The following is a 68,449-nucleotide window of genomic DNA, read 5'->3' on the forward strand; positions in this document are numbered from 1 at the left end:
ACAATGTTACGCCTTTTCCAAAATATTGATGTTTAGTTTCATTGACTTCTCAAATAATTTTCCTTTTCCAAAACATTACTGTTATGTTAGGTTAGGTTTGGTTTGGTTAAGTTTGGTTTGGTTAGGTTAGGTTAGACAATTTCCAACAATGAAAATTAATTACTAAAATTTATTGAAGAATGTTATTGGTGAACATGAATATTATTTGCGGCAATATCAAGAAGTTTAATTAAAAAATCAATTGAAAAATAGGAATGAAAGGAAAATTCATGATTGGAAAACCGCCCAAATTGCGGTATTCGGTCTAATGGGATTCGGTCGAACAAGACATTCGATCCAATGGGATTCGACCCAATGGTAGACAATCTTGAAAAATGGGTACCTCTAATGACACAAAAACCATGGGTGGTATACAAAAAGTAACCACACCACTTATTGAAACCACAATCTCAAAATCCCAAGGACCCATTGAAAAAATGGGTACCTCTAAAGGCACGGGTGGAATACAAAAAGTAACCACTACAGTAAAAAAACTTTGGCCTGGTAAAAATCTTCACGAAAAAGTTATTGTCAGCAATTTAATAGCATCTGATGAAAGCTTACCAGAGGGCCAAAAAAAGGCCTTAAATACTCATTATTTCCCAAAAATTAAAATATTACCACAGGATACAGCTAACAAATACAACTCTTATGAAAAGGAAGGAAGTGGTGGAACTAAAGTGGTTTTACTAGGTGAAAATATTTCTAAGGAAACATTTGGAGTAGATCATTGTGATACCATAAAATCAGTGGAATCTGTTTGTGAAACTGATAGCAATAAAGAGTCTAGCATAGAAATGGTAATTAGAAATGATAACAAAAAACTGGATGAACTTTTCAAGTTTTTTGACTCAGATTCAAAATGTTCCATAAATAACCGTGGTGCTTATCGAACAAATTTTTGCAGTAAACTGGACAACAATGAATTAACAGAAATTCTTAAGTCTGCTCTTTGCGGACAATTAGATGGTAATGTTTACACAACTTCGTTCCCACTAAATGTTAACCCAAAAGGAGGGGACCTTTTTATCTTTAAAGTGGAAAAGGGCAAAGTAAACGAAGTTATACGATCAGACAGGATTATGTGGAGAAAATTCTCAAAATCAAAAAAAGTAACGAAGAGATAAACAGATGTTATTATTATCTGAGGCCTGGGAAAGGTTTAAAATACGATCGTAAGTTTTCCAAGACCACTTATGAGTTAATCAACTCTTCTATTAAAGAATTTGCGGCTATTGCGGTACATTATGGTGGAGATGAAAAATTAGTCCCACGCAAAAAGCACGGAGTAAAAGTCAGTAACAATATTACTGCGCCACAATCAACAACAAATGTTACTCATTTCCCAGAGAATGAAGTTTGTTCGCCGAAAATGCAAAGTGAAGTTCAAGAAATGAATGAAGATGTTTTGTCCATGATAAATAGCACTAGTTCTACAGGAAGAGCGCGTACAAGTGCTGTTTCTGCCAATTGTTTTGCCAATGTTATTGGCTTAGCTATGGGACCATTGAGGGACTTTATTAAAGAAGTTACATATTATGAAGGACAACTTATGATAATTTTTGGGTTTTAGGGTGCTCTTGATAAAGCCAAAACATTGCTTAGAACTACAAGTTCTTCTATTATAAATCAAATTGTCCTTAGTACAATGTGTGAGATGGAAGATTTCGTAATATCAGGTATTTCCATGAGAAACACAGAATTGAAAAGAAACCCTCAGTTCCCAGTGTTATTTATGCTCCATCGAGGCTGATCAACTATTTCTCGAAAATTTTGTTATACCTTTGTTGGGTCTAAAAAGCGTTTGGAAAAAATTTACAATAGTTCACTGTAGAAACGGCTTATCTGACTGCATGACGGCCATTTGCGAAGGTATAAAAATAGAACAGCGCAAGAATCAAGACTTTGAATCTTATGAATTGAACGCCAATTTTAAAAATGATTTGCAGAGTTTTGTAAAAACTCTTAGATTTGACGGTATTATCATGAGTTGCATAATTTTTCAAATAGATATAATGGTTACATTTAATAAAGGTTATGAGAAGTTGGAACAGGCCAAACAATCAATAAATCTTCCCCAGTATGATAGTTTTCCAAGTGAAAATATAGTGGACTTCGTTGTCTCTGGAAAATATCCTAAACTTTTCAAAGCTGTTAAAAACCTAAAAGAAAATACAACAGCTGACGATATGGCCTTGCTGTGCATTGAAAACAATACAGTTAGCTATGAAGGAGTTAGCAAATGCTATTTGGTACGTAATCCCATCGGTGATAAGGTGTACTTAGTGAACTTGGAACAAGATTATTGTACGTGCAATCACTCGCCAAGTGAGAGCAGCGGAACTCTTTCAAGATGAAAATAGGAAACGTTGCGAATTAATAGAGGAAAAAAATGTTCATTACAACCCGAACGAATTGATACGAAAAAGGAAACGGTCATAGAACAAAAAAACTTGAACATTTCTTGTAAAAAGAAAAAAACATGCATGCAGTCAACTCCAGTTAAAAAGTCTAATCTTGAAAATTTTACTTTTGAAGACTCTTTAACAGATTGCATTTTGAAGGATGCAGATTTAAAAGTTGACCTGGAAAGTAAAGATTATTACGAGATCACAACTAATGTTATCAAATCAAATTTAAAGGAGAATAGAAATAAGGACGAAAAAAATGTTTCCTTGTTTACTGTCATAATTTGACTATTGATTTGGAATTATTTGAATGTGAATCAATTTGCCAGGATAACTTCAAAAGCAATTATTTTTGGAAACTCTTTTACCTCAGAAATACATAGACGGTGGCTACTTAGCCAAATCAGTGTTTGTTTTACTGAGATTCATGGGCAGAGAAGATGACTATGTACTTGTAATATCTACTATTTATCAGTATATGTTTTTGCCAGAAATTCAAGAAGACGACAACCTCGTTTTTAATTTCCTTAAAAAACATAATGTACCTGGGTCTCGAAAAAGAGATATAGCAATTTTGTTGCCCCGATGCCCTGGACGCCACGACTGCTGGATGTTACGACTAATTAAGTGTGATTCTCTGGAAATATATGATTCTATACCCCTAACCGAAAATGATAAAGGCACTAAAAGTGAAACACTCGCTATGCACTTCAACAAAATGAGAGAAATAAGTAATGAACATTTTGGAAACGAGGCTTATAGAAAAGTAAAATACATTCATGAAATACTGCCCCTTCAGAATAACAGCTGGGATTGCGGTTTGTATGTACTAGCATATTTTTATTACATTTTGAAAAGGGAACCGCTAGAAAAATGGCGCAGTATAAAAAGTAACAAGGGCCGTAGTTGGATCTATCACATGGTTGAAAAATATAAGCAGCGCGCCCCAACTATACCAGAAGATCAAATATAAATTGAAAGGCTGATTTTTTTTAAATAATTACAAAAAGAGGGAAATGTAGCAATTGAAAATTATTCCTATGAATTGGAAAATTTACTCAAACTAGGAATATGAAAGTACAACGTGACCATCAAACAAGTGGTCTGGTGGAAGATTTTTATAAATACGCATGGCTGGATACTTTCAAACATTTTCAAAAGAAATTTAAAATTGGATTAAAATTTTATATTTTAAAGAACATAGGCCTGCATTGACGCAAATGGATTAACCAGAAATTGAACCTTGTGAAAAGGAAGAACCAATTAAACTAGGCGAAATCTAAAAGTGGCCTTACCCAGCCTAGCTCTCCTTTACAGTCTGGTGCTCTGGCGTTGGCTTAAAAGGCACTTGCAAATTCCTCTACCTCCAACCGCAAAATAATGGTTATGCTTATCCTTTGCCGAGTAATTTTGATAATTGGAAAGCGGAAAAGATCAAAACATCACAAAACACCACCCTTTTTTTACCCAGCCACATGAAACGCCCTTTACATGGTCTAAGTTTTTTCCATAATCGTTTTTGTTATTTTATTTTATTTTTTATCATAGTAACACTGTAATAACTTTAGGAAATCTTTACGGTGCAACTTCACTCTTTTCAACAGAAACCCGGTATCGTTTTCTGTTTCCACGATCATCCATGAAACCTCGTCCACCCGGACTCTGGTCTACTGGCACACTTTGGCTTTGAGAAAAGTGTCGATAAGTTTGCCAGTGTTTTCTCGATCATCTCATCTTGCGCTGATTACTCTATGAAGAACACCTACCATGGCATACGTCACTCGGAGAGGTAAAAACACATCAGCTAGTCAAAACTGAGTTTATGTATGTTTATAGGCATATTTATTGTAAGATTGATTTTTAATGCCATTGTCTCTTTATCTCTGGTGCAAGAAGATTGTTCCGCCTTACAATTGCAATTGAAATCTACTAATCTAGGCTTTAGACAAAGATCATTATAAGGCTATCACTAAAGTGTTTTTACCAATTGCTATCCAAAATGTGTCGACATTCGAAGCAGCCTTGTAACTTTGCAGCTTGTCTCTTGCAACTCCGCAAACCTCTTGAAAAACCAAGCCTTGGGACTCATTATTCAACTTATCTAAAAGCCAGTGATACGCAGGCATAACCATTGATATGATGGGATAATTTGCGGATGAAATTAGATTTGTGGTCACATAAAACTCCTAAAACGTTTAACAATGTTAACAACGTTTCAGAATTATAGTGAATTGAACCTTAAAAATAAAACGTAGGATAAGAAAAGAAATCAAGCAAAAAAAACGATGTCCATATCTCAAAAGTGAGAAGGCGCACGTTCTATATGTCAGTGCTTTCAAAACGGTAGTATATATGATTTAGAACTTGGCATTAGAGCTAGAAGTTTTTCGCGAGAACTAGTGGTTTTGTGCGGGTAATTGTTTTCGTCGGATATGAACACCTTTAGAACACTTAATAACCCTGTCAAGGTTTCCCATTCAGATTAAGTTATGGCAATTATCCGCTAATCTTTATCCGTCTGTGTCAAAGCATCTAACGACTTTAAATGACATTGGATATAATAAATGTTACACGGAGGCTGCTCCAAGATATGTCAATTTTTCCCCACCTGTTTCAAATATAATGCACGGAAAGCATAGCGTAAGTCAAATTGCAACGAGTTTTCACGCCCAGGGACCCTATTCTCTAAGGTCATTTTGGAGAAATTTCGGAGTCATTTCTCCGAATGAAAATAAAACATACTCTGTAAGTACCTCATTCTAATAATCATACGTTGATAACTAGTGTTCGTAAGGGGTAAAAATTTAATCGGGGTCGGGGGCAGGTTATCCCCGAAAAAAAAACAAGTCGGGGTAAGACATCGCATGCTGAAAAATTTTGGAAAAATTAAAAAAAATCGTTAAATTTCAGGGTGTTTGGAAAGAAACTTTATTAATATACAAATATTTGACGCAAAATTTTCGTATCGCACTTACCTAGTGACTCTTAGCTAGTAGGTAAGAAACTGTAAAAAAGCCTAATAAATTCCGACTTTCCGAGCTACGCAGCTACGATTACGATTCCCACGAAAGACCACTGCCATTACAAAAGACGGGGGAGGGCCGCCGATCCACGAGAGGGTGGATGGTGAACTTTGGAATTTTGGTGACTGTTTTTACTGTATTTTGTTTGTTGTTAGTTACCCCCTTGCCCTTTTTTTCATAAAGGAGAAGCGGAGCACTTATTTGAGACGAATGATATGATTTTTTTGGCGCAGGACAAAAAATAATTTGCAAAAAATAACCTAACCAAAATCTAACCCCGAAAAAAACCCCGACTACATTTTACATGTTAGGTACCGGGGTCGGGGGAAAAAGTCGGGGATCCCCGGTTTTCGGGGTCGGGGTCGGGGTCCCCGTACGAACACTAGTGATAACCTCTCCGAATCATTCGACGGCCGAATCGAGCATTCGGAGTTTTTACCGCCTCTCTTCCCTCCATCAATCTTAGATTCGCGGAACTTCCCCCAGAGTTTTATAGTTTTTTCCCATACCTCTTTCTTGGCACCTTGGCTGCGGTTCATATTTTTATTTAGTATCGCTCTTCAGTATTTTCAAACTCGTGCCTCATCACTTGCGATTTTAAGATGGTATTCGCATTGCGATTTACGAGTTCAAAGGGTTTTTCGAGACTTAAATCAAGCGTGGGAGATGGATTATCTCCGTTTAAGGCTAAGTTTTAGGTTAACGCGGGAAATAGTTCTGGAAAGATTTTGTTAAAATTCTGTTTGTATTTGTCCACTAGTCTGGCCAAAGTTCTATGGGTACGCCAATATACGCCATATAAGAGGGGCTATCGACTTTCAGGATGTTTCAGAAATTCTTTAGTGGCTATCTCCTAGACTATATTCCATATTACTTATAAGTTAAGCAGTCCTGAAATTACTAATGCTTCGGAGGACGAGGACGACGGAAATAGCGGCTCTGATCTTCAGTCTTTACCTCGGAAATAGTTAAACCATTTGCTTTGAAATTCAAAGAGTGTGGGAGTGCGCACCACTGCGATTATGGGTGACATATTTTAAGCTATACTGGTGCTGTGAGGAAATATATCGTGGTGTAGTGCAAATGGGAAAAAATGTGGTCGATGGACTAAGTCTAGCAAAGCACTGCAGCTAACTTGGAGCGTCATGTCCAGGTAATGTAATATCCATTAGTAATATTGTAACCCTCAATTGAAATTAACTAAATATGGAGATTCTCCCGAGGGCCATAAAAATGAATTAAAGACAACTTACAGTTTTGATTCCAAAACTTAGAAGAAGAATCTTCTAGAAACTTTATTCAAAAGGGATAAACCCGAACTTATCATTACAGTTCTTAGTAGAGTTAAACAAAACAAAGCGCTCTCCGCGAGGCGACTACGGAATGAATATATAAGTTGAAAAAATCACAGAAGTGTGGGAAGGGAGGAGGAGCGTGTAACATGGAGGCATATATACCCTGCCAGATCCAAAGAGTAGAAACTCCAAGGAATCTGGCAGCCATATTACAATATATTTTCAGATTTATCATTTCCTTTAAAATTTTGATTTATTCGAAAAGAAAACGCACCAAGGCATTTTGAGGAAAAAAGATGGCAGAACGGTCCGGCGAGCAGCTGATGGCTCCAGTCAAGAAAGTAATCAAGTTCAAGGCTGGATCGCCGAATCAATTGAACTACGAAAACGCACTGAGGACCATGGTGGCCAATGACAGTCTACCCTTTTCCACGGTGGACCTACCGGGATTTCAAGAGGTCGTCGCAAGAGGAGGACCTCATGTTACCGTGCCATCTTCGTCGTCGCTGTTACCCGGAGTCAAAAAACTGGTGAAAAACAAACAACCCAAAATTTCTGGTATTTCACATATTTTTGGTCATTCTAGTTTAATAAGGACGAAAAACAACTTGCAGACGTTCGTTGTGGCCAGATTGTCGAACTTATATGCAATTAATCATACTTGAAAATTCGCAGCACCACACCATTGCAATTGGATTTAAAAACGTGGACGAAATGCAGGCACTTTCGTCTGAAAGCAATTGGGCGAAGATTAAGAAGATCCTGGAAGAAAGTGGACTGAAAACGGTTGAAGTAAGTAGAATAAGATCACCACATTCACATGACAGAGCAGGCTAAAAGTCGTGATTGGGTTTCTCAAAGAGCGGGAAGAATTACAGCATCAAAGTAAAAATCAACAAGCAACACCAATGCTTTAAACCCTTCTGAATCTATACTAAAATCTATTTGCCACCCTGATGTTAGTTTTTGGTCAGCAGCCACCGAATGGGGAACTAAAAACGAAGAAAATTCTGTAAAACAATATGATTAGTTTATTATATATAAAATAAAGTTGCTATGGGTGGTTTGCATTTCCGTAAAATTAATCATAGATTTTGACGAAAAACTGGAAATATTCCCATAGAAATAACATGGGAAAAATTTGGAGTAACAGCCAAAGTTTTTCGACCATTTTTTAAAGACTTTTTGTTTGATAGGTCTGAAAACGGTTTTAAAGGAAAGGTTGAACATTAAAATGGTGTCTTTTGAATTTTCATTAAAATCAATTAAGTCTTAGTATGGTTTTTCATAGTTTTAATTACATGCTCTGATTTACGTGGTTTACCCTGAAACTATGGAACTTGCGACTTTTTAGCATGAGTTATGTAGTGTATGAAGCCACTCTTGGACTTTGGTCGTTTTACCGCGGATATAGTCAAATTCTTAGAAAAAATGGGTAGTTTAATGCACATTCTAACTCTTCCCTGTACAGATTAAAGCTAATTAAACTGGATAACAATAAAATAATATTAAACTTCATTACCTTTTAAAGATGATTAAACTAGATTATCATTTAAAATTAATTAAACTAGATTATCATTTAAAATTAATTAAACTAGATTCTAAAAGAAAGATAAATAAACTAGGTTACGACTTTAAGATGTTTAAACTAAATTAAGAATTTACGGTAATTAAACAAGATTACCAATTACGTACTTAAAATAATTTATCAATTAGAAGTAATTAAACTAGACTACCAATTGAAGGTTATTAAACTAGATTACCAATTAGAGGGAATTAATTTAGATCATAATTTAAAGGTAATTAATCTAGATTACCAATTAAGGGTAATTAATCTAGATTACCAATTAAGGGTAATTAATCTAGATTACCAGTTAAGGGTAATTAATCTAGATTACCAATTAAGGGTAATTAATCTAGATTACCAATTAAGGGTAATTAATCTAGAGTACCAATTAAGGGTAATTAATCTAGATTACCAATTAGGGGTAATTAATCTAGATTACCAATTAGGGGTAATTAATCTAGATTACCAATTAGGGGTAATTAATCTAGATTACCAATTAGGGGTAATTAATCTAGATTACCAATTAAAGGTAATTAAACTAGATTACCAATTAGGGGTAATTAATCTAGATTACCAATTAAAGGTAATTAAACTAGATTACTGACCACTGATAATTAAGCTAAATTACCGACGATGGGTAATTAAGCTAAATTACCGACAACTGGTAATTAAGCTAAATTACCGACGACCGGTAGAAAAATCGGATTACAGACGATTGGTTATTAAGCTATGTTAGCGACGACTGGTAATTAAGCTAGGTAAGCGACGACTGGTAGTTAAGGTAGCTTACCGACGACTGGTAATTAAGATAGATTACCGACGACTGGTAATTTAGCCGGATTACCGACAGCTGGTAATTTAGCCGGATTCTCGACGGCTGGTAATTAAGCTAGATTACCGACGACTGGTAATCAGGTAAGATTACCGACAGCCGTATTACCTACGACTGGTAACCCAAAGCCTGTGAAAGAATCAAATTCAACTGATCCTAATACAAAGTCTGTACAAGAAGAAATTCAAACATTTTCAAGCAAAGGTCTGTGAAAACATAAAGATCAAGTATATCCAAGTTAAATATTGTGAAAAAATGCGACTCAAATGCATCTAATCTAGTCAAAGACCTCAATCAAAGTTTAAAAACTAAGGATGTAGACAATGATTTTCCATCTGATGAACCTGAAAGTTATGGTAAACATTGAGATAAAACCAAACGGATTCTTAAGACATCAAAAGGAAGATCTTGTAGAACAAGAGGTGGCAAAAGTACTCCGAGTCTGATGTCAACTAGTTATCCAGCGTCATTTAGTAGGTCTGGACACAATGAAAGTGCGAAAAGGGGAAAAAGGGGGAGATATAGTCAAGTTTTACAACGATCATTATCAGCACTGCCCACACTTTCAAAACCTAGTTCTAGTTCCCACATTAATAAACCAGCTTTGAATATTACCTTTGAAAAAAACGTGACTGGCGCCAAAGATGAACCTGACAACGCAGAGAAATATGACTCGCAGGAAACTATGTGCGCTAAAGAAGTAGAAAATATTTCTAAAACAGAACCAAATCGCGAATCTGATAGTCATTTTCAGATACTGGTGAAAATCGTGAAATGATGCACGTAAAAGTGAAACTAGCTACGTGTATCTTTCCTGAAGTCGAAAAAGCTTTCACTTCGCAACACATTGGCCAAAGATATAACTGGATTCGCTTTATAAAGAAGTTCTATACTTATGTAGGAAATAAACTAGTCGATGGAAAGGTATCTAAGATAATTGTTCTAAAGTGCATTCATTGCAAAGAACTTAAACAAGGATGCAAACTGTTCAACTTTGAACGCCACATAATGGTAAGTTAAAGCCTCCTAAAAAGTAACAGTAAGGCTCACAATTTAATCTTTATGGTAGGGGTGTGCGAATAACACTTTTTGGGTATCGAACCGGTTATCGAATACTAAAAAATTTTCCTTATCAAATACCGAATCGAATAGTTTATTCCAAATCGAATACCGAATAGTTAGGCCTTGGTAAATATTTTACTAACCGATTAATCGTGAATAGTTAAGCCTAGTATTCGCGAATAGTTAACCCTAATACTCGCGAATACTAGGCTTATCTATTCCCGATTAATCGGGTGGTAACCCTTATATTCGCAAATAGTTAATACAAAGCAATGAGAAAAACATTTAGAAGCTCCTAAATTTCAAAATACCTCTCCTCATTGGTGGCCAAGTATTTTTTAAACTTTTCCTAGGCACTTGATGGTAGTTTTTGATGGAGGACAAATAAAATCGGGATGATATTTTTTTAAAATAAGGTGGGTCTCTCTAGTGCCAAGGACCTAAATTTATGGTAGTCGAACTTTAACCGAATAGTCAGTTCGGTATTCGATATTCGTTTCGAATAGTGAAAATGGGCTTATCGAATACCGAATCGAATAATTCGGTTCAGTATTTGATCGAATTATTCGATTGAAACGGTTAACCGCACACCTCTACTTTATGGTGACTCTTTGAAGACTCAACATGAAGCTCTGAAGTACGATAAGGAAAAACAAGCACCGACTCCGAAAATTGATACTTTTTTATCAACACAAAGAAAACGGAAAAGATAGACATACATAGCCCAAGACAAAAGATGTTCAAAACGTTTATGGTAGACAAGGCTGCGGTGGATGGCCTACCTCTTTCTTTCACGGATGGTACAGCTTTCCGGTGTTTCATGAATTACTTCCTCCCAGATGTAAATGTGCAGTCACGTTTCACAGTTGGTCGAGATATATCTAAATATTACACAGAAGCTATTGTCCCTCAACTAAACCAGAAACTGAAAAACCTACCAAGGAAAACAATTCATATTATGATGGATATCTGGACAAGTCGAACTGGGGATGGAATTCTGGGAATTCGGTGCCAGTATGTTTCTAATAAGTGGATAGTGCAATCTTTTACTCTAAAATTTGCCCATTTTCCTTCCCGACATACGGGGGAAGCGATAGCGAAAAAGGTTATTGAGGCTGTTAATGAAAGAAAATTGGAGAGTTACCAGGTAAAAAGCTGAAAAATATGTGCAGTATATGTGTGTTAAAACGATTTTATTCGTAGATTGGCATTATAATGGCCTCAAACATGACAAAAGCGTGCAATATGATAAACATTTTTGACGATCTGAAAGTGGCCGAGGTTCTTGAAGAGCAGGAAGATGCTGAAAAAATGGTTTCTGATGACGATGAACTCGACATTTCGAATGAAGGAGACGCTAGCGATTACTTGGATTACGAACTTTCAGGCAAGTTAACGAACTCAAATTAATAATAGTTGTGAATTTGTGATCAGTAAAAATATTAAAAAGTACTCTAAATTTTAGATTTTGAAGTCCAAGAAGCCACGGAACATTTCATGAGACATGTCGGAGCGTCAAAACTTGAGCGATTGGGTTGTTTAGCCCACTCTATCCAACTATGTGTAAATGCGGCTTTAAAAGCTGACGAAGGTTCAAAGAAAATTATAAAATATTGCAACACTATAGTAGTGTTTTTCCGGAAAAAAATACATTGGGGTCAGAAATTGAAAGAAAGCGCTAAAAAAACGCCATTTTACCAGCACCAACTCGATGGGATGGTCTTTGTTACGAACTAGAACGACTTCAGGATGTAAGTTACATCAGTGTCAAATTTTGTTAACTTATAGAATCATCATTATCTTTCCTTATTCGCAGAGCACATTCTTCTTTCATGTTCAGCAAATCCTCCTCGAGGCTTCATCTGTAGGTGAATCTATACAGCCACCAACATATTTCACCTTGACGAAAATCCGTGACTTATTGGCCATTCTCAAACCTATTCAACTTACAACTTCTATTTTGCAAGGAAATTATCCAACCTCCAATTTGGTTATTATGAGGATTATGCAAACTTTCGAAGCAGTGTATTTAGTACCCAGCACAACAAGCTTCCCAGATTTAAGAGACTTCTTACTTCATGAAATAGCAGAAAGGCTAAGCCCCATCATATCGAACAAAAACCTCCTGATGGCCTCTATTTTAGATCCAAATCAAAAACAGAATATTCAATGGTATGTTTATAAACGAACTTGATCGGGTGCAATTACATTGTCTATTTTGAATATGACAGATAAATTTACAAAACCGATGTGGAAAGATGAATACAACTTTAGAACAATAGACGAAAAATCGGCAATTGATATAATGGAAAAAGAGTACTTAACATTTAAGGAAGCAAATAATGAAAAGAGCTATAAAACTTTCATGAGCACTTCTTCGAGGGAAAAAAATGATTTCGAATACAGCTATGACTATGAGTATTTAGATGAAAAGCTTCCCTTAAAAAACCTTAACCTTACTTCGGAGGCAAACATACTTACTCTATATTAATACAATATTATGAAATAATTTTTATTAAACACATATTGCTGTAGGAAACTCAGTATGTTCACGGCGTAGATCTGCCAGTTAGAAAAGAATATGCGAAAAATGCTCTTCTTGAATATTGCTAAACAAATTAATCAAGATTTCCAATTTTTTTAAAAATGGCTCAAGTGTATCTTGGCATTCCAGCAACAATTGTGAGAGGATGTTTTCAAGTGCATCGGGAATTCAAAGATCAAAACGAGCATCATTATCACCGAGAAGATTGGAGGAACTACTTCTAATAAAAGAACATCGTCGACCCGAGTTGGAAAAAATGTTGACCAAATTCTAAATAAGTTCATTATGTATTTTTGAAATTTTTGAAAAATTAAAAACGTTGAACAAAGTTTATGTAAATTTTTTGGAGTAAAAGTTAAGAAATAAAAACTTAACATGGATATTTTAAAATGCCAACGCGCACTGTAACCTAAGCGACTTAGCTGAGTTAACAATGAATTTGAGCCAAGACCGATGTGAGCTCTAAGTTAAATATTGAGCTCGAACTCTTTAAAACGATGAGCCTGAGCTTAGCCCCATTTTTTAAATTATCAAATTTGAGCCCGAACTGAACTTGAAATATTTAAAGCGATGAGCCCAAGCTGAGCTTGAAATTTTTAAAGCGATGAGCCTGAGCCCGAGCTGGGCTCCATTATTTAAATTATCAAATTTAAGCCCGAGCTAAGACCGGCTCAATAAAAAGTAGTTCTCGCGAGCCCGAGCTGAGCTAGGGGACCCTCGATATAAAAAACGAGAGGTGAGCTGAGCCTTATCCTTGGCACTCAGCTATACTCCCCTCTCTTCTGAAACTACTCTATAAGATAGGCCCGAATGAGAGCCTATACTTTAGACAGACCATTCGGTTAACCTGTGAAATGACGAGGATTCCACTCTTAAGAAAGAGTCAAAATTACCCTTTCACACCAAACGGGACTATCACGCTGCAGTAATAAGCCTATTCTAATTGATAATTTTCTATGATGTATTACATTTATCCTGGTATTTTCATTTTCAAAGTTTATGGGATTTATGTCAGATAGTGGGCTAGTGGCCTTTTTGCGTAAAATAGTTTCGGGATACCGGCCAGACGTTCCCATCCTACAGGTATGGAGGGGTTTGTCTAGAACTTTGGTCGTCTTACGTTTCCAGGGATGGGCATATAGCTCAAAAGTTTGGTTCGAATACGATTCGTATGGAAAATCACTATTCGAAGCCTGATTCGATTAATTGATTAATCGATAAATCAAATATTTTTGAAATAATTGAAAAATACCTCGATTAATTGAAACGTTTTTTCACTCTGTCTTATGGAACTTATACGTAAAACTACCGAGATATAGTGGTCCATTAAAATCAATAAAGTCTAGGGGGAAATAATTAGGATTGCAGAGGGAGAATCGTTGTAATTGGGTGTTGGTTAATGAAATCGACATGTGTAGAACTGTTTAGAAGATATTTAATTACGTAACGTAAGGTTAGTAAAAACAAATGGCTATTCGTCATTTACATACGTAAACCTCATGGTGCACCTCATGGGACTATTTATTAACTATTAAAGTTAATTATAAATGGGGTTGCTGGTACCCTTGTTAACGAATCGTTCAAGCTCAAGTCGTATAGCGTCCATCTCGAGAACGGAAGAATTTCTCCTGACAGTGCGTTGTTAAAGTGGGAGTGTAGTGACCGTACTTAAAACTTTTTATAATTTCGCATCTCGCGAGCGTTTATGTAAGAGAGGGCCAGAAAGATCCTCTTCTCCCCGGTGCTACTATTCAGCTCCCGTTTCAACTCTCAACTGCTTTTCTTGAAATTTTGGTGTCTCGACCATACAGGGCGGAACACACACACTGGAGCAATTATATCCCAACACTTGTCAAAATGTTATTAAAGGAGACACTCTGACGTCCAGGTTTCCTGGCGCCCATTTATGGGTACCAGCATTTACATTTATAAGGAAGGTTCCTCTCTGTAGCGCCGCCTATGCGGTCCACGCAGAGAGAGAACGGACTATATAGTTGATGAGAGCCAAGATAAAATCAGTTCTAAGAACATGCATGAGAAAGTTTTAAAAAGTGGTTCATGACATGGGAACACAATTTAACGGCTTGAAAAGTATTTGCTATTCTGACAAGAGTTTCCCTTTATAATAAAAAATAGAGAGAATGGGTTATTCTCTAGAAGAGCCGGTAGAGTATTCTTATATAGTTTTTCTGAACCAACTTTCTTCGCGCTCGGTTTGGCTAGAGCTCAAATGTGCGTCGCGTCAACTAGTAGTATACAGGGTGTTTCTGATAAGTCTGCCATAAATCAAGGGGCGTGTTCTTTGGGTCAAACTGAGTGGAAAGTGTCAAAGAACATGGGGTGTACAAGAATTTGCAACGAAGATATGGCCCCCCAAACATTGGCCCCTAAAACAAGAAAATATTCGAATATGTAGACTAAAACAAATTCAGCCTTATCAACTTGTTTAGAAATAATGAGACAATTTCAATAGTTTCCCTCTAACATCGTTATTGAACTTTCACCTGGCAGAAGTGTATTAAATGAGTAGAAGTATGCCTACTCTAGTAAAGTAAATTCAAAGTATCATGGTACCTTTCGGTTGGTATTACTTTTATTCTTAACATGGACGTTACAGGTATTGTTCAAAATGTCCACCACCGGCGTTAAGACAAACATGAACCCGTCTTTCGAAAGATTCTTGGACATGTTGGAAGATTCCTGGCCGGTTCCTGATTGTTTGACAACCTTCAATAATTCGTCTTCGCAAGTCTTCCTCATCACGGACTTCATTCTTGTACACGATGTCTTTGAGATGACCCCAAAGATATAAATCACACGGATTTAAATCCGGAGATCTGGCTGGCCACGCAACTGGTCCTCCACGCCCAATCCACCTTAAATTAAACGTAGCATTAAGATGTTCTCTAACTGCACGGCTGAAATGTGGGGGTGCCCCGTCGTGCATAAACCACATGTCACGAAGTACTGCTAACGGTATGTCCTCGAGTAGTTCAGGTAAAGTGTCTCTTAAGAACGTGAGATATGCTTCACCATTTAGTCTGGGTGGAAGAAAATGCGGACCTAGTAAATGATTACCGACAATGCCGCACCATACGTTTAAAGAAAATTGCTGTTGGTGACTTCTAACACTAATTATTGAAGGTTGTCAAACAATCAGGAACATGCCAGGAATCTTCCAACATGTCCAAGAATCTTTCGAAAGACGGGTTCATGTTTGTCTTAACGCCGGTGGTGGACATTTTGAACAATACCTGTAACGTCCATGTTAAGAATAAAAGTAATACCAACCGAAAGGTACCATGATACTTTGAATTTACTTTACTAGAGTTGGCATACTTCTACTCATTTAATACACTTCTGCCAGGTGAAAGTTCAATAACGATGTTAGAGGGAAACTATTGAAATTGTCTCATTATTTCTAAACAAGTTGATAAGGCTGAATTTGTTTTAGTCTACATATTCGAATATTTTCTTGTTTTAGGGGCCAATGTTTGGGGGCCATATCTTCGTTGCAAATTCTTGTACACCCCATGTTCTTTGACACTTTCCACTCAGTTTGACCCAAAGAACACGCCCCTTGATTTATGGCAGACTTATCAGAAACACCCTGTATAAATAAGAGAACGGGATGGGTATGAATTTGCCATAGAGATAACATGGGGTATGATACCCTATGAGAAAATTAACATTGGGTCTCGAATTATCCGAAGCGGCTGTTTTGTGCACCTTGGACGGCACGGAGAGTACGTAAGTTTCACGGTAAAATGAGAACAGAGCGGGGCGGGTATGGACCATAGAAATAACATTGGGAGTATTAATTTTGTCGCCTCATAGTACGGTAGAGGCTGACAAGGGGAGTACGGAGGGTCCGTACATAAATCGACGAAGGGACTGGATTCTTACCGTTTCAGAGTACGGGGGAAGACCGATCTAATTGTATGAAAATTATTTGCCTAATCATCGGTGCTTTCCCTGGTATATTACGGGAGTCATGGTGTCGAGACCGAACGAAGAGTTCTCAAATTTCCCTTCTGAGAGAGGAGAACGTTTTCAGTGTGCTTAAAGTATAAAAGAGGGGGTATTAATTTTGTCGCCTCATAGTACGGTAGAGGCTAACAAGGGGAGTACGGAGGGTCCGTACATAAATCGACGAAGGGACTGGATTCTTACCGTTTCAGAGTACGGGGGAAGACCGATCTAATTGTATGAAAATTATTTGCCTAATCATCGGTGCTTTCCCTGGTATATTACGGGAGTCATGGTGTCGAGACAGAACGAAGAGTTCTCAAATTTCCCTTCTGAGAGAGGAGAACGTTTTCAGTGTGCTTAAAGTATAAAAGAGGGGGTATTAATTTTGTCGCCTCATAGTACGGTAGAGGCTGACAAGGGGAGTACGGAGGGTCCGTAAATAAATCGACGAAGGGACTGGATTCTTACCGTTTCAGAGTACGGGGGAAGACCGATCTAATTGTATGAAAATTATTTGCCTAATCATCGGTGCTTTCCCTGGTATATTTCGGGAGTCATGGTGTCGAGACAGAACGAAGAGTTCTCAAATTGCCCTTCTGAGAGAGAGGAGAACATTTTCAGTGTGCTTAAAGTATAAAAGAGCGTATATTATAAATTCTCCATAGGGATTGTACATACAACATTGACTATAGGGCATATAATGTTTCTAAACAATGGAAAATGAGGATTGTTTTTCATTTCACCGATCCAAGGGTACGGGAGAGGCCGACTAAATATTACGGTTAGTTATTTAGGTACAGTTTTCAAGAACGATCTAAGCTGTATTTTTTAATAACGAAGTATTATATATTGGGTGATGCTAATTATTTAATTTCATTCCTACACATCTCGGAAAACAACTAAAAATGTAAGCGATAATCGTATTAATGTTTTTCCGGAGGCAGTCATTACAAATGTATGTTATAAAATTAAGGTTGGAAGGAAACTCCTGCATAGTTGAAGCAAGCTTTATGAGAGCCAACAACGAATACGTCCTTAAAGATTTGGAGTTTCCCGTTATTAAAACGGGTGAAAGTGGTGTTTATACATTTAGGTCACCTGTCCCCTACAACAAGAACGAGATAAATGTGAAAGACAAGGCTATAAACTCCTGGATCTCTAGACATATTTGCGGGATGCTATGGGACGATGGTGAATACGAATTGGATGACTTAGCTGGAATAGTCGCAAGCATATCGAAGAAAGCACCAATCCTTTAAACTAAAGGGCCAGAAAAACAAGTATATCTTTCCGGACTTTTTGGAAAAACAATAATAAACGTCGAAGATTAAGGGTGTCCCAAGTACAAAGATTTGTCTAATCTGTCTTCAGTAGAGTGTAAATATCACTCTGATAATAAAAATTGCACATTATTCAAAGTGCACCTAATGAAACTATGAAAGGTGTAATTTTTGGTTCAAACCAATTGTTTTTCTTATTTCACAACATGGATTTTCTAAATAGGAATTAATACTTAAACCTATTGTTGGAATGGAAGAAGAGGTTTTATTAGAAAGTGCCTCAACAATTTAAATCGGATTCTTATTCTTTAATTTCAATATGCCGAAAATCAATTTAAAATTTGCCACTATGACGTACACTTAAGATAACAAAATGCATGAAAGGTTTCAAATCCTAACCCCAACACCACCTAAAATTGATTTGGTACCTAATTATATATTTTTTTAAATACCGTGAGAATGTCTAGACTGATTGACCTTTACGTCATCACTGACGTAATTGATCAGTTCTAATTAACGTCATAACAAGAGCGAGAAGCCTCACTTTATCGTAGATCGTATTTCATGACTACAGAGTGAGTCACGTCTTTCACATATATAGAGGATTAGGTATGAAATTTCAGACCTAGCCAATTATCAATCGCGACGAACAAGTAGACAATGTTTTCATGCATTTTATGCTCGAGAGAATTTTCGTTCAAGTTCCTTTTAAATCGCCACGTTCGTGAACAACATGGAAAAACAAAATATGTCTGCCGTGTCTGTAATAACAGTTTTGCCAGATGGTACAGACCAATTCAGCATTCGTGAATTCATCGGAGTTGTCCAGTTTCCCCCACGCCAGGACCATCTTACCTACAACCCATAGACCCCGACTTAGCCACCAACAACCAGGTGGATGACTTTCTGCAAAGTCGCGGTTCTCGAAGACGCCATCGTGAGTTTGCGATATACCCCGCAAACGACAGAAACGGATCCAGAATTAATAAATAAAAAAATAAAATCATCATTAATTAAATACTTGGAAAACAATCTAAGTAAGAAGCGGGGTACAAAGTGGAACATTTTTTTACGTGTGAGATACGTTCGCGAACTGAACGACGGATCGGAAGTCGAAGCATTACCCTATTTCCGAAGCCGAACTCTTCCTTACTATCATATTTAATATCTAACCAAATAGACTCGTGTGTGAAACAAATGGTACAGGCGATGGAGGAATTTCAAGATATGGGCAGTGGATGGACCATAGATCGTATCTTGTTTTTTCAAGTGGATATTATTAGATACATGCCACTGGTTGGTGGTACCTATATAGAGCTCCCCCTGAACTGAATAATCCCGGAAAAGGACTCTTAAATATTAAAACTAATGATCAAAAGTGTTTCTTGTGGTGCATTCTCGCGAAATTAAATCCACAACCTCCAAAATCACATCGCGATGATCAAAATAAATACGTAGCTTTTGAAACGGATTTAGACTGCACCGACATTTGTTTTCCGTTTGAATTAAATCCACTCAAACTAAAAAGGTTTGAAAATAAAAACCATCTGTCAATCAATGTTTTTGGTTACGAAGTTTTTCCTCTCCACGTCAGCGAAAATAAAGCTCCCGAGGATCGACAAATAGACCTACTTTATCTAAAATCCAAAGAAAAGCAACATTTTTGTCTAATTACTGATATTAGCCGACTATTAAGTCATTTCAGAAACTATAACGGAAAATTTTACGTGTACCGTTATTGTTTACATCGTTTCGCGGGAAAAAAACTCGGAACGAAATCATAGAGAACACGTGAAAAACTGTAACTTGCACAGTCCACAACTCTTTAAAATGCCACACAAAAAACCCATCTTGAAATTTGAAAAAATTGATTGGCTTCAGAAGGTAGGAAGTCATTTGGAATTTCCATAAGTTCTTAGTCTTAATAAATTTTTTTAGGTCCCATACGTCATATATGCGGATTTTGAATCTATAATTGACAAAATCCAGACTTGTTACCCAGATTCGTCAATCTCATCAAAGTAGTTAACCATCTAAAATATGGAGTGGAAATTAGGTCATTTAATTGGGTCGCCAGCCTTCTAGCGCGCTAGACTCGCGCGTGTGTACTCGCGTGAGTCTAGTGCGGGGAAACACTGGTTTTTTATCCGGGGGGGGGGGGTTTCTCTGAGTTCGTTTATTGGTCGAGAGTGGGGGTCGCCAATTGATTAGGTCTTTGTTAATTGGTTAAGGGCGTGAACTTCTTTAGTCGTGACGTAATCGCCATATAGAGTTTGTCTGATAAGACAGTACTCTCTTTATCTCGGTTATTAGACTTGAAGAGAGCAGTGACTTCAAATGGATATCTTCTTACACACTATGCGTTATATAGTGACGTATCAACGATTCAAAGGGCGCGAGGATTTCCAATATATGGTCGCGTATCTTTTAGATCAATGCACTATGTATACAATATGTTTCGAACACCGAGTATCTGAAAGTGGGAAAATCGCTCGTGTTACTAAGAAATGCACGATATATGAAGATAAACCTCCTGAACATCAAGATATCGAGTACCAGAATCAGGTGGAAATTTTGAAGCGATTAATATTTGATAATAGTGACATTATTTTGGAGGATTTACATGACGGACTTTTATTTACCCGTTTGGGTCACGGTATAAATCAAAGAAGAGTTAAAGCCCCGGAAACGGATTCACCGGCGCCATTGTGTTTAGAAGAAAAAGCCGAATTTTACGGAAATGACTTAATAAAATGTTTACGGGAAGAATAGAGGAAATTAGGGACTCTCGATAGTATCTACGAGGAATATTTATCCTTTTTATTTCCCGGTAGTCGTTAATGTAATCTTTTCTATAACCGTCAATTGATTAGGTCTTTGTTAATTGTTTAGGGGTTTTTAGGACGTGTCTGTACTTGTCTTTAGTCGTGACGTAATGGCCAGACTTAGATAAGAGAGTGTTCGCTTATGTAGCGTATGTTTACTTATTTATTATCTGTAAACGTCTCGAATTTCACTCGAGACAATTTTCTTTACGTCTACATGTTATCTGTTACTCGGTCATTGCGCTAGAAAGACATTACTATCAGAAAATTGACTAAACAAGATGTCGCGAATAGTTTTAAAGGTATTGACTGATCACGTAATCTTTAACTGTAAAAATTTAGTTTAATTGTACGATTACATATACATTAAATACATAAATAATAAATAAATGAAAAATACAGAAAATAAGATATAATTGAAAAATACATAAAAAGTAAGATATAAAATGAAAATACACAAAATAGATAAGATGAAATATATAAATATGAATAAATTTAAAAAGTAATCTTTAAAAGCAAAGGCCCCTCTGTAACGATTCAATAGGGTATTATTATACCCTATTTTAAACCTTTACAAATACTAATATATACTTACCACCCGCCACGGTGATTTGTATCGGGGTGTCGCGCGTTACTGTAAAAGATTAGTTTACAATTTATAAACGATTCATTAGTTTACTGTTAATTAAAGATGTAATATTTATAAAAGTTTTCTATTTACCGTCAGATAGGTTTAACGTTATCTCGCGATGATCGGCGCCAGGAATCGGAGGTCCTTCCTGAATGACAACAGCCTGGGGTGGTTGTTGAATTCGCTCAAGCGGATCAACGGGAGGAAGGATGTTTGGAGGAGGGGAAGGAGAACCAGGGTATGGGGGAGGAGGGGTTTCGATACGGGGGAGGAGGGGTTTCGATACGGGGCCGGTATTCAGTGTTGACAACGTTACGTAAAATGGGGATGTCTATGTCGCTATCGTCACCCCAATTACTCTCCCACGAATAAGGAGATTCAGCGCCGGCCAAAATTAAATTACGATTGGGTACCAGCGAAACCGGAGCTTCGTCGGGTAAACCCCAATCGACCGAACCCGCGCTGCTCTGAGGTGCCATTTCTTGAGCGTTGAAAAAGACCTCAATTTTTCTAGCTCTTACCAGAGCGCATCTATCTCCGTTATGCGGGAATCGTAAATGGGGGTCATAGACATCTTCCCCTCCCGGCATAATGCGAATTGAAGGGGCACCAAACCTTCCTATATCCACAACCCGGAGGTTTCAAAGAAAAAAATTAAAAAATTCTTTTTGATCTGGCCCTTTTACGTAAACGGTATCACAACCTCGGGTTAATTGTTGAAGTACGGTTCGGATCTCGTCTTGACCGTATTCACCATCGCGCCCCAAACCGGAATGTCTGAGGTTATTAAAAATAATCGTGTTATCCGTTCTACGGAAACACTCCTCGTCAGGAATTTGAAAATTCCTAACGCTACGCTCACCGCTATCGCGTATACACCCAATCTAATAAAATGAAAACACACGTGTAAAGGAAAATTCTAAAATATTAGTTAAGATTTAATACCTCTTTGACTAGAAACCTACAACGTAGGTTCCTTGCGCGACTAAAAACGATCGCAAAGCTCGTGGCGATGAAAATGAGGGACTCCCTATTTTAAAAATATATCTCTTAATCGAGGGTTTAAATCTAATAGAAAATACGTACATTATAAATATTTTAAGTTTTAAAAAATAAAATAATATAAAGATGAGGCGTTAGAAACTATGTGTTACTATTGACTAACCATTTTAAAATTACCGGAAAAATTACATAAATTTTATAGCTTTAAATTTAGAAGAGCTGTAACGGAATTTTCTATGAGTAAAGAGGTGATGTTTAGAGATATATAGTGATGTTGTAGAAACTAAAAGACACTAAGATAAGGGTTACTGTTGTCTAACCATTTTAAAATACTGGAAAAATACTTACATTTTTTGTTGCGAGACTAGAAGAACAAGCTATTGAGTTTATGAAAGTTTTCGTTGTAGAGAATACAAAGGCTTTAACGTTGTATTTATACATATTTCTCACCCATGAGTATACTAGGAGTCCGATAGTAACACGAAACCGTTCAAAGATAATACCCAGCTAGCACAATATGGTCCATTGGCTATCCTTTGGATATGGTTTCTGGATATAGGTCTTATCCTGAGGATGTCCCATATCCAGTACTTGATGTATCCTGGATATTCAAGGGACATCCAAATGTCTTCAAATCTATGTCCTTGGTTTGTCTTTTGGCTGACCATTATGACATCCTAGGGATATGTGGGGGTCATGTAAAGGATATCCATACAATATAATATTACTATCCGTTGGATGCTGTTTCTAGTATAACGGGATATTCACTGGATTTAAAAACAGATATTCTTTGGCTATCCTTGGGAAAAATGTATATTTTATTTCATCTTAAGGTTAATACAGAGGTTACACTTAAGTTTCTTACATACTTAAGTTAAAGCTACACTAGGAAAAACATTAAATTCGCAAAAATTATTTTTAACATTTTTCAACACATATTTTTAAAAATTGGCATGAATTTGAATTGCAATTTATTTTTGATAAATTTAAGTACTATATTTATTTTAAAGAATTTGAATTGCTATATATTTTTGAATTTCACATTTAAACTACTAAAAACTAAATTTATCTTCCAAATATGGATCAAATATTGCTTTTGTTTTGCAATTATGCTTATTATAATATTTTCAATTATATTTGTCAAAATATAGTTTGTTGAGAACACCCTCTTAATTTTTAAGACTAAACTATTTCAACATGGGTAGAAATTCAATTTTGAATTAGTTACTTTATCTCTTAGTAAGTTTTCATTATTTTCAAACTAGGTAAATTATAATATAATATTATAATATTTTCAATTTCCAATCCTCCTTTAAATTTAATGCCTAAAATATTTGACGAAAATAATTCTAGTTTGTTGAGAACAAATTGAGACATACTAATTAAATCATCCACCTAATTTTTAAGACAAAATTATTTCAACATCGGTACAAATTAAATATTAAGTAATAGTAAGTTTTCAAACTAAGCCAATTGTCTATCTTCATAATTATGGACAACAATTATATATATTAAATTTCTTACGTTAGCTAATGAAATATGAAATATGAAAATAAGCACGCATATGCTCGTTTAATTCTTGGTGATTTGCAGTGCGCTGTATTTCTTAGATTATTTTCATCCGAATTCATGAATTAATTTCTGTTTAAAAAGAGAAATTAGAATTAAAATTTGCTCAAATTAATTCGCTAACTCGTATCGTACCTTGATAGTTTGTTCTTCGGTAAATTTCTGTAAAAATCTTGATACAACGTATGCTCCACATGAATTTGCTCCTGATACCATTTTTCTCATGACTGCAAGAGATGAATTTACTTCATTAGAAATAAGTTTCAACCATGAGTGAATATCTCCTAGTTACTCGATCAGGCCGATAAGAATATATCCAGCGAAACAACAATTTGCAGTCCAAGAATTAATTAATAAAGCCCAACCTTACAGTATTATCAGTCATCCTTACACGTACGATGTTAAATAACAAACCAATATTGAGATATTGTCCTATTAGACAAGTTAACGAGCGTGAAAATATTCTGGATATTGAATTATATATCTAAATATATGAATTTGAGGTAGAATAGCGGCAAAACTAGTTTAATATCACATTTTCCTATATCCACGATCGTAATGGCGGCTTGGTCCAACGGAATTTTCTTTTTCAAAATATTATGCGCCAGATGGAGCCTCGGTTTTCTTATTTCGTACTTAGTATGGGGTGCCTTCGAAAGATGGCGCAAGCCCATGATAATCAATAAGGAAACTTTTTTTAATGAAATCATGGAGGAGTACAGGGAGGGCAGACTTAGCCATTGGACTCTTGTGTTAAGTAATTTTTGAAACAACTTACGTACTGCTGCCAGCTGGTTCATTTACGGAAAACTAGTAGTTTGGAAGGAAGGAGGAAGTGGGGGAGCGGGGGAATTCAAAATGGCGGGCGATGCAGGCGATTATAAGGGTCGCTAGTGTAAGCAGGGCTACCAGTCACTTTCCTAAAACATACTGAGTCGGCCCTCCCGGTAATCCTCCTTGATGAAACATTGCCTTTAGGACCAAAGAAACTATTTATTTGTTTATTGGAATCATTAGTCTACGTGGTGCGTGGTCCCAGGCGCGAGGGGGAAGGGGGTTGTGTTATACCTTCAATGCTGCTTTCCCCTCCCCCCGTTCCACTTAACAAGTTGAGCAAGGAAATTGGCTCTATAATAACGCCTACTTTTTCAGGGTTTTTTTTCTCTTGTTCAGACGAGCCTTCTAATAATTACGATCATAAAGTTGTTTTTATCATTTTCAAATATCCTAAAGATTACCCGGAAATTCCATACTTTACCAAGGCAAAAAACCCAAATGAAACGAATTAATTTTAATAATTTATGGTTTAATGCAGAATAAGAACAGTGTTTAAAAGTCGACATTCCATTGAAATACATATGTTCAAACTAAAACAGAGAAGCAGATATTATTTAAACAATATTGAAGTCATTAGTTAGTGAAACAATTATCTTAAACTAAAAGTTGAGAGATCTATAAAGTTCTTTCTATTTTTTTTTTTTTTAATTTTTAGTTCTCAAGTTTTTCTTCTCGCAGTTAAATCTTCAGTTCTTACATTCAATTAGTTAAAGTTCAAATTATTTAGATTTTTTTTCTTGTTAGTTCAAATTATTTAGTTTAATTATTAAAGATTTCAGTTCTTCAGTTCTATTAATTTTTTTCTACAAAATTCAAAAGAGTTTTATGACTATCGTTAATTACTTAAAACAATATGCAGATACATTCGAGAAAATTCCTTTGTTAGATCTAAATTTTTTAACATTAAAAATAGTTACTTCATATTGAAAACATTCTTTGCAATATTATTCAAATTTTTTGTTAGTTTTTAAAATTTTATCGTGTTAAAAAGGTATACTTTAAAATTTTTGACGCAATGAAAAGTATTGAAATTTTTGAAAGAGAGAATGAAAACTCGTTTTGCTTGAGTATGTGCAATACAAAATTCAATGCCTCTGAAAGATTTAAAAAATTTAAAAAAGCTCATAATTAAAACCATCAATTAAATATAAATCTATTTTAAAATTTACAATCACATATTTGGAGGTATTTCTTCAACGTTTCACTATCCATGTGCGTCCATATAGAACATCAGTTAAAAAAATCATTTCATTTTGCTTTTATCCTCCTTTTAATGAGCAAAAGTTTGTTTTCTTAGCAATTGATACTTGATTCTTGAGATTTGATGCGGTCGGAAGCGTGCCTTAGCCTTGACTTAATCTCATTTTCTATCTCACAAGCAGTAGTATCAAAAGTTTTAGTTGAAATAACAGTATCTGAGAAATAAAATTAAGATTTATGAATTAAGGATTGAGGTGAAAAAAATTTTTGAATGATGCTGAAAACAGTTTCTCTCAACTTACCCATAATAACACTAGTGATACGAAGATCGCTGAGCTTTCGTTTTCCTTTCTTACCATTCCAGTTGTAAAGAACTGCGAGTTTGTCAGAGAATGCTTGAGAAAAAACACGCTTCACACTCTCTTTGACATTTCTTCCTCCTATCTGTTGAAGTCCTCGTTGCTGAAATGAAAGGGTGTGTTTGAATGCTATAAATATTCCAATTGTTGTTTCATACCAATTTCTGCTTCTTTTCATCTTCCTTTAAATTTTCTTCAAGCTGCGATAATTGATCCAAGTCTGATAGTGGTAGGCCAAATTCACTAATATCGCTTTCTTTGGCAGGTTCAGAATCAATTACTGGATTTGATGATGATCCTCGTTTGACTAAAACTTCTATCATGCCCAATAAATCTTTCTGATTATATTTTATAATTTCCAAACTTCTAGTAACGTCTTTTACCCAGCCTACGTGTAGAAAAATAAACCAAAAACTAACAGTCTATAAAAAGATTATGTGATATTCAAACTCACTCTCTTTCACCATAACCATCCGGTTCTTTCTGATCAGACTTTCACCTTCATCGTGATGAGAAGCTGTTTAAAAAGTTAATGCTAGATGACTGGCACTAAAAAACTTGATTCGTCACTACTTACTAGGTGCTCTAGTCGCAATAAAACTTGATGACGATGATTTAGACACAGAGTTGCCTTTGTTTCTCGGCGTCTGGAAACCTTATTTATATTTATATTACAAACTTAAATTCATAATTATTAACCGTTCTAATCATAGACATACCTTCATCAGCATTAGAATTAGCTTCGGGTTGAGGTGATTTGGAATTACCCCTTTCTTCGAGGATATCATCATGAGAATCTATACAAAGAGCCAGGGACAAAATAAATTTACAAGTACTAGTTCTAAGGTCAATGCTATAATGATTAACTATATTAATAAGTGGGAGTTTTGATATTATCTTATTTGAGAAAACTTTAATCTTAGACCTTTAATTCCGCAATCTAACACACGGATAACAATTATCGAGGGAAAATGAGCTACTTTCATAAAATACGTTGTCCTTTCTATTTGTAGTGCACTTAAATAAACATTTGAAATAATTATATCACCTTTATCTGCAACAAGTTGACTGTTGCTAGGTTTGCCTAAAATGGTTTTAAAAGAGTTACATTGTTAGTTTGTTGCAGTGCAATTAAATGAATATTTGAAACAATTCTATCACCTTTATCTGGAACAAGTTGACTGTTGCTAGGCTTGCCTAAAATGGTTTTAAAATATTTACTGTGTTGAAGTTAATGACATAATATAAATTTAATACTTTTAAGAATTTCCCCTGCATTTTGTGTTTCATGCGTCTCATCCTTATTGCTTTCATTGCTGGATGCTAAGAATAAATTTCAACATTAAATACATGAATATTTATTATAAATAAACCTAGATTTATTTAAGATGGACTGCTCGTGCTTCGACTCTCAGAAAAAGATATTCAGATTAAAACGAGAATTTACAACAATATTTTTCATGTAATTATAAACTATGTGAAGGAATGGAGGCTACGAAACATTGGACACATATAACCCTCTTTCTTTTTAAGAATTTCCGTTGTGAGAAAATTTAGGTCAAGTTTATTCATTCTTCTTAAAATTTCAGATTTCTGAATTTCTCTACTAGTTTGGTAATATACAAAAAACTGTTTCCCATTGAAAGAAGGAATATATTTAACGTAAACTCTACTGTCCACTATAACAGCGTTCAATTCTTTTACGGCCCTTTTGCTTCTCGCTATTTTAATTGGTTTGATTCGCAAGATTCATAGGCGTTATACAGTCCATTCAAGCTATTACATGGATTTCAATCGCACTAGCTTTAAACCACATTGGTGGAGGGTGTAGCTTGGGCATGCGTTTAGCTAAAGCCCTAAGTAACGAATACAAAATATTTTAACATTACCCTCTGAGTCAGAAAATAACCCATGAGTTGGTTGGTCCATTGGATTTCCAGTTTTTTCTTGCCGAGTCTTTGATACTTCAATTTTATAAACCCATTATAATAAAGTTTTTCAAAGTAGCATTCAATTCCAAAATTACTTACGAGATCTACTTTTAACACCATTTCTCGCATCCCTGGATATGCTTCTGATTTCAGATGCCTTCCCTTTCTTAGAACTTTTTGAAATTCCTGTAATAAAAAGATGTGGTAGTGCATAAATTTAAGATATACTGTACTCTCCTATCATCATAGATTCGGCATGCAATGACTATATATCTCAATTATACATTATTTCAAAGAAACCTGTACCTGAAGAAGCATCCGACAGATTTCGCTTTAATGATAATTTTGGTGGTGACGCAAGCGGTGAATGGATTTCAGGATCATCATCTGTCTCGTCTGAAGAACTTGAATGGTAGCCTCCATTGACTTGGGATTTATTTATTAAAAAATCTGTTTTTCGTTTATTTCTACGCCCACGTCCCAGCTCTTTTTCACTGCTCGACTCATTTATTTCTCTTCTCAATTTTTTCACAGCAACGTCATAGGTTTCTGCAAATAGAGAATTTCAAGCGGATTCTTAATACTTCATATTTGTTAAAAAATCAAATATTTCAAATAAACTAGCGATATACATTTTCCTTCATGTAAATATTTCTTAAAACTCACCACATGTGAACAAAACTTCAACTGGAAATTTTTTCCATTCTTTTTGAGATTGAACCATCCTTTTAACAAGCCTGGTACAATTCTTCTCCTTCCCTGGATAGGAACAAAGCGTTTTTTCAGGGCCATGGCAATCTACCCATTCTTTCGGAACAACGGCAAGCTCGAATGAGCTATCAAATTCCACTAAATAATATCCCTCTGTGGTCATTCTTCTGAAAATAAATAAATTTATATACGTTTAACAAGTTGCATATATGTTAATATAATTGAATCATTTGATTTATGAGAGTATATGCTCCAACTTTAAAGCTAATGTAACGTACTTCTCACTAGTCATGATTTTATCCACGTGACCATACAAGTGCTTATTCATAAAATTAAAAGTATCGATTTTCAAATTTTGGCATGCCTTATCATAAATCATTATTAAATTGCATCTCCAAAAAATACGTACATTTGAAGCGACTGAAAATGGTACAGAAAACAGCAATCTGCAAGTGCACCAAGATAACTGGAAACAGTCTGAATGAATAAAATTGCAAATACAATAAAACTCAAATTCATTGAACATCCTAACCATGCATAGACTACATTTAATTGCAAAAATATCTTGAAACGCGCATTTGTGGCAGTAAATGATAAAATTTTTTATATTGCTATAAATTCTAGTGTATCTTATTGCATGATTTCCTATAGTCCATGCGGTTTCGTCTTAAATAGTTCATAATTAATATTTTTTTATTGATTGTAATATCTTAATAAGTAAAAACGAGTCGCTACCAATAGGATACTTCTGAACCTTGCCAACAATATCTGTTATGTTGAAGGATTTTAAAGTTGTTGCTAGATTACTCGCTTTAACAACACCAGTCAAATCTGAGTTGCAAGGCCGTGTATAGTAGTTCTCTATCTTTTGAAATTGTCTTCCAATAACAATGCCAACTTTTGTGGTCAAAGTTGCTATATTTTCAATAACGATGTAAGAATTGTTAGCTAAATAACAGCAATGATCTCTTGATTTGAGTCCAATCACAAATCCATCTAGCGTACATTTCTTATACTGTTTATCAATGCAATTGTTTGGGGTAAGAAGAGGGCCATTGTTATGCAAAATTTGATATTTCATTTTCTTTAGTGTTATCCCTCCATTTTTCTTTCTGATGTTAGTATCTTCACTAATTCGGTTAATTATCTGTTTCAAAGGACGCCCAGAGTTACTTAGTTTCAATTTCAATGATTGCAAATAGTTTTCAAATTCGAAAGCGCTGAAAGAGTCTAACGGTCCAAACACTGCAGAGTCTTTGGCTAGATGAATTAGTCCATGGACATTGTATGAGACAAGATGCTCACCATACAGCACACTGTAGGTTTTGGTAAAGTAGGCTAGAAGCTCTTCAGCATATTGGTTTAATTCTAAATGTTGCTGATCACAACAAAGTATACGAATAGCCACGTGTAAACTAAGGAAATGTGTGTAATAATTTTTGGGTAGAAATTTCTTCAACACTAGAGGTCCTGAATAAAGCAGAAATTGCCTGAATTCTGTTGCTTTAAAGCGTTTTATATCAACAAGCGAGCGAGGTTTGCGAACAAACTCGGAAGAAGTTACTTCTTGTAATGATGTTAAAATCGTCGACATTTCTTCAACATGAACAGGTGGTAGTTTAAATTTCGCAGTTTTTCCATCAATCCAGGAAACCAGAAGTTTTTTCATAACGCCTAGGCACACTAGGTGCATATAATCTAGCGGAAAGCCGCTTACCATGAGCAAGTTTGGAATCTCTTCTATAATGCTGAACCCTATGTGATGGCTTCTCTGTTCTTTACCACGAAAAGATTCGTTTGTTCGTAAAGGAGCATTTAATTCAGGGAAACAAGTTCTTCCAATGAGATACTTTCCTCTAGTAGTGCACTTGTTACAACCATAAAATCCTGTGTGACCCTTGGTTTGACAAATAAATGAGCGAGCTGGTGTGTCACAGATAAATGCAGAAATTTTTACAGGTATTCGTGGACCACTATTATACAATTCAATCCCTTCATCAATTAATATTTTAGATTCTTCCACTAAAAATTTTAAAAAGGAATTGCAGTCCTTCGGCTTTTCGCAACCATGGTAGATACCGATAACAAATGGACAACTGCCTTTAATAGATTTAAGCTTGCCCAAAATTGGCCAAAATTGACTAAGTGTACTATTTGCTATAGGAATCCCGTCAACATTTATAGAGACATCTGCAATATCTATTCTTATCTCGGGATAGCCACTGCATATGTTTATTATCCCATTTCGAAGACCAAAATGAAAATATTCCCCGGGGCTCACGGGCTCTACAGAAGTAAACCTTGGCGTGCTAAGCAGTGATCTGGAATCACTGGGCAAATCATGGTCATGGAACTCTTCCTTAAGCACTACTAGAAGCTTGTTCAATGTATTTTTCGTGACACGGCAATCTACAGCCCAATAAGCTAATTTCTGGCGAAAGCTAAGCTCATCATTCTTAACCTCCGCTAATTGTTTATTTCCTTCTCCTATATCATCTTCAGGAACCGTTCCTTCTCGCGTTTCGTCAGTTTCCAAGTGAAAAGAGCAAATTTCATTAGATTCGTTTTGAGTATCGTTCAGGACAGATTCTTTCGCCTGGTCTGTATTTGTTACGATTACATTGTAATCTCGCAGAGTATGACACTGACTTTCTCCAGCTATTAAAACACTAGACTCTGAACTCGTAGATGTTTCATCATCAATTAGTGCATCAGCTCTGTGAAGTCTTTGGTGAAAATTGGAGTATATAATTCTAGACCTTTGACGACTTGATAAAATGAACGACGTTTTGTAGTTTTTTTTGGGCATTTTCTACAAAACAAAACCATCAACAGAATTTGAGTAATCAGTTCTTCAAATTAAATTTAAAACGCAACCAGAAAGGGACGACTTGCACTAGCTAAAGCTAGAGATACGTACTTCCCCTATTTACTTTTGCTATGAGGAAACTCCTGCTTAAAACATAACTCTTTCATCGGAATTTTGTCATATTTTTTTACGTGTTATTCGAATCTAATTTTTACATATATTATATTATCAAGTAAGAGCTTTCTTTTGAAACTAATTTCATAAATTTCCATTCATTAGTTTCGCTACAATTGTTATCGAAACATTCGAAGCGGGTAAACTCGAAATTCGGCTTTCAACACATAGTAATGACCAAGGCTTAGGACGTTCCAAGCCGCGAAAGCCGAATTTCGAATTTATCCGCTTCGAAGGTATCGATAACGATTGTAGCGAAACTAATGGTTGGAAAACTATCAAATTAGTTTCAAAAGAAAGCTCTTACTTGATATTACAATATATGTACAATTTTGATTCGAAAAACATCTAATAAAATATAGCTAGATTCCGATAAAAGAGTACCGTTTTAAGCAGGAGTTTCCTCATAGTGACGGTGTTACCGGAGGCGAGCGCCCCTACCCGCAAATTGCCGCACTAGCTACTTTCGTATTAGCATAGACCGGCCGTCGGCCGACCAAATCGTCCCTTATAGCGTTTTCCTTTGGGTCCTCGCGGAGAGCTCCCAAGGAGCAATAAAAATGGTAGTAGTAGTTTCCAGCTTCGTTAAAGACTGTTTTTGAAGAATAGGATCTCCTAGTTTTATTCTTCCATGGGAGCGCTCCGCGAGGACCCAAAGGAAAACGCTATTACAGGCGACGGAGGAGATGATTCAAGTTGGCCTTGGCTATAATAAAGCCGGTGCGCGCGACAATTTTCTCATTAGTTTCTAGCAAGTTGCAACTTTTGAACACCTGGAGTCGCTCGTAGCTGGACTGCAACTTTCAGGCTCTGAGCTGGCGACGATTTAAGGGACCATTCATTAATATGCTATGGCGAGATGGTTTTAAGGGTCATGACTCATGTAATATATAATCTTAGATTATATTGGCGAAAAAATTATTTTTTTTAACTAGGCCTATTTGGGATTATTTGACAATATAGAGAGTGGGGACAATGGTTATATTATAATAAAAAATTACTAGATTTAAAAATTTACGCGTAAACGAGTAATTTGATTAATTGGTTTTATTTCTATATCTTGATAGCCAAGAATTTCCTGCTGGCTGTTTGCCAATAGAACCTAAACACCGTGCGAGACAAAAAACCACTTTCCATTACTGGACAGTGTAGATAGAGTAGTAGCACTCCATGTTAAATACCCATAGATCGTAATACAGTGAGTCAAAGGCAGGGAGGTGCCATCACTCTATTATATGGAAAAACCCCTCGCTTCTTCCCAGGTTGGCTTTAGATCGGCCTCAATTGCAGGATGAGCGATTTATAAGGTGGAAACACGTAGTCCGGTGCCAAAAACATAATTTTTGTTTAAAGTATTCACTTTCGGTTGATAATAGTGTACTTAAAAAGGTGTTTCATAGATAAAAAATTGGTTGCATTCTCAATCTGTAGAGCTCGGCATTATCGAATAAATTATCCGCTTTATTTTATCTTTATCCGAAATCTAGAATTATCCACAGAAGTACCATGTTAAATCGCATTATAACCGCCAGTTTTGTTTGAAATAATCGGTTAATCACTAATTTTCGGATAACGGTTAGATAATGCCGAGCTCTATCAATCAAAGTTAGTTAAATCTTGTAAAAGTCGTTTTAGACGCCCCCTTATAATTGAATTTCAGGCCATGCGCCAACCCTGCACCAACAATCTTCACTTCTATTAGAGGGGGCTTTCATAAAGGTGTTTTCGGGTCTCTATAGAGGGAGTGGGCAGTCCTGTTTGGAAAAATTTCCCAAAAAAATTCCATAATATATCTGAGAGACTGAAATGATGAACGAAGTACAAAGCAATAGAGTGCTGTCAGTTGTGACGTCAGATCCAAGGTTAAACATCACGAGTCTGCCTTTAGCAATGAGCGGCCATGACAGTTACCGTTTTTTCTTTATGGGAAAACAGCATGGGTGACGTCACACCGGCGCTCCTGACAGCACTCTATAATACTACGCATAAATTTTGACCTTCAGGCTTTAAATTTCTTCACTAGTTCGCAACTCCGAGCTTAACAAAACCGCGTTAGTTCCCAAGCTGAGCTCTGCATTATTAACCACTACGATGGGGCTATTAGTTTCATAGGGGATTTGTCACATTAATTATTAAACCAAAACACAATAAAATCTGAGAGGTGGGTGGTATTCTTGGAAATAGCCTTAATTATTTTATATGATCTTTCGAATAAAACCGAAAAATTATAAAATAAAACTATCTGGAAGTGTCTTACCTTCGTATTAATCTGATAATGGAGTGGAACTGTAATAATTCCTGAAGTAGAATTTCGCTCACCAAAAATACAGCTCCGTCAGTTCACGCACTAAAACACAGACGCGCATTACAAATCTGCCGTAACGTTTTATGCACTTGGAATTCTCAGCGAGGATTTTCAATTTAAACTTTTTCGTGAAATAAACCTCGCGGACTTCAAGGAGGACTCGAGGCGCCGGTGTGATCCGCGAGCACTTCACTGTCTTCACAATAGAAATATTGTTGCAAAAATAACCTCTCTCTATCACTGGTAAAAAGTGAGTGACTGAGAGAACCTACACCCCCCCTATGGTGGGAGAGAAGGGGAGTGGATTTTCGGATTTTCCAGTTTTCTCGTCAATTTCAATAGGTGAAAACTCTTAGCATGCACTAGCTACACCAGTGGAGCAATAAAATCTAGAGTCGAAGATTTCTTTACAGTTAAAGCTTTGTGTTTGGTAAATCCATCTCCAAGTTTTATCGCTCCATGCTTGGGCAATAGGTCATGCCACCTTATCCTATCCTGGATCCTATTGTAAGTAAAATGCTTACTATCATTCTGTGGGATCTATAGGAGGGGTCGGACACTACCCAAAAATCCCGTACACTTTCATCGAAATTCCAAAATCTCTAAATATGTTCTATGGGAAATTAACATTGAAATCTTAAAATCCCTCGTAAAAACCGCTTTAAAATCCCAAAATCTCTCTAAAAATTTGAAAATCCCGTACACAGAAACACCATATGTCCGACCCCTCAGATCTAATGATAGTGGCCGCGACGACATGACTAAAGGTTATGGTAGAAAAAGGATAAACTCAGGTGGTTATGAACTTCTAAAAAACTTGTTTAGACCGAGCAGAAAATTTGGTTCTCGGATACCATTTTTTGAAAACGAACAATTCTTAAAAAATACTGGCAAACTATATATTCTCATTAAAATGTTATTGAAGATATTAAAAAGGTTAAAGGAAGAAGATATAATTGGAGGTCTAGTTCGACGAAACTTTTTTAAGTTACACAGCTTATTGCATTTAAGGTGCTTCGTCTACAACTATTTTACAGCAACTAATGCATAACCTGTACTTTCTTTCACATGGCGTAATAAAAGTGGTCAGTTATAAAGTAGAGCAAATTCCGTCGTTTGGCCTACACCAAAACAGAAATAACTAGCATCCGGGGTGTACAAGATTGTACCTTTGACTGTACTAAAGTGATTACGCGTAATCTTTCAAAACCCTGCCCTTGACAGTGCTAAAATGATTACGCGTAATCCGTAATCGGTGTACAGGGGGTTGTCTGCTAAGCTAATTTTCTCATTCTATTTTTGATACAGTTGGTTTACCGTGAAGAACGTCTACAACCATTTGCTTTCGTCAAAGCAATTGCTTTGTGACTTCCTAATTAATTAAACCTTTAAACGGGGTCTACAATAAAACCATTTATACACGGCGCCTATAAAAAATAATATTTGAGGGGCAATTCATTCCCATATATGCCGTAGGTCAAGTCATAGTATAAATGTTTTGTTTGGGGTGTGGGTAAGGGCCTACCAGCCCTGTAGAATATAATCGAAGAGACTAATTTTCATAAATAATATTTATGCTACTCCAATCTATCCGGGTATTTTAAATAAGTTGAAATCAGAATGTGTTTCCCTAAATGGTCTTTGTACCCGCCCTATAAATTATACCAGCATTTTGTTATATTTAAAGAAAAATTTTTAACAGAAAGCCTAAGTTTCCAATAAAACCTTTTTTAACGACTTTGAGATTTATTTTGGGCCCGACGTACGTTGGCCAGAATTAAGATCAAGGTTTAGATAAATCAAACCCGTAAAGGAATTCGGCCTTATTAAAATTTTTATTTGAATTCACTCTCAATAGTCTAGTGCCAAAATATTAATTTAAAAAAAAATCATGCACATTATAGGCTTAAAGTTTGAAACTTGGTACATGCGTACTTAAAAATGTGTTTAGCCGATTAAAGATTGGAGGCATTCTTAATCTGCCACGAGATTTAAGTTAAGCACGATTAAAGTTAGTTAAAACCTGAAAAAAGACGTTTTGTACGCTCCCTTATAATACCCTTAGAATTCCAGGTCGTGCGCCAGCCTCTCTATCTTCTCTCTTCACTTCTATTACAGGGGATTTTCATAAAGGGGTTTTCGAGTTTCTAGGCCTATAAGTTTCCCAAATGGAAAACGTTTATTCACACTTTAATGTCTAGGCTTGTACCATTTTTTCGGTAAATTTCGCTAACTTTCAGTTGGTGATACACACGTTTCATTCCTACCATCCGATTTTGAAAATAGTATGCGAAATTTTAATTCATAATACTATAGAGTAGTGGCACTCCATGTTAACTACCCATAGAGCTTAATACAGTCAAAGGCAAGTAGGTGCCATTACTCTATATTTCGAATATACAGAGAATTGGAATTTTTCATTGGCGTTTGCATTGTCTTTTCTCCGTGAAGACTCCCACCCCTCCATATCCATTCCGTGGCATTTTTCACTGGCTATTTATTATAATCTTTAAAGGTGCGGCTAAATTTTTCGATAATGAGTAGTGGTTAAAGGGATTGTGAAACGATGGGCTTTTAGTTTGACCAGGGCGGTTTTTGTAGTAGTAGGCAGGAGGGTAGGAACGCCCTTCTTCTTAAAGGAGTCAAGGAACTACTGGATAAATAATGGAAAATTTTAAAAGATAGTGGAGGGGCTAATCACTAAACCATTGGCAATGGGAATTGCATTGAATGTTAAAGTAACTCTTCAGATATATTTAAGTGATTTTGGGGTTGAAGACATTTCCAACTCTCTCTTTCCACTTTAACTTCAGTGCAGTATTGTCAGGTCACGTTCCATAAATGGGGGTAGGAAAACGGTAACAGTCGTCAAAGACTAATTATATTTATCTTAAGTGGACAAGCAATTTTTCATTATTTTGAAGTTTTTGAAGATGTATAGATTGGCAACACTGTAAGTTGCACCGTGTTTTCTTTATCGGCTTCATGCTAGTTCCCTCGCGCCCATTCAGAAATTATTTATTTCGGGGAAAAAGGGGTATTTATTTATTTATTTGGACTAGAAATGTACAAGCAAGTCTTAGGCTTTTGAGGTACGGACGGAATGGTTTTAACATGAGAATAGTAAACAAATATTAAGAATTAAATGAACTAAGTGCTTATAGGTAATTAATTAATGATTTTAACATGATAATAGTAAACAAAGATTAAGAATTATATGATCCAAGCGCTTATAGGTAATTAATTAATTTAGGAATTTATGATTTGGACATGAGAGTAGTAAACAAATTTAAGATTTAAACTAACAAAATGCTTGTAGGAATGACTAGTGGATTATAGTACAATTGGAAATGTTGGGAAAGTGCAGCGCGGAACTATGACCTTATAGTGATAGAGATTATTGATTCCGGGAGTGCATTCCAATCAGAGATGACCGAGCTACCAAGGTAGAAGGGGTTCAAGCCCCTTAAACCTGTTTTTGAAACTTTTCCACTCCGTGTGAAATACTAAGAATCAACTGTTTCCCTTCTATTGTAAACCTTCTCTTTCCTTGAATGGGACCCCCTAGCTATGGGGCAAACCAGAAAAGGAAAAAGAAAAAAACAAATAAACTTTTCCAAGATAACGATTGCTATGCACGCCTTAATAGTCACGGCCACATTTGAAAAAGAACCAGAAACGTACTTTCGTTTATAGAGTGCTGTCAGTTGTGACGTCAGATCCAAGGTTAAACGTCACGAGTCTGCCTTTAGCAATGGGCGGCCATGACAGTTACCGTTTTTTCTTTATGGGAAAAAAGCATAGGTGACGTCACATCGGCGCTTCTGACAGCACTCTATAGATCCATCTATTGTTTTGGATTTAGCCGTTCAGAGAAATCGACGACCAATATCTCAGCTGTTTTTTTATGGAAAGGAGCTGCAGCGGTCCCTGGTGTGGGTCCTTGAGCTCGTTGGCTGCCTTGGCATGGTATTTGGCAAGCTGCTAGTTCGATCCTAGTCGGATTTCAAATATTAACGGCTACAAGTCAAAATGCGTTCAGTGCACAAACCACAAAGATTGGTTTTGTACGTATATTCGCACTGAACGTCTGTATGAAAGCCCTAATTTTCAATTTTTCTCCAGAGAAAGTGGGGGTAGGCAATCTTTGGTATTTATGGAACGGAGTAAGGATTCTATATAGAGTGCTTTCAAACGGCTATTTAATTGTGTCGTCATGCACCCACGCTATTTTCCCATAAAGTAATAAAAGGTAACTGTCATGGCCGCCTATTGCCAAAGGCAAACTCGTGAAGTCTATCTATCCCAGGCTCTGACCGTCTGACGTCACAACTAAAAGCTAGCTGGAGTGCTGTCAGAAGCGCCAGTGTGACGTCACCCATGCTGTTTTCCCATAGAGAAAAAATGGTAACTGTCATGGCCGCCCATTGCTAAAGGCAGACTCGTGACGTTTAACCTTGGATCTGACGTCACAACTGACAGCACTCTATTGCTTTGTACTTCGTTCATCATTTCAGTCTCTCAGATATATTATGGAATTTTTTTGGGAAATTTTTCCAAACAGGACTGCCCACTCCCTCATGTTGCTAGTCTTTCTCTGCAGTTTCTTGGCTTACATAAAAAAGATGAGAAATAATTTTGTAATTTATGATCATATGAATTTTATATTAAAAAAATATAATCATTCGTAGCAAACATGAAAATATAGATTGTATAGGGTGTTTCCGCGAGAGTAAAAAGGGAGAAGAAATAGGGGGCGAAAACCGGTTTTCAGGGCATGTCAACATGGCGTCCTAACGTGGCCAGAGCGGGCAGCCGGCAAGGGGAGAGGAAAGGGGGTAGGTAACTTGACGTCACGCGCAAAGACCCTATAGATTCATGGTAGCAAATGTTTAGGAAACAATCCATTTTATTTCCAATTATTTAAACAAGAGAACGTTCATACTATTTTTGTGAAAAAAATCCAATAAACATACTCAAACCTTTTTCATGGTGCCATCTGAAAACGGAGATGTAAATTTGAAATCAATCAAAGTCTATTATCTTATTCAAAATTAAATACTAATAGATTGATGAAAAGTACTTGCAATGAATAAATTTTTTTTTTTTTTTTTTGCTCCTGAGGGGGGATACGAGCTAGGGCTGAATGAAGCCTTACAGCTGCGATTTCTTAGGTTGAAAATTGTGAGGGAAATTAATTAAAGGTTTAAGTGTTGTTTGAGTTTGGTTTTAAATTGCACAAGTGATTTTAGGGAGATAATCTCAGGGGGTAGGGAATTCCAGATGGGGACCAACCGATGGAAAAAAGAGTGCTTCAGTTGATTTTTACGGGCCTGTTGACGAAATAATTTTCTATGGTGACCACGGGTGGGGATAGACGAGGGAGCAGCGGAAAAGAATCTTTGGTCGGGACAATTTAGGATTTTGAATAAACTGATTAGGTCGAGGTAAGACCGACGAGTAGTCAAAGAAGGCCAACCAAGGGTAGATAGCCTACTGTCTCTGGGTTGATGTTTTAGGATACGCGGTAGTCGAGAGAAGGAACCTTGAATGTTGTCTAGTTGTTGAATGTCGAGAGCTGAGTGAGGGTTCCATATTTGGCTACCAAATTCTAGGACTGGGCGAACGTAGCAGTTATAAATCCGGGTCAGAAACTCAGGGGTGATGCCTGGGAAATTGGCTTTGATAGTGGCTAGTAAACCTTTGGCGCGACCACAAGTCTTTCTCACATGGGAATGAAATTTTAGATTATGATCTATTTGGACACCCAGATCTCGACACTCATTAACACGTTTTATGTTTTGCCCGGAAAGAAAATAAGGGGACGGTGAATCTAGGTCTGAAGGGGTATTTTGTAAAGTTAGGACCAATGATTTAGTTTCGTTAAAGAAAAGACCGTTACGTGTCGACCAAACCTCAAGCTTATGGAGATCAGATTGTAGGGTGAGCACGTCAGTATATGAGTCTATCACGCGGAAGATTTTAAGATCGTCAGCAAATAAACAAAGAGGGGATGTTAGGTCATTGGGCAGATCATTGATGTATATGAGGAATAGTAAGGGGCCTAGGACACTTCCCTGAGGAACGCCACTGGTAACAGGTAAGAAGTCACTCAGGGAATCACTAACCCGGACTGCTTGAGAACGATCAAGAAGATACGATTCTAGCCACCGAAGAATTGTATTTGTAACGCCGTAAGCTTGAAGTTTTGCAAGGAGTCGACGGTGGGGAACAGAGTCAAACGCTTTGGCGATATCGAGATATATTACATCAACGCGTTTGGATTGGTCTAAAGCTTCTAGCCAAGTGAAAAGGGCTGATAGGAGATTAGATTCTACAGACTTGCCATTGAGAAACCCATGTTGGAAATTGCTAAGGCGGGGGTTAAGTTGGGCTAATAGTGAAGAGTATAGACATTTCTCAAAGACTTTGCACACAGCCGACGTCAAACTAATTGGGCGATAATTTATCGCGTCATATTTGCTTCCCTTCCCTTTATATATGGGGGTAACATGAGCTACGCGCCAGTCATACGGAAGGGACCCAGAGGTTAGGGAGGAACAAAGAAGGTAATGTAGGGGAAGACAAAGGCTTGAGGCACAGTTTTTAAGTAGACGGTTGGGGATCCCATCTGGTCCAGAGGCACTTTTAATGTCTAATTTAAGCAGGATCTTACGAATGTCATTAGGGTGCGACCTGAATTCAGGCATCGGAGCTGAAAGACTTTCAGGGAGGTGTTCTAAATACGGATCCGAATTATTAAAATTTTTAACTAGTGTTTGATTGAGGCAGTTCGCCATGGCTAAGTTACAATCTGTTTTGTGACCGTTCGTAAGTTTAATATTTAGGCGAGTTGGTATAGCACGAATGTTTTTCCGGACAAAACGATAGAAGGCTCGCGGGTTAGTTTTTAAGTGTTTTAGTTTACGCTTGTATGAGGCTGATTTAGCTTTGAAAAGAAGTAATTTCACAAGTTTGACTTGAGTCTTGTAGAGAGGTTGAAGGTGGTTATACACTAACTGGTTACCAGTGTTGTTGGCACGCTGGAGTTTCTTCCAAAGCCGTTCCTTCTTACGAATGGCACGTTTAGTTGAGGAAGTGATCCAGGGACGTTTGTTGCAGTCAGCGGAGTGGTCATAGAGCGGGACAGCCTCTGACACACATTTGAATAGAGCAGATTTAAAGTAGTGCCAGGCTTCATTAGTTGGGAGGTTTGCCAGGGGTGACCAATCTACGTCAGTTAGCATGAAATTTAGTTTGTCATAGTCTCCACGGGAATAGTTGAAATCATAGTTAAACTTTGGTTTTGGGGGTGGCATCCCAGGCAGAGGAAACTCGACTTGAATGGTTACATGATCACTGCCTCCCACCGGAGGTAGGTCTGTGACAAGGGGCTGGACGTTAGCTTTAGTCAAAACTAGGTCGATAGTACTGAATCCCAGTGTACGTCGTTGACTGTATCGAGTTGGGAAATAGACGCACTGATTTAAAGCTGAGGTGCTTATAGTGTCCAATAAGGCGGCATGGGATGCTGAGGAACCAGGCTCAGGTGACAAGGTTTCCCAGCATATGGCAGGCAGGTTAAAGTCACCAGCAATGAGAACATCCGAGCAGCGAGTACTGACCGACTGTATATCTTCAAGTAACCAGTGTGTAGCTTCCAGTGGGGTATTAGGAGGGCGATAGACACAACCCAAGGTGATCCAAGTAGGGGAGTGTGGTGGTTTAAATTCAACCCATAGCGATTCAGGATGGAGTGGTTGAAAGTCAAGTTTGTGATGAGTGAAGTGTTGACGAAGGTAAACTAGAACACCGCCACCGGGTTTAAGTAGTCTGTCCTGACGGAGCAAGACGTAGCCAGGGAGATTATAAATAGAGTCATCTTGGGTAGGAGTTGCCCAAGTTTCCGTAATACAGATACAGTCAGCTTGCCATTTAGAGGAGAGGGTGCAAAGTTCGTTGCGCTTACCGTAGAGACTCTGGGCATTAAAATAGATGATTTTTAAATGTGAGTTTGGGAGTGACGTAGCAACATGGGACGAGATTGGGTGAGCAGCTAGTTTTTTTGGAAAGAGAGAGCTGGAAGCATCCTTGGTGGATTGAGTGGCACTGTATTAGGATGGGAGAGATGGGCAGAAGTTTGTGATGAGGGAAAGTATTGTGACTGTGAACCGCTTCTAGGAGGTTCCGCGCAGATAATCCTACCCTGGCGGATAAAAAGGCCAGTCTCGCCCTGATGGCGGCGGTGACGTAGCTCAGCGACGAGTCGCCTTCGAGCTTCACGCTGTTCAACCGTGCGGTCAGGTGCGATCGGGTACGCAAATTCACCAAGGCGGCGATAGTAACTGATGTTTTTAACAAAGTACTGACGATGGCTGACAGATTGGAAGGTGAGACGCAAGGGACGGTTTTGACCTTGCTGAAATTGTCCAAGTCTTTTGAGGACAATATGCTCACACTGGGTAGAAGTAAAATCGAGATATTGAAGTGTCTCATATGAAAAGTCACGATCATACATATAGTCATTGTAGTCGGGAACGTTAAAAAGTATGGCACTGTATTTATGGGAATTTGTGGCCGACTGGCCATTAACTTGGTGGTTGAAGGTGCCAGGAGGCGGGTTGGTGCTGTTTGAGTTATGAGAGGAGTGGTTATTAGTCCTGTTTGCCTGAGAGGTATGAATGTGAGGATCTTTAGGGGTCGTTAGATGAGGATCTGCGACTGAGGTTTCATTGTTGGTTGACAAGCTTGATTGAAGCTTCAATATTTCGTCACTCTGGGCTTGTAGTTGTGTTGTAAGAATCTCATTGAATGATTTTAGAGAAGCTATTTCCTCCACAATTTGGTCATTAGGGTTCAAAAGGGGGGGAGCAGTAGCATTCTTGGTAGTGTGAAGCTCTATTTGGAGCTGCTTGCAGCAATCTTCAAGGTCTTGAAGACGAGACAAGGTAGGCATAGTAGGTATAGTAGATTGCAGGTGCTGAAGCCCTGTCTTTAGGGCAGCAATGTCTTCAGCTATCACAGGAGCGGAGGTTGTAAGGGGGTCAACAACCATCTTAGTGGAGGCAAGTTCTTGGGAAAGAGTAGCAATAGCTTTGAGAAGCTTTGGGCCAAGTACGATACAGGACGGGCAGAAAAAAACCAGATTGTCACAGGGGTGAGCATTGTGAAAGTCAAAAAGGTCATCCGAGATATTAACACAAGTGGTGTGGCACCAGGCTTGGCATGCTTCACACTGGAAGGCTTTGTGGTTATCAGCCACCGTTAGTAGGCATGATGTGCATTTGTTGGCGGTCAATTTTGTATTGCGTTTGACAGTAGTGGCGAGGGTCTTTGTAGTGGAGATTGTGAGTTTACTAGGTCGACCCCGTTTCTTTTTTTCAATAGGAGCTTTAAACTGGCTCAAGGAGTTGTCGGGAAGGACACTTGGTGTCAGTGAAAGATTGTCTGACAATGAACCAATTTGGTTTGACATTATTTGCGTAGAGGATGATTGGTTAGTCCCGAGAGAAATATCACTGGAGATTGGTGACGGTGGATCGACAAGATAAATAGGAGGTCCGCCAGAATTAGGAACTTCTTCAGCCTCATGACTAGGGCTATCACAGTTTGCAGTAGTAGTAGTTTGACTTCGAAGTGAAGAAGAGGCATCCCCGCATGAGAAGAGCGGGAATGACTGGTTCCCCTTACGCTTAGGGGATGGAGAGTGTAGTATAACCATGATTAATTTTTAGAGTTTATATCAAACGAAATTGTGACTCATTCTGGCATAATAAAAGGACGAAAAGACCGTTAATGACTTTAGTTCATAGACAGTAGAGTCAGGAGACCGAAAGGAATACTCAACGGGAGTATCATAACATTCAAATGTAGAAAAATAACGGATTTAGCCAAGGCTTAGTTGCTCCGTGATAAAAAACAACTAACACATTGTTTGGGATCATAGCGATGCGATTTGGTTATTCCATAAGTTTTAGATCACATTCACGACAATAGTTCACCCGAAAAAACCGACTTAATTAATAATAATTACGATAATAATTACCGAAAACTAGCAGAGGCCAACATTGACCGTAGCGTACTAGTCAATATCTTGAAGGTACAAAGTTCACCTAAATTAAGAAACGTTAATGAATATTTAAAAGAGTAGTGGCACTAAATGTTAATTTCTCATAGAACATAACGTAGCCAAAGGCAGGGAGGTGCCATTACTCTATAAGTGAATGAAAACATAGGCTTAATTGTAGGTAAAAAATAATTTAAATAAATATGTACGCCTCCTAGCTGGAGCACCATATCGTTAACGTGCGCCGGTCACTAAATATTTAATATTCAGATCCGTCAAGTTTCAGACAAATTAATTTTAAGAGCAGATGTGCAACAAGAATTCAATTGAAAATTAATTATAAAAAATTAATTTAAAAACGAAATGAGATCTTAACCACTGCAGATGCCATGTCAGGAAATGTATATGTACTGACATGTACGCCATCTGGAGTTCCTAGCGTAAACGTGCGTCGGTAAATAAATATTTAATATTCAGATCCGTCAAGTTTCAGACAAATTAATTATAAGAGCATGCAGATCGATATGCTACAAGAATTCAAATGCAAATTAATTATGAAAAATTAATTTAAAAACGAAATGAGATCTTAACCACTGCCATGTCAGGAAATGTATATGTACTGACATGTACGCCATCTGGAGTTCCTAGCGTAAACGTGCGCCGGTCACTAAATATTTAATATTCAGATCCGTCCGGTTTCAGATAAATTATAAGAGCAGATGTGCTACAAGAATTCAAATGCAAATTAATTAATTAATTAAAAAAAATTATTTAAAAACGAAATAAGATCTTAACCAGCACTGCCATCTGCAAGGAAATGTATGCACTTACATATATCACGCAGATGAGTGACGTAAATTAATTGCAGTCTAAATGAATTACTTAAGTCCAATATGTGGTCGCATAGTTATGGTTAGACAAAATAGTATCATTGTCAACCAATTAAAGGGTCGTTAATTTTTGATTTTAAGCCCTACCATCAAATTTAATCTTAATTAATTGTTCAATTACCAATATTTCAGAGAAAGTGCAATTATATTAAAATCATTATTGATTTTTTTAGTTCGTTTAACACACATTGCGGGAGAAAATAAGGAGTTTCAATTAAAATTTAAGTATCATTTAATTTTTTCACATAAATCTGACTTCAGTGGGATATACAAGGGATCGAGGTAAATCTATCTACGATTAACATTCGGTATGAATATCCACGGGAGGTACAAAACACACCATCACTAGGATATCCCACTCGGATCATCTCATGGTCCTCCCAAGTATATATGGTTTTGGGTTTCTTTTTCTGGATGTCCGTGGGATATTCAAGGAATATACAATGAGGATATCCTAAATTCGGGTTATAGGGTGTTTGTACGGATGTCCAACGGATCATATGCGTTTGCTGGGTAGTATAAGTTAGTTATAAAATTTTCGATAGTTAACTGTAACCTTAAGATTTCTCGTGAAGAGTTGGGTAAAAAAGTAAACAAAAACAGATGTGTTTGAAGACTTTGAAAATAAAAGATACGAATGAAATTTAATATTATTGAATCTATACACATGTAATAATGTAAATAAAGACGGTCATCGACGATAGGAAAGAGAGTTATAAAATATCGATAACTAAGTTTATTCCTAAGATCACTATTGAACGATTTATATAAAATGAAAACCAGATGTGTTTGGAGACTTAAAAATAAAAGATACGAATGAAATTTAATATTATTGAATCTATACACTTGTAATAACGTAAATAAAGACGGTCATCGACGATAGGAAAGAGAGTTATAAAATATCGATAACTAAGTTTATTCCTAAGATTACTATTGAACGATTTATATAAAATGAAAACCAGATGTGTTTGGAGACTTAAAAAATAAAAGATACGGATGAAATTTAATATTATAGCGTAAATAAAATACGTTCATCGCGATGGGAAAGAGTTAGTTATAAATTATCACACGCCGATAACTAATTTAATTTTGACCTAAAGGTTATAATTAAACAATTTCGATAAAAAAGTAAAGAGAAGCAGATGTCGTTGAAGTATTAAAAATAAATGATACGAATTTAATATTACTCAATCTATATACATATATTGACGTAGTTAAGTAATATGAAACCGTGTATTATGAGACAGAGGTATTCATACCCCTTACATTAAAGTATAGATCTCTTGGACTTATATCTAGAAAAGATAAAACCCGTATAGTATAAAAGCTCAGACTCAACGTTTGACATTCATTCGTGCCGAAATTACTGCATTAATATCTCGCAGCAAGAAATTTCTATTCCTGAGAATGGTGAGTGCTTTATACTTTTTCAATGAGATTAGAATATTTAGTTTATAGGAAATTGGTATTTCAATAGGCCGAATCAAAGGATACGACACAATCCTGTGACAAAGAAGTAGAGACCTTGTTATCTCAGTCGGGATATAAAAAGGAAGATTGGAAAGATCATATAATAGAATATGGTCGGGATAGATTATTAGGAGTTAAAATATCGTCGTTCAAGGGTACTTTATACATCGATATTAGGAGGTACGCGAAATCAAAGAACCCTCGAAAACCGTTTCCCATCCCTACTAAGGACGGTATATGTATTAAATACGAGAGCGCATTTGAACTGAAATCAATTCTGAACAACGCTCAGGGAGATTGGGGCGCAACGGTATATATGTCAGAAGAACCCATTCAAATAGCCGCCACGCCTGACCGAGAAATAGCCATCTTTAAATACAGAGGACAACCCTATGAGAAGCAGTTCGTAATTAGAGATTCAGACGATCTCCATAACATAATAGTTGCCTTGGAGAAAACAATCAATAGATTTGAAGAACTTTCCCATTAAGAAAAAATGTCGGACACTTCGTCATCCTCAGATGATGAATTTTATCCCATCGATTTATCCACAAAATTTAGACCTGAACAATATTTCAAGATAGATAAAATATCTAATCGAAAATTTAGAAAATATAAGTGTATTACAACAGAATATAATGTTAAATTCCGTAACTTAGAAGAACTAAAATTAACCAAAATCCATGATCAACTTTCCCAAATATTAACATCTCTTATAAACCAAATCACGCAAAATAATGAAGAGTATAACTTAATTAGATTCGCCATAAGCTCCGACGCGTTAGAGAACCTTGTAAATTTAAGATTTATGGCGATAAATGAGTTAACTCCTGATCGATTACTCTCTAGTATCGAAAAGGTGGCTCAGTCCAAACGTAGTCTTTTATTAGAGGGTTCTCTAAAAATTGATGTTATTCTTTTAATGTAATGTTCCAATGACAGGTAGAAAAGCGGTGCATAATCGATCTATAGCTGAACTGGATAAATATATTGACCAAGGTTATGCTTACATACCTATTAGAAATAATGATACTCTATGCGTTTCTAGAGCCTTAACCGTGGGTAAAAGTCCAGCTGATCGAACTTACTTAAAATCAATAGGAAAGCTAAACGAGTTTAATCAATGGAGGTTCCGATTATTAAGAAATGTAGACCACCCTTCCCAAAAAACCGCGGCTTTAGAGTTACACGCATTAGCCGAACTCCCGGAGGGTCCTGTAGATTTATTGGGTGTTCAAAAGTTTCAAAATGCCCTGTCAGATTACCAGATTGTAATTTTTTCCGCAGAAGAGAAGTTTGAGAAAATATTTATAGGTCCTCACAAGGAAAAAAAAAATTTCCTCCTCAAAGTTGGAAATCATATGCATGTTGTACGGTCTTATACCTCAATGTTCGCGGCTAGGGATTATTGTCAATACTGTTTAACCCTATTTTACGGTCCGGAAGAAACATCTAGTCATTCTTGTTCGGAAACGGCTATGTGTTACCGCTGTCAAACAACTGAGGCTTATCACGAAAAAGTCGAGTATAAACTCATAAGATGCGAGGAGTGTAATAGATATTTAAAGGGAACCGAATGTTTTAATAACCATAAGGGAAACGGAACATGTGATTCTTTGAAACGATGCGGAAATTGCGCTCGCGAAATAAAACCAAATCATAAGTGTGATCTAACTTGTAAAAATTGTAAAATTACGCATGAAAAAAATCATTGTTGGGTGATGCCCCTAGATATTGATTATCCTCCTGTTCGTGTTCTATACTTCGATTGTGAAACTATCCCTTTAAATAATGAACACACTCCCGTACTCTTGGTTTCAGCTGCGCAAGAATCCGTTGATTCAAAAGAATTTACCATTCGTGTCTTTAGGGGCTTTGATTGTATAAAGGATTTTATAGACTATCTTTTCCAATGTGAGACAAGCTCTATTAAGAAAGTAAAAGTTGCGCGAATGTTGTTTTCCGATGTAATCTGCTGCGCTCATAACGGGGCAGGGTTCGATTTTTTCTTTATATTCAAAGAAATACTTAGAAGGAATATGGATCCTGAGCCTATCTTCAACGGTTCAAAAATCATGGCACTCTTCTTAAATAATCTAAAGATCAAGTTCATTGACAGCTACCGATTTATTAGCGTCCCCTTAAGGAAATTTCCCTCTACATTCGATCTCGGGGAAGAAAAAAAAGACTATTTCCCGCATCTGTTCCATAATGAAAAAACGTTAGACTATATAGGTCCTATACCCGAGATACATTAATTTGAGCCCGATAATTTTAAAGATAAGGAGCACGCGGATTTTATGAAATGATACTCGGAAAGAAAGGATAAGCCCTATAATCTGAGACAGGAGCTTGAAACATACGCTATTCAAGATGTTAAGGTCCTACAATTAGGAATGGAAAAATTTAGAGAGTTATTTAGGAATGTCTCCGGGGTCGACGTGCTTAACGTAGGTGGTATTACCATAGCGGGAACAGTAACTAATATTTTCCTTCACAAACATCTTGAAAAATACACACTAGGTGTCGTACCTGCAATGGGTTTTCGTGGAAATTTTAGTATCGGAGCCTTAAAGTGTATAGCCTTGGAAGAAAAATTACGAGGGGTAAAATTTCAAACTGCCTTGTCATTGGAAGGGGAAAAAAGGGTGTCAAACTATTTAATAGACGGATATTGTAAAAATCCTGAAATTGTTTTAAACTATAACGGATGCGTTTATCACGGATGTGTAAAACACACAAAACATTACGAGTACAATCCTATAGTTAAAGATCTAAACAGAAATGTCTACGAAAGAACTCTAGACAGGGAAAATTATCTAAAAAAGATTTTACCGAACGCCGAACACCTCAATATTTGGGAATGCGAGTTCAATGAGAGATTACGAGATGATCCTGACGCTAAACTCTATTGTGACAGTTTAAAATTTAAACAACCAATTGGATCCAGGAGTGCCTTGTACGGGGGAAGAAGCGAGTGTATATGTCTGTATTATAAGGCAAAACCGGGCGAGTCTATTCAATACCTAGATATCTGCTCGCTCTATCCTTACGTATGTAAATGGGGCGTATTTCCTAAAGGTCATCCTGAAATTATTACGAAAGACTTCAACTTTGAACCTAATTTTTATTTCGGTCTTATTTCTTGTCGAGTTGTAGCCCCTGAAAATCTATTTTTACCTGTACTTCCTATAAAGACTAAAAAGAAACTTTTCTTTGCTTTGTGTTTAAAATGCGTTGAAACTGAACAATCAGTCTGTACTCATAATTCGGAAGAAAGATCCTTCTGTGGTTGTTGGCCAAGTCCCGAAGTATATCTAGCAGTTAAAAATGGATATAAGATTCTAGAGTTTTTTGAAGTCCAACATTACAAAGACAAGTTTGACAGAAAAGAAAATACCGGTTTATTTGACACTTTCATTGATTGTTACCTTAAAATTAAACCATCTAGTTCAGGTTGGCCTTCGGGAATAGAAAGCGAAGAGCAAAAAGAAGCGTATTTAAAATCAATTTATGACCGAGAAGGAATAGTTATTAATAAAGATGAGATAGTGGACAACCCCACTCTTCGCGCCATTAGTAAGCTATGTCTAAATTCGCTTTGGGGCAAAATGGGTTACAATACGGATAAGAGAAAAAATGTATACATTGACTCTTACGCTGGATTAGTTAAGATAATAACTGATGAAACGAAAGAACTGTTAGACCTGAAACCGGTAAACGATAAAATCTGTTTAGTCAGTTATAAACTAAAAAAAGAATACGCTCCTACCTACTACAAGGGAAGTCCCACGATAGCTTCCTTTGTTAGTTCATTAGGACGTATCGAGTTGTATAATACGATAAGTAAAATGGGTAAGAGGTTTCTTTATTGTGACACCGATTCATGTATAGTTGTAACAAAGGAAGGGGAATATTTACCCCCCTTATCTAGTAATCTAGGGTGTTGGACGGATGAGTTAAAGGGTGAGACGATTCTCGAATTTGTCTCGACAGGGCCTAAGTCGTTCGCTTACCGTACCTCGGACGGTAAATCTGTTATTAAAATGAAAGGTATTACCCTTAACAGAAGAAATGAAGAAATCATTAACTTTGATTCGATTAAAAGTGTTTTATATAGTCCCTCGAAAACTTTGTCGGTCACCGTTCCATTTAATGTTGTAAGACGTAAAGAAACAGCTACACTTTTATTAGGCAATCTAAAGAAAACCTTTGGATATAGTTTCAATGAACGTAGAGTCTTAGAGGATTACACAACACTTCCTTACGGATATTTAAATCATCAAGACCCGTCTGCCACGTCAAATGAGAAAACGGACCACTAAACATCGGGTCACGTTTTCCCACCTTGTTAAAGTGAGAGTGATACCGTACGAAGATCGAGTCAACTACGAGTTCATAGACGATATTAGAGAACGTTTTAAAAATGGAGAACGGGTTAGAGTATCGCCTCCGCTTAGAAACACCGATGACCATTTTACTGGCTGGCCCAAGCAGCTCGGGGAAAACAACGTGGGTAATAAATTTACTCAAATATAAAGACATTATCATGGACAAACCTCCTGATAGAATATTCTATTGCTATAGTGTTTATCAGGACATTTTTGATGAACTGAAACTCTTTTTACCTATTGAATTCCACGAAGGACTAATTCCTAATGATCCTGATTTTTTTGATAAGAGAATAAATAATCTTTTAATCCTAGACGATCTAGCTAACACCTGTACCAAACAGGAGTTTATAAGTAATCTTTTTTGTGTCGGGAGTCATCATTTATCTTTAAGCATCGTTCTGCTGTCTCTAAATGTCTTTAACCCAGGTAAATATTCTAGAAATATATCATTGAACTGTTCTTATATCGTTATGTTAAAAAATCCTAGGGATAATAACCAGGTTCACTATTTAAGTCGTCAGCTTTTTCCTACAGACACCAAACGCCTAACAGAAGCGTACGAAGAGTGTACCGAAAAAGCGTATTCTTATATCTTAATAGATCTAAAACAAAGTACCGATAATAGTTTAAGACTTAGGTCCAATATATTCCCTAATGAAGGACCGATGGTAATCTACGTTAGAAAATAATAATCCATAAAATATAAATCTCAATTTATTTAACCTCATTTCGAGACATGCCTTTACCCGTGTCGGTTAGGAACCAATTACCCTTTTTAAATCTCTTGCGTAAAAGCGGTGTGAAACAAATAAAACTTTTAATATCAAAGTGTACGCGACCCCAATTGGATTGTATAAGCGGTATTTGTTATAATTTGAAGAACGGAGGTATTCCATTGAATCGACATAAAAAGAAAAGACTTCAACGTTACAAAAACGTTATAAGGTATTTATCCAAGAGAGGTTTAAGCGACAAAAAGAGGCGACAGGTGTTAATTAAACAGGTAGGAGGATTCTGGCCGGCGTTGCTTTCAATGTTAATACCGACAATAGCTTCGGTCTTTACTAGATAATGAAAAAGTGCGTTTTAGTACCAGCGGCTTTACTGACGGACAATCAAAAGGAAGTTAACAGTTTAGACAACGCCATTAAAGAGGTACTGAGAAAACCTGGTTCTGCCGAGGAAAAATTGAAGGAGTACCTTTTAACTCTTCAGAAATATTTATCTTTAAAGAGTTTAGCGGAGCCACCAAGCGTTACTATCTTGCCACCTACAACGAGTTCGTCTTTTCCAGCACCCGGAGTGTCGAGTAAAATACAGCCTCTAAGTCCTTCATCCTCGTCTTGGATTCCTCCATCGTGGCCAACCCCTATCCAGAATATACCTATTAATATCTCTACCCCCTCCCAAAATGTCCCTACTAATGTCGCTACCCCTCCCCAAAGTATCCCTTTTAATATCTCCTCGAGTCTGACTACCCCACAGCCTATAATGAGTAGTACAGCAATGGGTCAAACACCGGCGATATCGTTTACTACGCCAGCGTCACTCTCTCGAACGACCAGTATGCCAATTTTAACACCCATGGGACCCGTGGTACCGAAACAGTCCGGGACGTCTCAAACGCCTAGTATACCAGTTTTAACACCCATGGTACCGAATCAGCCCGTGGCAACTCAACAGGCCTTATCAACGAAGGGCGCTTCTGGTTCAAAGTTCCGGAAACTTAACCCTAACGATGATACTTCGCCGAAAAAAAGACTCGCGAAAATTCCATCTACGAAACCAAAACCGTACCCTACACAAGCCAAAATAAAAAAAGATCGCGAAGCTAGCTTGAAAGAGCTTCAAAAGCCCGAATCTAAGATCGAATGGGTAACTTATAGAAAGGCAAAAAAATAACCTTAATAATGATTATTACATTTTATATAAAAGCATCTAACTCATTATATTGAAAAACACGTATCTGATTATATAAAAGCATGTATTTGAGTATATAAAAAATCATGTATCTGATTATATATAAAAGCATGATAATTACAATTTATATAAAAAATTATAATCGAATAATTAATATTTTTATTCTCGCATTCAATACAAATGTATCTGATTATTAAACATTACAACTTTAATATTTTATTGATTACATTTTTCATATCTATGTCTTAACAAGTGCAGGCAGATATTCCATAAAGATATGGCGTCGTTAATCTCCGTTTTATTTTCGTACATTTTCAGAACTCTTTGAAACGAATTTCCCAGACATCTTTGAATAAGGAAGAATATACAATGAGGTCCGCAACAAAGGGAGAACATATTTTGAATTAATTTATCGTTATAGATCCATCTGGACGCGTATTTAACCAGGTTAATTTTATACGTATCCGGGCTCTGCCCGTAGCTGCAGAAAAAATTACCTTCATCGTTTTCAACGTAAATGGCTACCCAATGAAGCCCAGGATCCTCGGCTCTCTCCGTGTTCAGAACAAAACAAAATTTCTTCTTTTTAGGTTTCCTGGGAAGCATGTCTCTAGGAAAAGTACCTAGATAGTAGGGTTTTGTCCTCTGATCGCATGATAATATTTGATTTATTTGTAACGTATTCATAACACTTTAGATAGTTCGTATTCGTAAAACGTTCCTTTAATTATCTCGTTATTTTTGTCTTTAACGACGTATACTGGAGGATTACGGTATAAAACCTTATCAATAATAAAGATCTCTTTAGTAAAGTAGCCTTTATATCCCTTTGAAAAGGCTTTTTCAAATTTACTCAACCTTACTAAATCACCTTCTTTTAGCTTTGGTTTTGTCCCAGGTTTAATGGTACCGAAAAGACGGTACCACACCTTATGCTCATTTTGTAGATTAACATTGACTGGTGCGATACCCGTTGAGCGGTGTATCGAGTGATTGTAAGCCTTAACTATTTTTGGTAACGCACTCAGATAGCTACGAGTATCCGCGCTAGTCATGAATTTGTGTATTTTCTCTTGAACCGTTCTGTTAAATCTCTCGCAGATCGCAATTTTTTTATTCCCGTAAGCTACGTAGTGATGAATACCTTTCTCTTTAAAATATTGCTGAACTGGTTTAGCTAAAAATTCAGAGCCTGCGTCCGTATTTATATTCGTGGGTACAACATCTTTATGTATTATTTTGAAAGCTCTTATAACTTCCGCGGAAGTCTTGTTTTTAATAGGTATAACGTAAGCGTATTTACTCAAAACATCTACATTACTTAACAAATATTTCATACCCTTGTTGTATCTGGAAAGTTTATCTAAAACTATTAAATCAGCCTGATGAGTCTCATCCATAGATGTCACTGTAATTTTGTTGCGAGGAAACTTTAATCGACGATAACGATGAATAGTATAGGTGGGTTGTTTTAATAGAAAACTCTCAACTTCTTTCCTCGAAGACTGAGGAACTCCTTTCGTTAATTTATCCAATCCGGAAAAAGAGGAGGGATTTTCGGGGTCGTAGTACGCGTTTGAGAGAGACATTTTTTCTAAACAAGATCGAAAATGATATCTGATAATATAACGTAGTTGTAGGGTATTATATAAGAGGGAGAGGTACAATTTTCTGGAATATTTTCTAAATAGGGAAAAAAATTGATATATAACGTAGGTATAGGAAACGCAACAATAAGAGTAATTTATATTTTATTCGGTTACTTAAAAATTAACAATACATTGTTTTTAGACCGACAAAATTTCCAAGAATATATTTTAAATAGATACGTCATTAAACACTGGATCATTTAGGACATTACCTTCGGTAGTGGTTGTTCTCTGGCGAATATCTCCTGGTCCCTTGGCACCGTTTATCGAGTAATTTCGATATTAAATTCATTTTGCTCTTCTCCGAGGTAACGCATTCCAACGATTTCAAATCCTCTCGGTATATTTTCAGACGCCTTAGAGTAATCCATGACCCAATACACGCGAGATAAGAGTGATATCTATTTTTTAACCGTACATTAGTTCAGTTTTTAGACCGACAAAGTTTCCGAGAATATCGTTAAATAAAATTGAGACGTCGTCTTCGTAATCTCCGTATCCCTCGACAAAGGATTCTAGAATTCTTTCGTAGTTAAGCAACGTAATAGCTCTAATTAGGTTTTTCTCCACTCTCTCGCTCCAATTAGTATCCGTGGGTAAACAAGTGATATCGTGGGCGATTTCGTTATGACAGCTGATATTTTCGCACGAATCAGTGAAATTAAATAAAATATTGGTCAAACTGTCCAAGATAATCTTCTTCATTATTTCTCTGGCCTCTTCTTTTCGCTTTAATTCGCTACCAATGACATTTTTCAAGTTCTTTAACCTTAACCAACTGTCCTTATTTAATGAAAATCCTTTCGATGTTGAGAATAGAATATTATATCTATTATTCGACCCTCTAATATATTGACGAATATCAACTATTTTTCCTCTCTGACATACGAAGCATTCTAGTTTAACTCTCTGAGTACCGTCAACTAACCAAGTCAGAAATCGTCCTGTTATTCCGTTAAAGAAAGCGTCAATATCCGTTTCAAAAGTCCATATACTATTCCAAATACAACTGTCGAAAGACGCTTCGGTTTTAGTATCGATTCGTTTGACATTGAAGACGGGAAGAATTCCGCTTCCAACGTAAATGTTTTGCTTCTCCGATAGGTAGTGTACTTGATTCATCTCTAACCGGTTATGAGAGAATGCTTCTTAAATCAGAGGTTATATAGAGCCTTTTTACTCGGGATTAAATAACACCGAGCGATCCCTAGTTATCATGATAGAATTTTCGAATTCGGAATAAATTATGCACGTGACATTGTGTGGTAAATTGTTTTTAAATTTCATATTGATACGTAGATTTCCTTGTCGGGGCAAAGAAAGATGACTAGCCCCCGCATTTTCATCCGAGCTTAAATCTAGGCAATACAAAGCGTAACCTTTTTTGTACTCTTCGTACGTGATAAAATTTCCCTTGTTTTTTCTGTATGTGTTTAGAGAGGTGAATAACGACATATACTCTCGAGTGTATAGATTGTTTTCGTAATCAGGCGTAAAGGCTTCCGAAGGATAGGTATCGGTACCGACGTTGACGGATAGGTAATTAAGATCAAAAGTTTCAAAATTAAAGGGATTTAAAGAATGATTACCATTAAAGGCTGAGGTTCGAACTAGACCTATAATTACTCTTTGAGGTATTTTACCTAAGAAGACGTTTTCTCGATTAGCGTCGTTCATTCCAGCTGGAATTGAAAAGGTTTTTACGACTGTTTGATTCAAAGGATAGATGGCGCTGGTTTGCTCTAATACCGTAGCGTGGGCTAACATTATTTCGGGATTTATTTTTAGTCTTTTAACGTACAATGAGGCATTATCGATAACCACTTTATATTTGTTATCAGCGGCTTCTTTCGATATTACGCAAAACTCTGGTTTGGATCGAATAAGCCTAAATCTAACGTCTACATTATTCAATAGGAATCGATTTAAGCGACAAATATCAACGTGTAACGGGGCGTATAAATCTATCGTACTCGATACCTTGGCTCTCTCGGCTCTTCTTAATATCCCATTGGTAGTAAGATTATTATTGGCTGCCACCCAGGCGGAATCGGGATCGATCGGATTATCCTTATAATATAAGGCTAGATTTAGTTGGCTTTCTTTAGCATCTATACCGTAATTTAATAAATTCTCGAGATAAGCGATATAAGGGGCTCCTTGGTTAGGGGACTGAATGCTCGTGTTTCCTAAAAAGACGTCTATTTGGGAAAAGAGGGCGGCGTGTAAAAGATTAACGGGAGCTACTTTTTTTTCAGCCGCTGGTACGTCGGTGCCGTCCAAATGAAGCACCCTGACCTTCAGCCTTAACCTAGTTTTAGAAAGGTCGATATAATGTTCGCTCGTGCCAGGGACAAAAAATTCCAAAGGTCGGAGCTTAAAGGTTGATAACTTTCGTCGCTACTAGTTATAATGTTAGCGTTCAAAGGGGGTGTCGCGAATAGGTCTAATTCCCCCATCATGCCTTCGAATTGGGCCATCTTGTTTTACGATAAAAAATCGACCTTTGATCTACTTTTCTTCTTTCGTATCTTCTGACGTTTCCGTCGAATACCAGACCCGTACTGAGAATTAGCCAGACTATCACCCGCTTTATGAATTAAATTTGAGCCCGCTATTTTTAGATTCCTTTTGAACGCTCTCTTGGGTTCTTCTCCAGCGCTTAAATCTTGAATAAACCTTCCACCAAGTCCTAAAGCTTCTTTACCCACGCTCTTAGCTATCGGTTTCGCTAGAGGAGTTAACATTCTCATCAAAGCTCTAAAAATGCCTCCTAAACCAAATCCTTTCTGCACTAATACACCTGGTGGAGATCCAAGGAACTGTTCCTGATAATAGGAAACGTACCTATTAGGTCGAGACATGTCGTCTAAAGTGAATTTTAATAATGATGCGATCCGATATAAAGGATATAGGAGCGTCGGCTTCGTCTCTAATGTCAATTTTGATAGTTTCAATTTCGTTGGATCTTATAGGATAATAGTCTATAGTATCGTATGTGATAATTTTCTCCGACGTATCGTTTTTAGTGGGAATGACGCGTAGAAGAGGTTTGAAACCAGAGCCTATAAACTGGGGGTATATCAGATCAGTGTAAACGTATAAATATTGACTGACTAAATCCGGTTTGAAGTTGGCGTTTGCAGACCCTAATAGACGATTAGTTTGGTCACCGAATCCTAACATAGAACCTAATTTGTTACGAACGCCTCTAAAAAGCACGGTGCATTCCTTATCAGTCATTATTCGAACGGTACCGTTATCGTTTAACGAGAAATTAAACCGAGATTGATGAGCTTCGGGTATCGCTCTATTCATAGCTTCCAATAGGGTGTCGACACTATAGGGTCCCTCAGGAATCTTTACCGTTACCATACGATTTTGAAGTTTTAAATTTTTTTTCAATTTTATCTCGATATAATTATTGGTGTAGTTTATCGTAATATTTCTAGCTTGTTGAGACAATGGAATGGGACAAATGTATTCCCCAGTAATGTACTCGTCCGTTTCGAATCCTAAAACCTGAGCCAGAGGGCCAGGAGCTAGCCTGGCCTGGTGACCGGCATCGACTGATAATTTAACTCTCTTGATAGGAGGCCCAGTCGGGACTGACATATCTATAACCTGTATTTTCACGGGAAAATTCTGTTTTTCAAGCTGAACGGTTAAGTCACGCACCAGTTTATTCTGCATTGAAAAAAATACGGCGTTTCCATTTTTATCTTTCGAACCTTCGTACTTTTGCGGTATTAACTCTACTCTTCTAATGTCCCAGCCATCATTCGTTAAATATCGTTCAGGTACCTGTATTTCGAAAGAGTTACAGGTATTGTCTATTACGGTTGAAATTTTCGGTGTTAATATTTCCGATAAACCAATTTCCCATTCGTTTGAAAGAATAATTGGTTTACCTAATTTGACCGTGAAAGACGATTGTGAATTATCGGGATATTCATGAGTTTTATCACTTAACAGAGTAACGAAAAAAGAATTGACCGACATAATTGATATTTTATTTAAAAATGAATGAGGATTTACACGTTATCCAGTTTTATTTAGAAATAAAAGATTGAACTCGATGTGATGGTTAGAGCGGGGTTCGATCTCGCGATCTATTGATTGGCGAACAAACGCGCTAACCACTACACCGAGAGCAACCTTAATCGCTTCCTACGTTTTAGAGAAGATTACATTAACATATACTTGGAAATAAAACGGGTAAATGTTCATGATAAAAACTATCGGGAGTACCGAATTTACTCATTTGTTCCTGTATGTATTTTATAAAGTCATTTCCGTAAAATTCAGCTTTTTCTTCTAAACACAATGGCGCCGGTGAATCCGTTTCCGGGGCTTTGGCTCTTGGTTGATTTATACCGTGACCCAATCGGGTAAATAAAAGTCCATCATCTAATTCCTCCAAAATAATGGTACTTCTAGGTAATATGAATCGTTTCAAAATTTCCACCTGATTCTGATACTCGATATCTTTTTCTTGAGGCTCTCAATCTTTAAACATCGGGCATTTCTTCGCAACACGAGCGATTTTCCCACTTTCAGATACTCGGTGTTCGAAACATATTGTATACATAGCGCATTGATCTAAAAGATACGCGACCATATATTGGAAATCCTCGCGCCCTTTGAATCGTTGATACGTCACTATATAACGCATTTTGTAAGATCTCCCTCGGAAGTCACTGCTCTCTTCAAGGCGTTCGTCGAATAACCGAGATAAAGAGAGATCGCTCTCTTATCAAACAAACTCTTATTTAAGTCTGGCGATTACATCACGACTAAAGACCAGTACAGACACGTCCTAAAAACCCCTAAACAATTAATAAAGACCTAATCAATTGACGGTTATAGAATAGATTACATTAACGACTTCCGGGAAATAAAAAGGATAAATATTCCTCGTAGATACTATCGAGAGTCCCTAATTTCCTCAATTCTTCCCGTAAACATTTTATAAAGTCATTTCCGTAAAATTCGGCTTTTTCTTCTAAACACAATGGCGCCGGTGAATCCGTTTCCGGCGCTTTAACTCTTGTTTGATTTATACCGTGACCCAATCGGGTAAATAAAAGTCCGTCATGTAAATCCTCCAAAATAATGTCACTACTATCAAATATTAATCGCTTCAAAATTTCCACCTGATTCTGGTATTCGATATCTTGATGTTCAGGAGGTTTATCTTCATATAACACGAGCGATTTTCCCAATTTCAGATACTCGGTGTTCGAAACATATTGTATACATAGTGCATTGATCTAAAAGATACGCGACCATATATTGGAAATCCTCGCGCCCTTTGAATCGTTGATACTTCACTATATAACGCATAGTGCGTAAGAAGATATCCATTAGAAGTCACTGCTCTCTTCAAGGCGAATAACCGAGATAAAGAGAGCACTCTTTTATCAGACAAACTCTATCTGGCGATTACGTCACGACTAAAGAAGTTCATGCCCCTTAACCAATTAACAAAGACCTAATCAATTGGCGACCCCCACTCTCGACCAATAAACGAACTCAGAGAAACCCCCCCGGATAAAAAACCGGTGTTCCCCCATTCTAAACTCACGCGAGTATACACGCGCGAGTCTAGCGCGCTAGAAGGCTTGCGGCACACTTAAATGATCTAATTAACTCTCCATATTTCGGTGGGTTCACTACTCAGACTGAAGATCCTGATGAGGGGACTTCAAATATTCCGGCGGATGAATCTGTCTTGAACGAGGGCCAGAAAAGATTGGAAGGTCAAGTCTCAACGCTCAGGATTGAAAAAAATAAATTAGAGAGTGAGATCGAAAAATTGAAGCCAGAAAGATCGGAATTAAGCGGATCGAGTGAGACGCCGGACATAAACAGCGCCGGCCCATCGAGCAAGGACATTGACGAGATTGAGGCCCGGGAAAGAGAGCTGGCCCAATTGACGGAGATCATAGACAAACAGAATCGACGCATTTCATCTCTTTTGAGAAAAGAAGAGAAGGGGGAAACCATAAACATTTCTGCGCCGGCGAGTCAAGGTTCACAGATCACCATAGTGGTACCAGGGACAATCGGCGGATCGGTAACCATAAACAACATCAGCACCCCGATAGAACAAAGAAACATAAACCTGGGATCCAACTCTGGAGAAACTAACTTCAACCGTCAATAACTGAAAAGGTAAGATATTCTCGAAATAAACTGAAAAGCCTCAAAGCTATCTTAGAATGCGCTTAAGTTTCTACATCCAATTTAAAGAGGTAGGGGGTCTCTTTCTCTTTGAAATAAGACAAGTTTCATTAACTTAGGTTTAACATTTAACCTCGATGAAAATTTTTATACTAATCGATTGTAATGGTCGAAATGGGCGGGAATTATTTTCTTTTCCCTTTGACGTCGTAATCATGTAAGAGCCAATAATACCATGTAGTTCGAAACATTTAAACATTAGTATACGGTACATGACTCTCCGGACTGGCCGCCAACCTTAATAACCTAAAACTATAAAACATTCGTGTATATGAATGATTATGGTTGTGGCTTGACACTCGCTAGCGCCAGAAGGACCGATCACTCTGTGTAATCTGTGTACATTTATGAGTAGACCATTTTAGAAAATACATACAGAGAAACTGAAACACAAGGCTGATGCCGCCATTGGGGTCTTCTCTCTCTCTCTCTCTCTCGCCTAGAAGCACCGCTACTGCCTGTAGTCAACTTTGTTACCGTCTGGCGGTGACCCTTGGTGCGAGGGAGAATACCCAATGGTGGCCTCGCCACTGTGTGTTTCCGAAATGGTATTTACGCGTGATAAAATGATTACACGTAATACGTTACCGGTATACAAGTAACGCCAACAATGTAGAAAGGGGTGGTGACGTTTCAAATGAAGTCTGAGTTATGACCAAGAAAGTACGAAGAGGGAAATCGCAGTGCAACCTTTCCTTCATAGTCGCGACATTACAAATGTAGCATTTCGATATACGAAATTAAATGTATGAATTCGTGCAACACCCTGGTTTGGCATCCACTTTCAAATATTTACATTTTCCTTTCGAATTATGTCAAAGTTTGCTTGGTCTTTTCAGGCAGAGTGTTTCAAATATTCAATACTGAGCTCTCAATACGTACTCCCTTCAAAATAATTAATTTCATGATAAAATGTTTTTGGAAAATGTAATTGTTCTTGAAAAAGCGAAAGCGTAGACATGTAATTTTTTCAATTAATTTAGAGGGAATAGATCGATTAGCAGTAAAATCAGTTGATTGAATTTAATATTGATTAAGGATTAGATGGATAAAAATAACTAAAAAAATTTGCAATATCTGAACTTCAGCCAATTGATAAACCCCAAAAATATCGTTTGTTTTTTCGATCTTGGCCCAAACCAAGGCGTTTTTTATAATTCTGAGAGAGCGGTCGCTCTCTTAGATAAGACTTCATACTTCTCTTAATGTATAAGGAGGGTTTTTTGTTTGGATGTAGTTTTTTTTGTATTGTATTAATTGTTTTGAAAAAATTCCACTGAACTAAAATTTGGACCCTTAATATGTGGTTAAAATTTCAAAGAGATCCCTCTATTAGTTTTTTTCATAGAAAATAAAGTTGCTAAGGGTGGTTTTCATTTCCATAAAAAAATTAAGACATTTTGGCAAAAAAAGGGAAATTTTCCCATAGGAATAACATGGGAAATGTTTGCTGTGATAGCCAAATGGTCTCGACCATTTTTTGAAGACTATTTATTCGATAGGTCTGAAAATGGTTTTAAATGAAAGGTTGAACATTAAACTGGTGCCTTTCGAAGTTTTATTGAAAACAATTTATATTAAGTACTACTTTTTGTACTTTTAAGCACATACTTAATATTAAGTATTACTTTTTGTACTTTTAAGCACATACTTAAACTTACGACCTTTTATTCTGTTGGACTTACGTGGTTTAATCCTAGCTAAAATCATAAAGAAACGTACTATTGGACTTGCGCTGTTTTACCGCTAATAGAGCGACTGAGCGAAGATTTTTGTTTAGACAACGCGTGTGGGTATGTCGAGCTTAAGGCGAATTTTTTAACTTTTCACATAAAAGAAGGGGTTAATTCGTCCTCATTTTATTTTAATTTCGTAAGTTAAACCTTATTATAATTTAATACAAAAGAATTTAAATTTAGGATTTAGCCCATAATTTTTAAATTCACTGATTTCACTAAGCCTCGGTCAAAATTTAAATACAGCTGATTTTATGCAGAGACTAGAGAGTAGAGACCAATTGGCCGTGTAGCGTACGTTTTAAGGTGTTTCACCTGGTGCCATCGGCCAACGGTAGCCGCTAATTTGGTAATTTGTTTAAATTAAATCAATGTTTGTTGTTTAAAGTAGATTAATGCAAAATACGCACAAGGGTTCGTTCCCTGGTTTCTTGACTGTTGCCACCAGCCACCAGCCAACAGCCAACACTTACCGCTACGAAGATACGTTTTTTACTGGTAAAATAAATGATAGATTCAATCACACTATCACTAAACCCTGTCACCAAATCATACAATATTTTGAAATGACGCTTTTCCAATAATTCTTATAGGTTAACAATTTAAATTTTAATTATTTAGTGCTTATTCTAACATAACCTCAAAACAGTAAACAATGGCCATTTTTCCAACGATAACTGTGCAGATTATATTTGGTGCCACCGATAAACACTATGTAGATCATTTTATTGGTTTAAATTAATGGTAATATAATTGAATAATTAAATCACACGATCACTAAACCCTGTCAACAAACCAACCAATGTTTTTTTTTATCCCGGCTCTTGCAATCATTTTTATTAGGTAACAGTTGCGTTTTTAATTACTATTTATAACCGCTATTTAGAATAAACCTTTTTGTTTAAATTAGATACATTTTTGGTGTTTAAAGTAGATTAATTCAAACTACGCAGAAGGGTTCATTCCCTGGTTTCTAGACTGGTGCCAGCAGCCAACGGTTACCGCTACGAAGATACGTTTTTTGCTGGTAAAATAAATGATAGATTCAATCACACTATCACTAATCCCTGTCTCCAAATCAATATTTTTAATTCAGCCTCTTCCAAGCGCGAAATTACAAATTAAGGCGATGTACAGTGTGTTAATTAATTAATATAAATTTTGGATAAATATGTAACACACTATCATTATTAAATTTCTGAAGAGAGGAAAAAAAGGTTGAAATTATTTTTTTAAAATTTAAAAAGCAAATTTGGCTCAGAAAAAACCCTACGGCAGAAGCCTGTCTTATAAAATGTTTACAAGATGATTCGTTCAAGAATGTCTAGAATTAAGTCGCATAAAAGTAATGAATATTTCACCTAAGTCAGCTGACTTGGCCAGGCAGGGCATAGCCCACTCGATCCATGCTCACGGATGCTGCTCTGCCCTCTGCATCTTGCGTCGTGTTACGCATGATCGAGTGGGCTATGGGCAGGGTTAAAAAATACGGGGCTGCCAGGCTGTCTCTTACACAACAATGATGGCCATTATCCTTTATGAGAAATGCTTCCTTGTCCAGTGGGGGAAATAAGGAGGTGGCACAGGGCAAATGACCAGGGACCACTAAGAAAATTCAAGGGTAACCAGAGTCCAGACATTAACTCAAAAAGTATAATTGTCCAATCCATAAGTTTAGCAGACGACGTGACCTGGTCAATTATTATTAAATAGAGAGCTTTCAGATGGGATTGTAGTACGTCACACCCTCCCAAGTCTTACCGCTGTTCTGGTAGCCATATTGGGTGGTCTCAGCTTCATTCCTGCTTTAAACCCACCAATATGGCAGCGTAAATGATGTCACGAGGCTCATCTCCTTCTCCAACTGAAAGCTCTCTATAGCGCGAGCAGCTTGCGTCCATGAGCGCGGATCGAGTGGGCTATGCTGTCAGGCAGAAACTTTGTCTCAGTTAGACTGCTACAACGAAAACCGAAAACCAGTAACATAAGTCCAAGCCATCATCTGAAAGACTGAAAACGATGACTCTGATTCTTCTGAACTTGAAATATCAGTAGAAATGATTCTAGATAATTCTCAGAGTAATTTTAGTATGAAAATTTGATGTTTTCAGTGATAAATTAATCTCATTCGTGATAACTGATTAACTGGTACCTGAAAGCATTAGTAACTAACTAGCAATATTAGGTCCCTTATGCTTAAGCTCCCCTATATTTATGTTTGTGCTTAGTGCAGATTTTAAAAATGCAACAGTTTCTTAACAATCTTAATTAAAATGAAGACTGAAGGAACAGATATTAATAAAAAATGTCTTCGTGGACAAAGACTAGAAAAAGTAAATGATAAGAGAACAAAATGGAATGACAGAAGTAACAGATATTAAATTTTTTCAGTTTAAAGACATGATTATAAAACATCAATTATTTAAAAAAAATACTTTTCTTCGTTTTTATCACCAAAATTACATTTGCCCAAAAATTTTGAATCATGAATTTTACATTCTTTTCAAAATGGTTCGTGTCAAATCTTTACTATATAACAGATACATGCGACATCGTTTATATTTAAAGCTAGATTTCCAGTGTAGACCATGATAGAATTTTAAATAAGGACCTCCAACCAATCGCGTAACGCCCTGCCTTTTTGCTTTCGCTGTCTATAGACTGCGGAAGCATTGCAATTACCCCTTTCGAATAGGCGTCTTCTCCCCCCTTTCTGCCCCAAATTTTTGCTTTCGCTGTCAATAGACTGCGAAAGCATTGCAATTACCCCTTTCGGCTTGGCGTCTTCTCCCCCCTTTCTGCCCCCAATTTTTCATGTGACCTGGCAGAATCCATCATAAATAAAGTTACTTTCACTTTAAACTTCCCGCTAGAAATTTGAAATTCAGTGACATCTATACGAGGTTCTGTAAATTTTTCACTATTGAAGAATTAATGTTTAGGCACGACCAGGATTTGAACCCCCGACGTCTATATCCACACAGGCACCAGAGTAGAACGCCTTACAAACGGAGCTATTGAGGCTTAGTACCTATCAGCGATTTTTACCAACAGTATCTCACTCTTCCCTCGACGGCAGGGTTAGAAATAAGTTGATGGCACTGGACAAATGACCAGTTTAAAATTTGCCTTGACCAGTTTATTTATTAAATGCTTGAGGGTCTAGTGGTCACCGTGACCTTAATTAAATTGCCCTTCTTTAGTAAAAAATAAATTCCTGGGGCACTGTACCAAGGAGTAGTTTTGATGTATATACAATAAAGGTTTACTTGCAGAAGCCAAACACAACAATTAGTCTCCTGTTATACTACTCCATGGTGGTAAGTAATGATTCAATGAAGAGAACAGAAGGGGAAAGTGACGGAACGCCGTTATCCGGACCGGTTAGCACCAGTGCCTAGTAGACTAGCTGCGATGTGCGTTGTTTTTATGAGTCGTTAGTCTTTCATTGTAAGAGGCTTTAGTGTTTGTAATACAACAAATTTAAGCACTTCAAACCAACAAAATTCTACTTGTATTAAAATGGGAGTGAGATATAGAAATCAATTCATGTAAAACAAATAAACAGCATATAAAACCTAGAACCATTTCAGTGCAGCTCTAACAGTATGTAGAAATATTAAGTGATCGTTGACCAGTTTTTTAATAAAGACCTTTGGGATCTACTGGTCAGATGATCAGTTTAAGAAATTTCCTTATTTCTCACCCTGCTCGACGGGTTAGCTATTTTTTTAGCCAGAAAGAAAGAGAGAGAGGAGGGGGACCACGACCACGTGACTCTCGTTACTAGAGTTTAGAACGGTCAACGACTGCCGCGTCTCAATTTCTTTTTAGTGCAAGGGTGTTTTAAGTATTTATCTGGTGGCACATAGCTGTTAATAGAACTACAAAGGTTGTTTCGCTTTCAGAGCTTTATTCTCTTAACTCTTTACTTTTAATTTTTAAGTGTTCCGACCGACTGAAAAATCGAAACCCTAAGTCCCCGTTCGTCGCGTAACTTATAAGAATCACTCCAATCAATAACAAAGTCACTCAAATTTTTACTTTAGATGAATTCAACGCTTTATTTAATTCCAATCAACTCAATTTCTTTTATTTCAAACTGTTCCTTCACTTTAACTTTTTTTGCATTATTCTCTCCGTGGTATCTAAACCTTTTCCATTTCTATTATTTCCGTGGTACCTAAACCTTTTCCATTTCTATTATTTCCGTGGTACCTATGCCTTTTCCATTTGTATTATTTCCGTGGTACCTAAACCTTTTTCATTTCTATTTTTTCCATGGTACCTAAACCTTTTCCAGTTTCTATTATTTCCAAATTTGCCATTTCCATTCTTTAACTATTATGTCCGAAGACTACAGCTCGCCTAGGTCTGAGCTCCATTTCTTTTATTTTCTTATGTCCAACTAAGGGCTACTAGCATCTTTGTTAGTCCATAAATGACTATTTTTTTATGTCCAACTAAGGGCTACTAGCATCTTTGTTAGTCCATAAATGACTATTTTTTTATGTCCTACTAAGGACCTCTAGCTTGTTCGCTAGCCCTGTTGCAACTTTCTATTTTTCATATGTCCAGCTAAGGACTTCTAGCTTCTCCTCTAGCCCATGACAATCTGATTTTTCTCTTATGTTCAAACGAGGACTCCTAGCTCTTTTGCTAGGTCTCAAAGTTCAATTTTCCATCCCTATATTCTAAGTTCAGTTTTGTTTATACCAAAGCATTTATGGCCAGAGCATCGACCTCTACCCTTAAGATTCTATTCCCTCATTTTATTTTTTATTTTTCTTAACTTTTAACCAATGCACGTTCATATCATATAACACCCTGAATCTTTGAACAGTCCTATCCAAGCTATTCAAGCAAACCGATCGCTTCGGTCGAGGATTCTATTTCAAGTAGTTAAACTTATTTTTCTTACACAATAATATTCGACTAAAGCTATCTATACTGTTTTTCTAGGAACACAAGTAATCCAAAGTTTACAAAAATATATATAACACAAATGAATAAATTGTTGAGATTTTATTGGATTTTTAATGAACGTTTGGTTTGTATTACAAATTTACAGCAGCAGAATCGAGCAATTTTAGGGCAGAATAATTGTCAGCATTTAATAATAATTTAACTTAGCTTTAAAAAGGTTAAAGCCTGGACAAAATGCGTCAAAATAATGATTATATAATCATAAATATTAAAATTTTGATACATGGTTCATACAACTATATTTCTATATTAGTATGAGATCTGCTACTTCATGGAGTATTTTAAAAAGTTTAGTTAAAAGGCGTTGTTAAATTTAAAATGTAATAAATTAAATACTCCATTAAGTAGCAGATATCATTTTAATTTAGAAATATAGTGATTCTAGAATTTTATGAGTATTGTAAAATAAACTGTTCTTCAAAACAGTTCTTCATATATTAAGCTTGAGAAGAATTTTCATTATTTGGTTAAATATTTGTGGATAATGAAATTGAAATGCAGTTTGAAATTAAGTTTAACGGATATGGAATTGCGCAGTTCAAACAATACACCACTTTGACATTACCTAGGGCGCCACAGCGGGCTACTGCGAACTAGTACTTATTAATATGGGCAGAGAAAAAAACCGCGAGGGGTTGCGCTTTTGCTAGTAGGGGTAACAAAGAGCAGTTTTTAGTCTTTCCCTTGCGGCGCTTCGAGCGCGGGGCATCGGGCAT

General features: G+C 36.8%; 2 protein-coding genes and 1 long non-coding RNA gene across 14 annotated transcripts; 1 reads left to right on the top strand and 2 right to left on the bottom strand.

Moving 5' to 3' along the window:
* Positions 1-23,276: 23,276 nt before the first annotated feature.
* On the bottom strand, positions 23,277-24,372 carry LOC149696366 (uncharacterized). The gene is made up of 3 exons (XR_016382418.1): positions 24,343-24,372; positions 24,186-24,277; positions 23,277-24,122 (listed from the first exon to the last, which is right to left on the bottom strand). It is a non-coding gene; the product is annotated as an uncharacterized LOC149696366 (long non-coding RNA).
* Positions 24,373-25,335: 963 nt separating this feature from the next.
* Positions 25,336-34,477, bottom strand: LOC149696367 (uncharacterized). Of its 12 annotated transcripts, none has more exons than XM_089867349.1 (17): positions 34,329-34,477; positions 29,843-31,900; positions 29,498-29,565; positions 29,044-29,255; positions 28,684-28,926; positions 28,477-28,563; positions 28,336-28,410; positions 27,704-27,769; positions 27,608-27,643; positions 27,495-27,530; positions 27,166-27,243; positions 27,024-27,101; positions 26,901-26,963; positions 26,605-26,834; positions 26,390-26,549; positions 26,057-26,302; positions 25,336-25,981 (listed from the first exon to the last, which is right to left on the bottom strand). In XM_089867349.1, exons 2-16 carry the CDS (start codon positions 31,895-31,897, stop codon positions 26,181-26,183), a joined length of 3,609 nt encoding a protein of 1,202 aa, XP_089723475.1. In that variant the 5' UTR covers positions 31,898-31,900; positions 34,329-34,477; the 3' UTR covers positions 25,336-25,981; positions 26,057-26,180. The 12 variants fall into 12 exon arrangements, with proteins under 12 accessions (XP_089723475.1, XP_089723476.1, XP_089723479.1 ...); XM_089867350.1 differs by lacking the exon at positions 34,329-34,477 and adding an exon at positions 32,009-32,046; XM_089867353.1 differs by lacking the exon at positions 34,329-34,477 and having other exon boundaries at positions 29,843-30,003; positions 30,394-32,040.
* A 16,751-nt stretch (positions 34,478-51,228) lies between these two features.
* LOC149696368 (uncharacterized) lies at positions 51,229-53,126 on the top strand. Its single transcript, XM_089867333.1, has 5 exons — positions 51,229-51,622; positions 51,684-51,696; positions 51,956-52,199; positions 52,265-52,351; positions 52,430-53,126. Exons 1-5 carry the CDS (start codon positions 51,229-51,231, stop codon positions 53,096-53,098), a joined length of 1,407 nt encoding a protein of 468 aa, XP_089723459.1. The 3' UTR covers positions 53,099-53,126.
* The last annotated feature ends 15,323 nt before the right edge of the window (positions 53,127-68,449 follow it).

The sequence above is a fragment of the Phalangium opilio genome, unplaced genomic scaffold (assembly GCF_054372755.1).
Source record: "Phalangium opilio isolate 3A_F unplaced genomic scaffold, DU_Popi_V2 ptg000021l_1, whole genome shotgun sequence".
In the NCBI taxonomy this organism is placed as follows: Eukaryota; Metazoa; Arthropoda; class Arachnida; order Opiliones; family Phalangiidae; genus Phalangium; species Phalangium opilio.

Bases quoted from the DNA above. Each gene is read 5' to 3' on its own strand.
- LOC149696367 (XM_089867349.1), bottom strand. From the start codon at position 31,897: ATGCCCAAAAAAAACTACAAAACGTCGTTCATTTTATCAAGTCGTCAA. The intron at 29,566-29,842 runs GTTCAGAAGTAT...TTATTCATTCAG, and splicing joins TAACAGATATTGTTGGCAAG to ACTGTTTCCAGTTATCTTGG. The intron at 27,244-27,494 runs GTGATATAATTA...CTCTTTGTATAG, and splicing joins TCAACTTGTTGCAGATAAAG to ATTCTCATGATGATATCCTC.
- LOC149696368 (XM_089867333.1), top strand. From the start codon at position 51,229: ATGGAGAACGGGTTAGAGTATCGCCTCCGCTTAGAAACACCGATGACC. The intron at 52,200-52,264 runs GTAGGAGGATTC...GGTCTTTACTAG, and splicing joins GACAGGTGTTAATTAAACAG to ATAATGAAAAAGTGCGTTTT. The intron at 52,352-52,429 runs GTACTGAGAAAA...TTATCTTTAAAG, and splicing joins TAGACAACGCCATTAAAGAG to AGTTTAGCGGAGCCACCAAG.